The 72,089-nt window shown below is 32.5% G+C and overlaps 6 protein-coding genes and 2 long non-coding RNA genes across 9 annotated transcripts; 7 read left to right on the plus strand and 1 right to left on the minus strand.

Annotated features, from left to right (window-relative positions):
• Positions 1-2,752: 2,752 nt before the first annotated feature.
• On the plus strand, positions 2,753-5,183 carry LOC146903334 (uncharacterized). Its single transcript, XR_015023093.1, has 4 exons — positions 2,753-3,221; positions 3,494-3,594; positions 4,344-4,437; positions 4,765-5,183. It is a non-coding gene; the product is annotated as an uncharacterized LOC146903334 (long non-coding RNA).
• A 2,971-nt stretch (positions 5,184-8,154) lies between these two features.
• LOC146903335 (uncharacterized) lies at positions 8,155-24,055 on the plus strand. The gene is made up of 5 exons (XM_085737232.1): positions 8,155-8,272; positions 22,556-22,693; positions 22,765-23,312; positions 23,403-23,678; positions 23,990-24,055. Exons 1-5 carry the CDS (start codon positions 8,155-8,157, stop codon positions 24,053-24,055), a joined length of 1,146 nt encoding a protein of 381 aa, XP_085593358.1.
• A 1,186-nt stretch (positions 24,056-25,241) lies between these two features.
• On the plus strand, positions 25,242-27,278 carry LOC146903336 (BTB/POZ domain-containing protein At2g24240-like). The gene has a single exon (XM_085737898.1). It carries the CDS (start codon positions 25,734-25,736, stop codon positions 27,060-27,062), a length of 1,329 nt encoding a protein of 442 aa, XP_085594024.1. The 5' UTR covers positions 25,242-25,733; the 3' UTR covers positions 27,063-27,278.
• A 681-nt stretch (positions 27,279-27,959) lies between these two features.
• FAD6 (fatty acid desaturase 6) lies at positions 27,960-34,665 on the minus strand. Its single transcript, XM_085737897.1, has 10 exons — positions 34,585-34,665; positions 34,436-34,499; positions 33,814-34,058; positions 33,222-33,365; positions 32,930-33,081; positions 31,589-31,711; positions 31,281-31,458; positions 29,598-29,716; positions 28,835-28,949; positions 27,960-28,504 (listed from the first exon to the last, which is right to left on the minus strand). Exons 1-10 carry the CDS (start codon positions 34,621-34,623, stop codon positions 28,343-28,345), a joined length of 1,341 nt encoding a protein of 446 aa, XP_085594023.1. The 5' UTR covers positions 34,624-34,665; the 3' UTR covers positions 27,960-28,342.
• An 8,325-nt stretch (positions 34,666-42,990) lies between these two features.
• Positions 42,991-50,593, plus strand: LOC146903338 (importin subunit alpha-like). The gene is made up of 10 exons (XM_085737899.1): positions 42,991-43,197; positions 43,369-43,468; positions 43,544-43,632; positions 47,897-48,028; positions 48,116-48,301; positions 48,376-48,539; positions 48,631-48,709; positions 49,147-49,272; positions 49,786-49,913; positions 50,015-50,593. The coding sequence occupies exons 2-10, from the start codon at positions 43,390-43,392 to the stop codon at positions 50,430-50,432; spliced, it is 1,401 nt and encodes a 466-aa protein (XP_085594025.1). The 5' UTR covers positions 42,991-43,197; positions 43,369-43,389; the 3' UTR covers positions 50,433-50,593.
• Positions 50,594-51,940: 1,347 nt separating this feature from the next.
• On the plus strand, positions 51,941-63,175 carry LOC146903339 (formin-like protein 13). Of its 2 annotated transcripts, none has more exons than XM_085732894.1 (18): positions 51,941-52,227; positions 52,625-53,322; positions 54,183-54,404; positions 54,494-55,971; positions 56,076-56,199; positions 56,715-56,786; positions 58,915-59,013; positions 59,121-59,162; positions 59,356-59,436; positions 59,527-59,577; positions 59,679-59,760; positions 60,617-60,711; positions 60,875-60,946; positions 61,031-61,147; positions 61,595-61,663; positions 61,738-61,855; positions 62,468-62,808; positions 62,904-63,175. In XM_085732894.1, the coding sequence occupies exons 1-16, from the start codon at positions 52,155-52,157 to the stop codon at positions 61,810-61,812; spliced, it is 3,450 nt and encodes a 1,149-aa protein (XP_085589020.1). In that variant the 5' UTR covers positions 51,941-52,154; the 3' UTR covers positions 61,813-61,855; positions 62,468-62,808; positions 62,904-63,175. The 2 variants fall into 2 exon arrangements, with proteins under 2 accessions (XP_085589020.1, XP_085589019.1); XM_085732893.1 differs by having other exon boundaries at positions 61,738-61,804.
• A 66-nt stretch (positions 63,176-63,241) lies between these two features.
• Positions 63,242-63,527, plus strand: LOC146903340 (uncharacterized). Its single transcript, XR_015021562.1, has 2 exons — positions 63,242-63,298; positions 63,378-63,527. It is a non-coding gene; the product is annotated as an uncharacterized LOC146903340 (long non-coding RNA).
• A 4,359-nt stretch (positions 63,528-67,886) lies between these two features.
• Positions 67,887-68,710, plus strand: LOC146903341 (agamous-like MADS-box protein AGL29). The gene has a single exon (XM_085735571.1). It carries the CDS (start codon positions 68,024-68,026, stop codon positions 68,561-68,563), a length of 540 nt encoding a protein of 179 aa, XP_085591697.1. The 5' UTR covers positions 67,887-68,023; the 3' UTR covers positions 68,564-68,710.
• The last annotated feature ends 3,379 nt before the right edge of the window (positions 68,711-72,089 follow it).

Below are 72,089 nucleotides of genomic sequence, written 5' to 3' on the forward strand. Positions count from 1 at the left end.
TAAGAAACAGTATCGCTCACCTCCAACAAAGATACATCCTCCCTCTCGGAATCGGAAGGGGAAGAATCAGCTGGTTCAGAATTAGACTGAGACTTTGCGGCAGCGGTGGTGGTTTTGATAGAAGAGCGTAGTCCTCCATTGAGACGTACTCCGAATGGGAATGGGATTGGAATTGGAAGATGACTAGCAGTTGGAATACACCTAGGTCTACGACGTCTTAGTCCATATCCATCTATTGGTTGTATCGCTTTAACACTTGTTTTTGCCATCTTCCTCCTTCCTCTCAATCTCGCGAAACCCTAGCAGAAAAAGGCAATGTTTTTTCCCCTTCTCTTCTCCTGTTATATAACTACTTTTAGGCCCATAATCCTTATTTTGATAACTTGGGCTACGATATGTTTCTTTCGATACTCCAATGATTTATTAATCACACGTCCCTCTTCCATGTAATAATATTTGTGCAAAGGAAAATTAAGAGGAAAAAACACATACGTATAGGTAGGTATATTTTCATTCATTCAAAGAATTTGATTATTTTGTATAATGCATATCATGATACTTATTAGTATAGTGTATACTTCTTGCTTTTTGTTGCAAATCTATTTGTACGGTTTTATATTATTCTACTCAACTCTTCCCCATGTAATTTTCTCACCTCTTTTCTCATATATGCATATACAAAGGATAGATAGCTTAGCATTAAAAAAAATTATTTTTTCTTTGTTACTCTTTTTGCAAATTGCACCTCTAAATGATTTTGGTTTGTTTTCTAAGTTGATGCTTGCTTCTTGGATTGATGTTAATAATTTTATCATTGGTTCATGATCATGGTTTTGATTATTACACGACAAAATTGCAAATGAATGCCATAATATTGACGAATGCAATCAATTTGATTTCATATGTGCTTTGCTAATTATTTAATTCTTATGGTTTGGGTTCTCAAAGTGTGCCCAAATGATATATGGCTTGAGGCGCTAAAGCAGTTTTAAGATGGAAATACAAAATTCGATCCCCCGTGCTAACAAATTCTCCCTCCCTCAATTTGATAACCACTAACATTTTCTTATGAAAAAATTGGTAAATGTTCATACGGTCAATTGTATTAAGGCAAGAAAATTAACCAACAAAAATATCTAGTGTTATATTTCTCCAATGTCCCAGATCACTAATCTAATAAATATTGGTATTGCGATCTTGATGATTGAAATTACTAATGACTTGGAGATTTACTTGGGAACTCATATGATTAGGTTTGAGAGTTTCCCATAGCTCTTTTAAGTTCATGTTGGATAAGATTTAAAAGAAATTGTCGGGATAGAAGGACGACTCTCTTTCTCTTGCAAGAAGAGTGACTCTTGCCCAATCTTCACTTGCATTTACCATGGGAAAGGTTAATCCTTTCCCACCATGGGAAAGGTGAATTTGAACCCTTGATATATTAATAAAAATATTCAATGGTTGAGATTGTCCACTTGCAACCCATTGATGACTTTTTGTTTTAAAGATTTCACAATTTTTTTTACCCCACATGATAAGGTTTAATGATATTTTTTTATGGGCTATTGGCACAATAATGGACAATGGGCCTATGAGTAAAACGAAAATCACAAAGCCCAAACCAAAACATTATATTGGAACCCCTGCCTACATATTTCTGACTCCGTAAAAAACACACATAAATTCTATTTGGTTAAATAAAATTGGTAAAATAATTTCGACCTCCTGAACCATGTTTTCAGAACTTGAAGCATCGATGAAATACTAATTTTCTTCTTATTTTTATTAAAAAATATGAATTCTACATATGAGTTTATTTGAAAAGAGGTACTAAAAATGACGATGAAAAACTTTTGGGGGACTAAAAATCAGAAGAAAAAAAATTAGAGGGACTAAAACAATTTTTTTTTTATATTTATAGGGACCAAAAACATATTTAACCCTATTTTAAAATATTGTTATATAATTTTTAGTATTGATAAAAAATTGTAAACAACAGACAACCAACAAAATGCTTTTTGTACATTAGTATTTGGTAGATTACCAAACCATAGCAGCACACATGATTCACAATTAAAGCATATCCATACTCTGAACACGTATAATTTTCTTCATTCATGAAATAGATCACTTAATCATTCTCTCAAAAAAAAAAAAAAAATTGCTAAGCAGCATGTCGTATCTAAAAATCCATTCGATTTGCTAAGCAATATATCTAAATTTATGGGGAATAAATCTATTCAATTTATTGTATTCACTGTTTATTGTCAATTTTTTTTAAAAAAAGTACATACATAAAAAAAAATTACGTGATAAATCATTTATGTGTAAATGGGTGAAGTGCATATATGATTTCATAAAAACAGGGGTGTACTAGTAAACTTGTTAATACTATTAAATATTAACTTTTTTAATCATTGAAAAAACAAACAAAATAAAATCAACTTGTTTGAGTGCCACATGGAGGTAAAAAGTAACATTTCCCAAACGAAATCATATATGCACTTGATCCTAAAATCACAAACGAAATAACCTAGGAAGACTTGGTGATGGATGATGGAAACATTTTTTTAGCCAAGACCTATTCGAGTCATTAGCACAAGCTACTGCCCAGTATATATGTTTAATATACATTTGCTAGTTTTATACAAAATAAGTGATTTTTTTCCTTGTATACATAGTGTCAATGAAATGACATAGAGTTCACATATTTGCATGATTTTAACTTATTTCAAAACATCTTCCCCACAAAATTTAACCATATATTTTAGGAAAAAGATTCATGTACCACTCTTTTGGTACACCCTTTCCATACACCCATGACATGGCATTAAAAAAAAATGAAAAAACATAAGAAATAGATTATGTTAATTGAAAAGGAAAAAAAGAAGAAAAAATTTCAGATCTCTCTCTCTCTCTCTCTCTCTCTCTCTCTCTCTCTATTCATGGTCGAAGAACAGAAAACCAAAGGTGCGACTCTCTCCACGCGACCAGGTCTCTCTCCAATTATCTCCGACGGCTCCATCTCAACCCTCTCTCCGACGGCTCTATCTCTCTACCCATTCTTAGGCGACGGATTTCTCCATCTCTCACTCAACCTTCTGCGAAGGATCTCTCCATCTCTCCCTCAACCCTCTGCGATGGCGTCTCTCCCTAAATCGTTCCAACAAATTCCGATCTGAATACAACGAAGGAGATTGATTCTTGCTCCAAACCCATCTGTAAGTTTGAAATTTGTCAATTAATTTTGTTATCTGAAGCCATATTCTTTTATCATTCCTCTAGTGTGGGGGTGAAAAATTGAAGTATTTTAATAGAAAACATTGTATAGATTGAAACATTGTTACAGTCTGTTAATTTTGTTTTCATGTTTTTATTTCCCAATTTTTTTAACTTTTCTATTCAGTTTAAATTCAAATGGTTTATTATAAGATTTGGTTAGGTTAGTTTATTTGTTTGTGTTCAAATTTTAATTATGTTTGTATTGAAACAGGATCTATGATAGCTTGTAAATTTGCAGCAATGGTTCCTGATAGAGTTCTCTCCATGGCCTTGCTCAATGCAACAGGTGGTGGTTTTCAATGTTTTCCAAAGGTACTATATTATGTGACCCTTGTATAAATCTGTGAAATGTTTCGATTTTTTTTACGGCGTTATGTGATTAGAAGCATTGGTGATGCAACTTTGTAGCGCTAGTTAACTAACTACATTGGGAATTGGGATTGGGTGTCTTTGTGGAGGGAAATGTATGATGACTTTAGTGTATTTTACATTGTTTTATGAGAGAGATAAGTGACAGAGAAGTGGTAGTTGGGATTAGAGAGAGAGAGAGAGAGAGAGTAATATAGAAGAGAAAGTCACGGTGACTTTCCCTCCACAAAGTCACGAATCGCGATCCGGGTGGTGCTTGCTAGTCACACTTTTTAATTACAAACGTAGTTCAGGATAGTGAAGTTGCATACATAACAAATGGAATTTCTTACTACTGATTTTAGGTGATCCTTGAGGGTGGCAATTGAGTCCAATTATCGATCATCCAAACCTTTAGGAGAAATTTAGTTGAAAATTTATTTTTCTATGCTTTTGAGTGAGAATTTCGTAGTACTGAAATTTAGATGTTTGAGTGATTAAATGTATAAATAATATCTAGATTCAGCTGTTTGCAGTTTTTCCAATGCTTAATACAAATTTAATCGGAATGTATCTGCAATTAGATATATAATGTTGGAGTTATGATCTGTTTGACACATGTACATGGTTTCCTATGAACTATTATCGGCCTTTGCACTAGTTTGGAGTTTTCCTCCGATCCTTATAAGAGGTTCTTGTTCTACCTTTTGCAGTTTGACCGACGAAATTTCTGTTGCTTACCGATTCTTGAAGGCAAAGAGTCCTGAACAAAGAGCTGAAGTTGACTTGGACACCCACTATTCACAAGTAAAGCACGTTCTTGGTTTTATTTATTATTTACAATCAACATATAACAAATTGTCTCCCTAACCCCTCTCCCCAGCTATATTAAACTTACCATTAAAGTAGTGATTTTAAAAAATTGAATCACTCAAGGTGTATTCGTATATGATATAAAAGAGTCTGGATTATCATTTTGTAATGAATATTAACATTAAGTTGAAGAAGGCTATCTTGTTTTTTCAGTCTTGGGTCTACTCTGAAGTTTGAATTACTGTTAACAGCCTAGAAATCTGTGTTAATGTGCTATCTTTAGGATGAATATCAAAAACAAATTTTATATATCACGTGCAGGAATATCTTGAGGAATATGTTGGAACCGTGAAGAGGAGAACCATATTGTATCAGGTACAGCACAAACTGAAAAGAAGCTTCAATTTAGGTTGTTGTCAATTGTCATGACTTGATATACCCAAGGTGAAAGATAAGAAAGATCTTGGAATCATGAAAGTCAAGGTCTTGTATTATCAGTTTAACAAAGAGGAGGGATTGGTTGTACTAGAAGAAAAGATGAAAAGTGTATGGGAAGGACCATAACATGATATAGTGGCTCAAGAAAGAATGAGTGATTCTTTGATAATTGACAGATTTCTTTGTAATGTTTTGACTTGGATGTGTAATATTAAGGTATTATAAACATTCCTTATTTATTGTAAATCAATGGGAAATTTATCAATGAAATATCAAAAGATATAGATTCTATGTTTCTTGAACTCTTAATATCATGTGAAATAGTGATAAAGACAATTTGGTCATGAAAATAAAATGTGGTTACACCTTTGTTAAAAAATGGTTAAACGCAGATAATTTTTGGATAGTTTTCCTAAAGTCTGTCAAACAATGAAGATCATTCACCTCACTTTATTATCATCAAACAATGAGTAAATAGTTTAAACTCGAATACATAAAATGCCTTAAAATGATATTGTTTTCACTACATTTTATCACTTTTGATATTTCAGCGATAACTCGCCTTAAAATAATATTGTTTTCACAGGAAAATTATGTATAACCAAATATTTGAAGTGTGTAACCACAATTTTACAAAGGTGTAACCATGTTTTTTTTCTTTCATGTGTTTAAACCAATTTTACAAAGGCGTAACCATTTTATCGAACACATGATCTCATTTGATCACTGCACTAATAGCCTTTCCAATCATAAATAACCTGATTTACAATCGGCGAGTTTATCACGCCTAAAGACGGACAAGTTCTAATTTATGAAAAAATAGTGGTCACGTATTTGTAAAAATGTAGTCATACATACCATATATTTGGCTAGTTTATATTTCCCAGATGTAAATAATCTCGTTTAAGGCGAATCGAACGTATGATCTCATTTGATCACTGCACTAAAAGCATTTCCAATCATAAATAACATGTTTTACAATCGGCAAGTTTATCACGCCTAAAGACGGACAAGTTCTAATTTATGAAAAAATAGTGGTCACGTATTTGTAAAAATGTGGTCATACTGACCATATATTTGGCTAGTTTATATTTCCCAGATGTAAATAATCTCGTTTAAGGCGAATCGAACGCATGATCTCATTTGATCACTGCACTAAAACAATTCCCAACCATAAATAACCTGTTTTACAATCGGCTAGTTTATCACGCCTAAGGACGGACAAGTTCTAATTTATGAAAAAATAGTGGTCACACATGTGTAAAAATGTGGTCATACAGACCATATATTTAGCTAGTTTATATTTCCCAGATGTAAATAATTTCGTTTTAGGCGAATCGAACGCATAATCTCATTTGATCACTGCACTAAAAGCATTTCCAACCATAAGTAACTTGTTTTACAATCAGCAAGTTTATCACGCCTAAGGACAGACAAGTTCTAATTTATGAAAAAATAGTGGTCACGCATGTGTAAAAATGTGGTCATACAGACCATATATTTGGCTAGTTTATATTTCCCAGATGTAAATAATTTCGTTTTAGGCGAATCGAACGCATAATCTCATTTGATCACTGCACTAAAAGCATTTCCAACCATTAATAACATGTTTTACAATCAGCAAGTTTATCACGCCTAAGGACAGACAAGTTTATCAGCATTTTTGTCTCTATCCTCGATCAGATCATCTCCTGCGCTACTGTTATGCCATATTCTTGCCCCTAATCCAACGGCTCAGATATAAAACAAATAAAAAAATAAAAAATGAACAATTTTAAGGAGAGAGAAACAAAGGTGTGTTTCTGTGTCCATCTTCAGTTTCATGACTACTATGTTAACCATTTTTCAGAATTTGCCACAAATTTGTACCCATAATGCATGTATCTTTAAAATTTCCTTTCAAAAACTCATGCCACACAAATCCCGTTTATTCATCAATGGATTAAGTTAAATAAAAAATCTTAAAATGATAGAAATTTTGGGAAATTTGTAATTGAATTGAATAGAGGGGAAAGAAGAAGAAATCATTGATTTATCATCTTAAAGAGCCTCTGTGTTTTTTTTTTGTGCAACACAAAATGCTCTCCATTCACTAGCAAGATGTTTTTCCTGCATAGCATAATTTGTTTCTCAGCAGAAGGATCTGGCCAGACGAAGGACACGAGACCGTCGCCATGAAAACTCGTACTCCACCACCGTGCAAAGCTTTTGTTGGTGGCGGAAAACAAACAGGATCACCGGAGAGGGAATTGCGGCGGATGATTTGAGATGAAAGGGGGTGAGGGAAGTTTGAGAGAGAGAGAGAGAGAATGGTCTCTGAATGAATCAGAAAAACAAAATAAAAAATGGGTTAAGTGGAGTGTGGGGCCCACATTGTCATATGTCATTTTTTTATGTGGAGGTAGGATGGTGTTTGCCACATGGGGATGTTCACCTATCAGGACCCAATTGATAGCATGATAATAAGATTTCAGACCATATATTGTTATGCAGTGTTATACAGTTTGATATCTGACAACAAGTTTGGAGGCTACTATGTGATGGTCTCTATCTTCTTTCCCGTTTTAACTTTTGAGACAAGGGAGACGAACGAGGATGTGGCTGACTGCTAATAAAAAAAAAAGGTTTTAACATAAGTTAGGATTAGCACTAGAATTCTGTAACTTCTTAGAAACACAACATAGTACTTAATTAGTAGATAAGTATTTATTACTTCAACTCAAAGACATTATGGAAATCATAATTAATTTATTATCTTCATCTCATTCTCATCTTATCTCACTTTTTGGTTGGTATAACTGAACATTTCACTAGCAAGTCACAATTGCCATTGCATCAATTGTCTAGCAAGTGTTAATCATTATGTTTGGTGGCACGTGTAATGCAGTTTCTAAGTATACATTGTTATCCTTTTTCATACGAAACTTTTTAGATACAGTTGCGATAGAAACCTCGTAAAATATTATCAAAGGCATGGTCCACCCGCGCGCGGTGTAATGTTCTCATCTCCCAAGTCACACCAAGGATTAAAAACATCTAAAATGCTAAGTTAAAGAAACATATATAGTAACTATGGCTCCGTCTACCGTGAGAGACCTTAATAGGTCTCCTACGGTGCGCAAGACATAATCCTTTTTTTTTTTTTGAAAGAAGACAGATAATCTTTTGTTAACCGTTAGATAACAAAGACCCAAGGATCTTATCATATACTGTCAGTACCAAATACTTTTTTAATTATTCTCCCTTTCCAAATTCTCTATGTTCTCTACCCAGATGGCCAGATCTGAAGATACCAGAGAGGCACAGACCGAAGAAGCTTGCAATGCTGATACAAGAGGACGCGGCGGAGAGGGGGCAGCCACCACAGCAAGAATATGCAGCAAAAAGAGTGGTTTGGATAGACCCCTCTCTCTCATAGTATATTAATGGCCACCAATTCTTAATTCAAGGATCCCCTCTCTCTCATAGTAATTCAAGGATCACCTTGAGTGTTGAACTAGAAGGATCCCACCTTTAATTTCTAAAGAAATTAAATTTTTTGTTGTGATTTTATGGGTTCTGTTTAGTTCCAGAAGGAAAACGGGTATTTGCATGGCTGAGAAATTTATGAGAAATAAGTAAGGAGTGGAGAGTGAATTGCGAGAGGAAGAACAAATGGAGAGTAATTTGAGAGGTTATGTCTTCATTGATTTTGGTTTTTTTAAGTAAGGATGTTAAGGAACATTGGAGAGGTTGCTGTAACTAACACATATTGTTGGTGGTGGTGGTGGTGCGGGGCAAGAGGGAGAGAGAAAGGATGATAGAACATGATGTAAAAAAAATCTAGTGTTAAGAGAGTATGGTAATACTATGGTCTTCAAAAAATATTAAGAACATCCAATGGTTGCAATCCATTTTACAAACAACAAAAAAAAAAAGTTAAGTCTCCTACGGTAGGAGACCTAAAGAGGTCTCCCACCGTAGCCTTTGCCTAGTAACTATATTTGAAACTTGTACAATCAAACTTTTGAAAATGTGAAAAATGTTTATTTCAATGTTATATTTTCTTTTTTTCTTTAACCAGTATTACTGAGATACTATTTAGCATGGCCTTAAAAACGATAATCCATCCATCTCAAAATAAATATTGCGGTGTACCATTTCACACATACTAAAAAAAAAACATTTTTTTGAGACCTGTTGCTGATTCGATGAGAAAACTCACACCAATAACAACTTGATGTGTGGAGCAAGGGATAATAAAGCAACCAATAATCAAAGTGAATAGAACAGTTATAATCACAAGCCAAAAGTAGAAAACAACACAGCAAGAGAAAAGAAGAAGAGAGAACACAAAGAATCTGTTTACCCAGTTCGGTCCAAATTGACCTAGTCTGGGGGGAGAGAGCAGCCCTCCGTTCCACTATATGATGAGTAACGTTACAAAAGAGATGGATTACAAGAATAAGTCTCCCGCCTAATTCTACCCAAATCCCAGCCTCTTCCCGTAACCAAGAGACTCAATCCTAATAGTGTTTCCCAAGGTGAATCAACCCTCAAAACCTAGTGTTTGTTCCAAAGAGACAAACTCTATACAAACCCTAGTTTTGTTGTTGCCTTTCTAAACCCTTGTTTCAGCCCCCTCTATCTCAAGGTTTACACTGATACAATGCCTATATTTATAGTAAAAGAAACTCCCATAAAATTGTACCAAATCTGACCCAAAAAATACGTTTCTGAAAAATAACAGCAAGCAAAATCGGGCCCCGATTTTTCCAGTACCAAACTGCTCCCAAAGACAGCCAAAATCGGGCCCCGATTTTTGCCATTCGGGCCCCGATTTGTACTTTCAGCAAACATCAATTTTTGGCCTCCAAACTCCAATTTTGAGTCACTTTCACAACAAGACCTATTAAGAAAAGATGTTAAATGAAAAAAAAAAACGATGATTTTATTCAATTGCTCATATTATCTATTGGTATATTTACATTATCATATATAAACATAAAATGAAAAAGAATAACGTAAGAATGATGACATTAACTAAAAGATACAATTAAATAATAAGCAATTAAAATTACAAAAGTTAAACTTATAATAACTTTTGAGATATTTTTTTTTGCCAAATGTGATATTTATTTTGGAATGGAGGAAATAATATTTAAAAAATAATGTAGGATTGGAAAAATTTAAGTTTACGTAATAGATATAATATTTATTTATTTGAAAGAAAAGATATGATATTTATTTTTAATTAAATATTTTCTTTTATAGTTTTTTTTGTAAGTTTCCTCCACTTATAATAATATATTTGAAACATTATTGAACATTTGATGCAAGCTTCTCTTTTAACCAAAATTTGAACTAATTCAGCGAAATGAATGTGGCAATCTAATCCCCTCCTCTGTTAGAGTCAACTAGTATAGTGACCCGTGCCAAGCACGGGAAATAAAAAACTTTTAGGATCAAATGTATAGATTTTATATTATGTTATAGTATTAAAGTCATCTTCACTTCTAACCTTCTGTCGTTTCCTTTAATCTTTCTTCCCCTTCACAAGCCAATCACTGTCGGCGCCATGTAGATGTGGGTTCTGGTGGTGCGATCGGCGATTTATTCACCGCGTCTCCACCTACACGGTCCCTCTTGGGGCTGTGTCAGCGACCTCCGGTGCCACCATCGTCGCGGTTTTCTGCGGTTTCTTAAACCTCCTGGCAGTTCTTCTTGTCTCTGTTCACATCTGGGTCAAAGACTGTTGAATCTCCTACTGGTTGTGACTTCAACAGCGGTGGTTGGGCGGTCCTCCGCCATCGCTGTCGGATTGTTGGGTTTGAGGTTTGTTGGGTGGTGTTTTGTTGGAAACGGCAGTGGATTGGTGGAAGCCACTCCCTGTCGACAGGTTTAATTTTGTCCTGGTTACGGAGTTCGATATGCTATTGTTTCGTTGCAGGATGTGGTGGGTTCATGGATCTGTTTTGTTTCTGTGTTGGCGGACAGTTTCATGTGCCACGTTTGATACGGAGAACCTAATTTGATTTGATTTTGGTTGCTCTTGTATTGCTCCTCCAAGATCATCCTTCGTAACAGGTGTTCTTGGCTAGAAATGGTCATGCACTTTTGTCCGTGGTTGCTGCGAATTGTGGGTGCGGGTGTTACCGTGTTGGCGGTGCTCATGGTGCTCAGACCCGTTGATTGATCATCCCTCGATCTGGCCTTCAATTGGTTTTGAGTTGCTTTCTATTGGATGTGGCTAGAAATGGCTGTGAAGCTTACTGTCGCAGCATAGTGGGTTGAGGTGTGGGGTTCTTTATCTGTGTTGGCAGTAGAATCTCTCATCTTCACGAAGTTTGACTCTATTTAACTTGGTGGAGGTTTTCAAAATCCTCATCAGTCTACCTGATGTTGGACTGTTTAGCTCGAAAGAGACGTTATGCTTGTTGCTTTCGTAAGGAGTTGTTGGTTCTTGGATTCATTCCGTGTTGACGGTTTGTCCATACACCGCATGTTACACATCCACTGGTGTTGTTTTTATTTCTTCGTATCACCCGATTGGGTTGACTTACACTTTGTGTGGATTGACTGGGTTAGGTTTATGTCCCCCCAGTTTTTTTGTATTTTTTTCCTTTTTCTTAATAATATATATGAGCACCAGACATAGATTGGAATTTGCAAGACATTCCATCTTTTTGGACTGTTTTCTATTCCTTTTTTATGTCAAGGGACTCTTGCCTTATCAAAAAAAAAAAGTGTGGTTATAATTTAAATTTGACATGGGAAAAAAATATCATCTTAGCATATGTAATATTTTTGCAAAAATATGTCAACGTACTGTATATTATTATTTGTTGACATAATGTATTTTATTAATCATAAAAACTAAAAAATCTATATTTTTTTATATAATAGTCAGTGTCAGATGTATACACCTAGTCTGTGAATGCAAACGTTAAATTTTTTACGGGTGTGTATAAGTATAGTTTGGGCTACAGAAACGCCGATTGTTATTTTTTTTATTTTTTACAAAATCAATGGTCTAAAGTAAATATTGTATTTTAGGGTAACAACGATGTAAAAAAAAAACGCTCCGCGTATTGTTATACCTGAAATAAAAAAAATGACTTCCAAACAATACGCAACTTTTGTTTTCTAAATTATAGCAACAACAATTGTAAAACATAACCAATGATCATACTTTTTGAAAAACTTCACGATACACAACATTTGTGGTCTCCTTGCAAACATTATTATCTTCATCCAAGATGAGCAGCTTCAAACCTTTTCTAGAAGTAACTCGAGAGACAGCGACATAGAGTTGTCCATGCGTGAACACAGACTTAAGAAGATTAACTCCCACTCGAGATAAAGATTGACCCTGACTTTTATTTATTGTCTTTACAAAACAAAGCGTCAATGAAAATTGTCTGCGCCTGAATTTGAAGGGTAGTCCTGGATCACTCGAAATAAGATTCATCCTCGGAATGAATACCCTGGTAGCTATGAAGCCCGGATACTCCAAAACGGAGACGTACCCGTACCGGATACGTATCGGATACCGATACTCCACGGATACTCGCGGATACGTATCCACGAAGTATCGGAATTAATTATTTTAATTTTTTAAAAATATTTTATCGGATACATATAGGATACTCCACAGATACACCAAGATACTTATATGATACTTCACATATACGTATCTTATAAAAGATGAAGGGTAAAAAAGTGAGATAATATTGTAAATTTTTTGTAGAGATGCATATGGTTCAATTTTAGATATGCATCATTAGAATTGTTTCTCGATAAACCACTTAAATTTATACTTCTTGTGGATGAAGGTAATGAGAGAGGTGATTCAATCAATCAACATTAGATAAATTTGTGTTGAGTTCTTTTAATGATGTTTCTCTTGATACCCAACATATAAAAATATAATATGGTTTATAAGAAAACTTTACATTTTTTTATTTTGATCACTTATATTATATAGGGTTTATCTATTATATATATAAAAAATTGTGATTGTTATAATAATATAATAATAAAGAGTAATCAATACTTATTTTCTTCAATTATTTTACACACATATGAGTTTTAATATAAACAATTTGTCAACGTATCTTAACCGTATCGTATCCTAAATTTAAAAAAATTCGCGTATCCGCGTACCCGTATCGTATCGTACCCGCATCCGTATCCGTACCCGGGCTTCATAGCCTGGTAGCTACCCTTTTTCCTGTAATTACGATAGCAACTATCATGCTCTTCCCTAGATGTGTAACTGTCAGCCTCGTACCATTACACAGTCCATTGGCATGATCGATGTTTCTCATCAGCATAACTGGACATCCCACCCTTAGTTTCAACCGGTGATTTGGAATTCTAGAGCTCTTAGTACCATTAAGAAATTCTGTTGTGAACCACTCGCTTTGGACATCAGAATTTTCACCCGATCGACAAACAGAATCAGAGCTTAAATACTTTTTCTCTTCATCTGGAATCAGTGACATCATATATTCGTTAACATGCTCAGCTGAATCAAGCGTTGGTGCGAGTATTCCCTTTCTTGGAAAAATAGCGGGTCACCAAGGTTATCATTCAAATCGGGATACATAAAGTCTATAAGTGACATCAACGGATTTGTTGTGTCTGATATGAGCAAATCTTCAGGAATTTCTACCTGCATTTCACCATTCTCATCCGAAGTGTCGTTGACGTCTCTAATTACCAAAATTAACAATTTCTTCCTGCTCTGCAGGTACCGAAGATGCACCTAATCTCATATTAACAGTAAGCCTCAACAAATTACAATAAGCCCATATCTTTGATGAATTGATTGAGGCATCAACAATATCTTGCCTCGTTCCTTTTCGAACAACAGGCAATATCTGCCTGAAATCACCACCTAAAACTACTGTCATTCCACCAAAATGTCTAAACTCGTTTAAGGGATCATTCTTGGACATGATATCATGCATTGATCGGTCAACTGCCTCAAAGCACCATCGGTGCATCATTGGAGCCTCATCCTAAATTATCAACTTTGCAGCATGCACCAGGTCTGCCCTAGGACTATCCTTTTCCATCGTAAGCGATGATGCCTCATTAATCTCAATAGGGACTGTTAGTGTCGAGTGCACGGTTCTTCCACCTGGTAATAGAAGAGTCTCTATAGTGCTGGATGCAACATTCAATACAATTAACCCCTTCGATCTAACAGCAGCCGATAATGTTTTCCATATAAAGGTTCTTCTAGTACCACCGTAACCATATAAGAAAAAGAAACCACCGTCGTCAGAATCAACAGACTCCATGATTTTGTCATGCACACATCTTTGTTCATCAGTTAGCATCAGTAACATATCAGCGTGTGTCTTTTCCAGTTCATCTTTGTTGTAATTTAGCTCATCAACGATAAGCTTATTTGTGAAAGTTGGCATGTCTGTTGCGTTTGGCCTGGGCATGGATTTGAAATCAGTAAGTGACTGTCTGTTTTCCTGAAGCAGCATTTCAATTTCAATCAAACACAGGTTCTTCACGTCATCGTCACTGATATGCAGATCTTCATATTAAATGTAAAGTCACGAAATTAATATTAACACCCTTGCATGCATATGTGTGCACGTTGAAGAGAAATAAAAAATATTAGCTTTATATGAGAATCCTTTATATTTAAACATATCAGCCTAAAAAATGTGGAAAATGCTGAATGGTATTGTAGAGTTAGTAACTCTTAGTTTGTTCTTTACTATATCCTAAAAAAGTACCTCTTAACTACTTAAACTACTCTAATCAGCCTTTACTATATCCTTGAAGACACACCCCTCGAAAACAACATTGTCATCAAGGTTGGAATGTGCTAAATTTCTTAATGTATGATAGTCTTCAAATGCATCACCCTTATCCCTATTTTTTGTTAGTAAAGTACTATTTTTCTTCACATCTTCAACAATAACATGAGTAGTTTCTCTCCACTTCCTTTGCATAAGCTTTTCATTTTGAGAAAAAGAGAGATAGAACCATTTGAAATAAATTATTTGTCTAAGAAACTTTTATAAAAATAATTGCCTCGTCCATGTCATTTGCACCCTGATGCTAAACTCGTCATCACAGAATTCCAAGCAATTTTGGCTTGTGTTGCTTCAAAAACAACAACAAAGGAGTACGCAAAGAAAAGTGCGGTGGAGACAACACTAACAAAGCGTATCTCAGTGGAGACATGTTTTTACTTTGAATTTTAATGTTACCTCTTAATGCATTTTAAGTGCAGCTTTTCCTTTTAAAGTTGCATAGTGACATGCCATTTGTTCTAATTCTCATCAATGACAATTACAACATGTTCTAGCGTTAAAAAGAAAAACATATCATTATGTCTTGAAACATGCCTATTTTCATTTCTGTCTTTGTCATAAAAACTAAAAATGATAGTAAGAGAATATAAGCAATGCAACGGAAATTAACGTACTTATTTTATTTACTTTTACTCGAACAATTTACATATTTATTTAAGTTTAACTATATATATATATTTTTTAAATTGAATATTAATCTACACAAAGTTAGTGAATATTTAAGTTATTTGAAATCAGTATAAATTTAAAGTAACTTTAGTATAAATTGTAAAAAAAATTTTACAAAAAATATAACTCGTAATTTTGTGTAATTTTTGTAAAAATATTATATAGTTTTATTAAGATATTTGCTTTTACAAATATAAAGTATATGTAGTTTACAACTATATTTTATTTTAAATTAGTATCTTTATCCTAACTAATAAATTGTTTCAAGGGGTTGAATAGTTCAAATGGTTTGAGTTAAGGAATAAGAAGTTTGAGATACTGTGGTCAAACTGAAACGAAAGAGTAAAGATTAATCTAACAACTACAAATTTGTGGGCTACAATCCAATCTCATATCCTCTTTACATTCACAATATCTTTTTTTCATTCTTATCCTCAATAATGCCTACACCATTTCTCGATCTAACTATTCCAGTTTAACAATGCTTAAATACTGAACTATCTAATTCTTTCACCTTTTCACCCACCCACTTAGTTTCTTGTTGGCACTTAAAATTAATCTTCTTCCTAGTCATAACGTCAATGATTTCCATATATGTTCAAGTAAGGGTGCCTTTATTCCATGTTCAAAAACAGATCATACTCTCATGAACTAACTTCTTTACCCACACTTGTTCACAAAGGTGGGGGACCCTTCATTATTTTTTACTTCATTCAGGCATCGATGTATCCACCTTTGCTCATTTAACATTGTACTTGAGCTATACAACACGTTTCTTCTAGGCACCGACCTAATGTTCACACTATTATATACTTGGTCCATGCCATAGAGATTCAAAGTGTTTCAATTAAATTCAAGTGTTCAAGTTTTAAACAGTAGAATCTAGTCCAAGTCTTGAAATTTTTATAACATTTAATTAAAGATTTTTTCTATCATGTGCAAATTTACACATGTTAAGAAGTTTAAAGTAGTATCGTTGATTTGGAACTTGTGTATTTTCTATTAATATGTAATTTTTTAATAAATAATTATTGTTTTTCAATAAATAGTTGCTGCTTTTGGATACTTTAACATGTGCAATAATGCACCCTTTAACTATATATATATATATATATATATATATAAGATATTTGTTAAAAAGTTATGTGCAATTATTTGTTAATCCATCCTAATGAAACTTGATTGCATCAAGTAATAGATTACAATGAAAACCGACCCATCATGTGAACACATGTAGGCGCGGATACAAAAGCATGTTTGCTTATTTTGAAATAGGTCTCCTCATCGATAATTAATTTTTTTCATACCCATAACGATCATAAAATTATATTTGCTTAAATTTAATTTTTTTTTGAATATTTTTTTTAATTAGACGACGAATGAATTGAATGATTCTATTTCCCTCATCAATGGAACTCTATTCAGTTCATTAAAAAACAATGACATATTGAAAGTGCCCATCCCACTTTTACTAAAAAAAAATAAAAAATTCAGGAGAAAAACAGGTATATTTTTATTTTATTTTTTAGGAAAAAGAATGGTTTGCATGGTATAATATGAGTTAGAGTGTCCGTTGTACTCTCTTTTATTATGTATTATTTTTCATATTAAAACTCAAAACCTTTTTGTACCAAAAAAAAACTCAAAACCTTTAAATATCCAATTTTATTCATTTTACTTCTGATAAAATATATTTTTTTTTAATTTTGATTTAATGCACATTAGGATTATAGAAATAATTTTTTTTAATGATTTCTATAATAAAAAAATTCATAATAAAAACACTAAAAATTTCAATTCTTGTAAATAAAAAACTATAATAATCATTTATAAGTATAATAAAAATTTCTACAACTAATTAATTAGCTTATCTTTAACTTTCATTTAAAATTTAAGGGTGACCATTGTTTTTCTGTTAAATTTTAAATTAGCAACCACATAATATCAAATAAGTTATTTTTCCCAATTTTTTTATCAATATGAAGTTCATATTTTGATTGATTCTCATGATTACCAAGAACTTGCTTGGTTTGATTTATTTTTTATTTGAAAGATGGTTTAATGATATATTGTTTACCAAGAATAGTAGAAACATGTATTGAAGATTCGGATGAGGGTCAAGAGTAAACACAACTAAGAGAATGAGACATACCTATTTATTATTGCTTGATTTAAAATATTCCTTGAATTTGTTTTTTGTGATTGACTTGATTGAAGCATTTCAAATTTCTACAATTTGTTTACCTTTAATACAATTAATTCATGGGTTTTATTTTTTAAAAAATAAAAGAGGATTTTTTTTTATGATGGTTTAAAAGTCATTTAAAGTTGATTGACTATGGAAAACGGAAAACTTGTTTTATATTCTCAAATGATTTAAAGAACTCAGTGAATTTCTTTTTTAAGATATCCCTGATTGTAGCATTTCAAAGTTTCAACAAATCATTTATAATTAATACAATTAAAGTATGTGTTTAATTTTTGAAAGAACAAAATAGGATTTTTTTATGCTTATTTAAAGGTTATTTAGAGGTACTTTCTAACAATTTTTTATGTCGTATTCACGCGGAAGTCACGATCCCTTGCTATAAGCATACACAACAACTAATAACAATCACTTGAACTATTTTATTTCTCCCAAGTCTTTGGAATCAAATGTCGTGAAACAAAGAAAAAAAAGATAGCCTATTTAGAAAGTTTGTACCAAATTAATTTCATTCAAAATATTACAATGTTTATTTCAAATATTACAATGCGATCACTTATTTAGAAAGTTTATACCAAATTAATTACATTCAAAATATTGTTGATCCTTAGAGATATTTGTCTTAATTAAAAAATAATAATGTCTCGAATTTTCATAATTTATAAACATAAAATATAAACTCCTTAATTATTTGGTCAAAGGTTTATTTCATGGCACTACAAAAAAAAAAAGTTTTATTTCATGGCATTCTTAAATTTTTCTCGAAAAAAGAGTTTTCTCTTTACTCTTTTGTGAAAATGACTAAATGAGCTGTAACTATATAAATCAATTAATATTTTTTTATTATTTTTATTAATTACCATTTACATTACAACATATATGGTGTTGTGATGGATAAATTAAATATGTCAATTAAGATTATTACTTCCCTCAACAAAAAAAATAAAATCATAACAAATTAAATACTAAAATTTGTAAGCAATAAACGAATATACAATTTACCGAAGAAAAGAGGACATGAGATTGTTGGTTTGGAATTGAAACTTGGGTGTTGCCATTTGATAGTGTGTGTGCATGATGTTTATTTTTTATTTTGACTAAACCGACTTTAAAAAATGGAGAAAATGATAAACTCCATTATAAACTAATTGTAGTAAAAAGCATTAAAATGATGATTAATTTATTAACTAATTTCATCAAAATAATACTCATTTGTTCCATTTTTCAGTCTGATTACATATAAATTATAACAAAAAATTATACAATTCTTCTTTGTATAAGAGACATAAAAAGTGACTCATCATAGTAGAAAATTTATCTAGATTCTTTTCTAATAAGAACGACTATTTTTTTTTAATCTCAAAGTTTGTCATAATGTCATCTAATTTTTTCCTCTAGGCCCTCGTGTGAAGAATATGTTGTCTTGAACTCAACCACCAAATAATCGGTTTCATCTATAAAATAATATCTCAATATTCTTATTTTTTGTACTTGTTCGTGATTTCTTGATTCAAATCACCTGTATGCATCAGAACCATAAAAGCAAAAAAAAAATATATATAGTATTCATTTATGAACCATCCATAAATTTAAACAGAATAATAATAAAGAAAACAAAAAAGCATAAACAATGTCATAAAAACATAAGGAAGAATAAAATAAGTCACCGGAAAAAAAATTAAAGGAGAAATGAAGATTTTTTATATAGGAGAGACGAAGAAACTATTTTTATGTTGTGAACGTTTGATTCATCAAAATCGCAGCATGAAAGAAATATTACTCTTGAAACATTGACATCAATGAAAAAAATATGAAGAAAAAAGAATAAAAAAACTAAACAATCTTTGTGTGAACATTTGAATCATCAAAATCACAACATAAAGGAAATATAAATCTTGTAGCATTGATATCACAACGTAAAAGAAATATAAATCTTGTAGCATTGATATCAAAGTAAAAAAAAAAATGAAGAACAAAGAATAAAAAACTAAACAAAATAGAAAGAAAAAGAAAGAGTGACATAGAAAAAAAAAACGGGGGATAACAGTTGTGAATTGTGATGTGAAATTATGTCAATCCAAATTTCTAATTTATACACTTGTTTCACACCGTAATTTGGTATAATAACCATTATTTTTTTAACATTCTTAAAAAACAATTGTTCTATATAGGGTATTCATTTACAAAATTATTTGGTCATGAATCAATTTTAATGTCCTTAAATTATTTTAATAGCCATTAAAAGCGTATCATAAAAAAGTGTCCTATTCTAAGTTTTTTTTTTTTTGAAATCTCCTATGCTAAGTTTGAGGTGATTTTGACATATATATTTAACATAATCATTTAAAAATATCGTAAAAATAGAGGTCATTTTTTTTTTCTTCCGATTATGTGTTTTTTTTATTATTATTATAATATATGTAATGATCCAAGCTTAAACAATTAAAATTTTGATCAGTGATAATAGTGAACATTTTCTCACTAAATGTTTCATTAAAAATAATAATTCTTATTAATAGTTTGTTTTCATTATTGTTTTCACATTATAGTGACATTTAAGTTTGACCCTTTTTTATAATAATATTACAATATATAAACTTCTTTATTTTCTTAACGAAAATACGACATATGCTATTTTTTAAGAACGAAAATACAAAACATAATGAAGTGTATCATTTGGTTTTGTTACTTTTAATTTCAAACACAAAATAATTTAGATATAAATAGATTCGTGTGTATATGTGTGTGAAAAGAAAAAATTCAATTAAAATAATAGTTCAGATATATTATATATTTAATATTCCATGAATAGCAACACATGAAATTAGAATAATTTTATAAAACTCAAATAAAAATAAAATTAACAGCATTAAATGTCAAATTCATTGTGAGCAAAAGAAAACATATATATATATATATATATATATATATATATATTTTAATAATATGGCTCGTTGATATAAGTTATAAAACATTTAAAAAAAACATAAAAAAAATAATGCATGTTTTTTTGTTTTTTGTTAATAACATGGCTACTTGATATAAGTTATAAAATATACAACGACAGTCTTAAATTTAATCGGTTTCTCTCAAAAAAAAAAGATTAGTTTAAATAGGGTATCAATCGGTCAATGTTACAACAATATTTTTCATTAAAAAAATTATTATTAATTTCTTTTTTAGAGAATTTATATATTGCATTACATTATAATACAAATAATATAACACAATGATATAATATAATTGATACATATGATACCAAAAATGAATTACAAAAATTAATAGTGAAAGTTATAATAATGCAAAGTTATAATAATTCCAAAAATAATGCATAAGAATAAAACAACATTAGAGTGCCACGTGTCGTGACTTGAAAGAAATTCTAAAACATTAAAATGTGGTGACACATGTCAAGAAGAGAAGAGAAGAAAAATGAAATAGGTCCTAAATTTATATAATATAGATTCATGTTGGTAATAGCATGGTAATATTTTGATAGACTTTTTTTTTACGCTAATCTTTTGTTTACTTGTGTTTTATTTTGTAAATTACTGGCACTTGGAATGTATTGAATTTTTCAAAATCTCTAATCCTAAAGAGGAGTACTTAATACTACCAGTACTAATTAGATAAATAAAAGACGTGCTCCTTGTGAAGGTTTTTGCCGTCCACGGTCCGCTACTTCGAGTTAAAGCGGTGGGTCAGGGTTACTCCAATCCAATGGTTGAGTAATTCAAGACAATGAAACCAAAGGAGGAAATGGTCTCAGAGAGGAAATGGTCTTTCATTTCATAATTAAATTGCACCTTTACTATGATCAGGGGTACATCTCACATAGTAGTATGGATATTTTATTTAATTTTTTTTAGCAGAAACTGGAAATTGGAACTTATCTAAACATGAAAGGACAAAATGGAAAAGTCAAAATCTTTGATAAACGCTGACGCATAAACCTATCTTGTGTTTATCCATCATAGTAATATCTATCTTACGTAAGAGATAATCATCATAAAAGGAAAAACACTCTTGTATGCACATTTTAAATAAATAAGTACTTTATAGTGAAAATTGGCATAATCAAATGTCAAACAAACGATAGTGCAATTTCCTTCCTCTACCTTCATTTTGCCTTGGAATGAAATAATGGACTGAAGGACGACACTGACATGTCACAAGTCTTATGGCTTTCTTCTCTCATAAAGTCTTTTTCTTGTTCCAAATTTCAATTTTACTAATTAATTAAGTAAATTAAATTAGTAATTTTTAATTCTCATGACGCGGTTTCTTTACGGCAAAGACCGCGCAAGAAAGCTGACTTCGTGTGAAGAACTAACCAAGGAGCCAGCCAGCCACCTTCAAATACATTCATTTCAACCTAAACTAAACCTCATTTCATCGGGTAGCACTTTGGTGCCATTAATGGCACCGTGCCATTAAATCTGGGCCACACAAACACATTGTCATTGCATATGGGTCACACAATACATCTATCTTGGTGCCATTAATGGCCCAGATTTAATGGCACGGTGCCATTAATGACACCAAAGTGCTACCCCGTTTCATCACAGCCGTTTGTTGTGGTATTAATTGTGTGTGATTGAATGGACCCCACATCAATTATTTTTATTTAATGATGAAAGATATATTACATTAAATCTTGAGGCCAATAAAATCAATGAACCCAAAAAGGTGGCAAATTCTAATTTAGTTTCTTATCTTGTGCTCTTAGCAATTTCTAAGATTAATAAGAGAAAATCACTTCTCTTTATTTCGTTTATCATTTTATTAATCTTAGAAATTGTGTATTTTATTAATCTTAGAAATTGTGTATTCATAATTTTAAAAGTTTAAAAACTAAATTAATAGTTCAGAATGATAAAATGATCCATGGGTTAGAGGTGTCCAACGAAGCTGGATTCAATCCCCACAAAGCCAATTGGTGTGCATAGTTTGAGTGTGTTTGATTTAATAGCTGCCGAAGAACGCGTTTGGGATATCGATAAGATTGAATCTTTGTTTCCAGATGATATGGTGCAGGCTATTCTCGACACACCTCTGTTTGCTGAAGTTCAGAATGATAGAATAACGTGGATGATGGAACGTAATGGAGGTATACTGTTAAGACTGGTTATAAACTAGCTATGACAGAGTTGCTACATACTGATCGATTCCATGTTGAAGGAGAATGGCATAGAATCTGGAAGGTGAATTCCCCTCATAAAGCTCGTAACTTGTTATGGAGGATTTGTAGAGAGTGTGTTCCGACGCGCCTTCAGTTACAATCACGACATGTTCAATGTGAAATGATATGTCCCTGGTGTGAAACAACTGTTGAGGATGATTGGCATGCTTTTGTGGGTTGTACGGTGGCGCGTGAGAGTTGGTATTGGGCAGGACTTGCGACTGTGCTCCAACCGCGAGTTGGAACTGTGAGCAGTTTGGTAGACTTTGTCTTTGATATATGTCGTTCAGAAAGCCGAGATATTGCTGGTCGGGTGGCTTTACTTCTTTGGCAAATTTGGGGTGCACGAAATGATGTCATTTGGAATGACGCTCATCATACTTCAACGAACATTGGGAGATCAGCACTAGATGCTTGGCAACAATGGCAAGAGGTTCATAAACACCCGTCACCACCGGTTGTACAACACGGACAAAGTAGAGTGCAAGGTAACAACTCAGTTTGGGAGAAACCTAGCGATACGTGGTTGAAGTGCAATGTGGATGCTGTGTTCCATGACCGTAACCATATTACATCTTTTGCGTGTTGTGTTAAAGACTCCAGCGGACAATTTATTCGTGCTCAAACAAAATGGCAGCGGGCAAATATGACAGTTTTGGAGGGGGAGGCAGTAGCCTTACTCGAGGCCCTTCACTTTGCTAATGCGAACAGATGGGATCGGGTTGTGTTCGAGTCCGACTCATCTACTCTAGTGCAAGCTCTATCGTCTACGGACCATGGTGATTCGGAATTCTATGCTATTGTTTCTAGTATTATTTTTCAGTTATCTTTACATTCCAACTTCGAGGTGAAGTTTGTTAGGAGACAAGCGAACATGGTTGCTCATAGTTTAGCTATGGCGGCTTGTTCTTGGGCTAGTCACCTTATTTTTGATTTTTATCCTTCTTGTATTGAACATTGGTTGATTAATGATAATAGTTAATTTTGCTTTTGTCAAAAAAAAAAGTTTAAAAACTTATATTTTCAATGTAACATTTATTTTTAATTCTATTTTTAAATCTTTTTCTTGTACGTATCCTTAAAACACAAGTTAACATTTTCTTTTTATAAAGTGGATAATAATAACTCGAGATTGATGCCCGAAGTTCAACTTTCACTTCTAGATAGAGAAAGTATCTTGTTAGTCGATAGTAATCCCTACATACACTGTGACATCGTGGGTAGCACTTGGGTGCCATTGGCTTTGGTGGTTTTGGGTGCCTTTGTCTTTATCTTTCTTTTAACCAATAATTCTCTCTCATCAAAATAATTTATTTTAATCATTCAATCATCACTCTCTTTATTCTAAAATACACTAAAGTCATCAAAGTCACCCAACACAAAGTAACTGAAGTGCCACCCGTGGCATCGTGGTGGAAATGTCACATGACATTGTCCAACCACAACGTGACATGTGGCTTTCTCATTTTAAAATAAAACTAAAAAGCTTTGTAAAAGAGAGAAAAAAGAAGAAAAAAAAAATTACTCCCTTCGTCTTACTCCCTCCGTCCCTTAATGTAACCCCCCTTTGCATTTTTCACATTTCTTAAGAAAAGTTGTCAGTGTAATTAATGTCTCTGTTATGTGTATTAATATTACCAAATTGTCCTTTGTTTGTATGTGTATTAAATTTGACTATTCATATTTCAAGACAAGTTAGAAGTATTAATTAGGGGTATGTTTAGGAAAAAAGTAATAAATGCATCTAGTAATTTGAAAAGGGGGTTACATTTAGGGACAAAAATAAAATCAAATGGGTGGTTACATTAAGGGACGGAGGGAGTATATTAGATGACCTAGATGACTTAGACGCACATACCAATGCATATTTTTTTTATCTTTAATATTTTTTTTTTGAAGGAGATCTTTAATTTCTTTAATTATCTATTTGAAAAAATTATGAAAATTTAATATTTTGAAAATATTAATCGAGACGAATCCAACAACATCTTATATGATAGTATTATTTATCTTTGTATATTAGTAGAAAAAACATGATCAAAATATGTCAAGTCAAAAGTGCAAATTGTCAAACATATCATCTAATAAAAGACGGATGGAGTATATGTCATATTGTGATTGGAAAATATGACACACAAATGGGATGGTGTTATAAACTTTTTTTTCCGTTCGGAGAGGCTTTTTCTATTTTGGTGAACTCATAAATTTCAACTCTACTAAATTTCCTTATATAAAAAAAGGAATTGGGACACTTGTTAAGAAGTTTAAAAAGGAAATTTTATCTTGGGAATGATGTATTTAACACATTGAAAATTTAAAAAGTAACTTTATCTACATAAAACTTGTAAATTATTTTTATATTTGAATCCTTAACTAAGGGCATTGGTTAACAAGACCCATCAAAAAAAATATACAATTTATTTTTTAAAGAAAAAACAAAAAGAATAGAAAAGAAAAACAGAGAGAGAGCAAAAACAGAGTGACTTTTAAGAGGGAGAGAAGATGATATGAAATGAAACTGAGTCAATTCTGTTTTGAATTCCAACCGCTCCACCCAATTTGATTCGTCTTTTCTTTCACCAAATCCCACGATTTCAAAAACCCTCTTTTTTAAAGCCATAACATAATATTCCTTCAATGCAAATCCATTTCTTGTTTTACGACAATCCCATCCCTTTAACCCTTATCTATCCTCTGATCTCATCAATACCCATTTCCTTTTACTTCAATTTCAATCCTTCTAAAACACAATCATCGTTTTTTGTTTTTTCCCACAAAAAAATCATAATCTTTGTATGTTTCCCAACAACATTTCGTAGCAATTACACTACTCCCCTGCTTTTAGCTTTCTCTATAGAATCAAACCAAAAATCTTGTGTTTATCAAATTAATTCATCAAATTTGTTGAATTGAACCCAATTCCCATCTGGGTTTCTGAGAAAGTTTCATAATTTGAAAGAAACAAATCATGGGTGTTATAAACGATAGAGTGAAATTCAACGTAGGAGGCAGAGTATTTGAAACAACAGCAACAACACTTGCAAATGCAGGAAGGAATTCTATGTTGGGTGCAATGTTAGATGAGAATTGGAATCTGTTACAAGATAATGGAAGTGAAAAATTCATCGATCGTAACGCGGATTGTTTCTCTGTTATCTTAGATCTGCTACGAACAGGTGAACTCTACATCCCTCAAAATGTTCCTGAAAAGCTTCTTTACAGAGAAGCTCTGTTTTATGGTGTTCTAGATCACGTTCGTTCTGCAAAGTGGGGTCAATTTGATGGTAATAGGTTAAGATTGTCATGTTCTGTTCAAGGACAAGCACCTGGTGATGGAACAGCAATTCGAGCTGGTCCAGATGGTGGTTGTTGTGTTGCTCATGGTTGCATGGTTCATGTTTATGATTGGATGTTAGAAGAACATTGTCCTCTTAATCTTGATTATCAAAGAGTCAACGATGTTGGTTGGGTTGACCCTAACAATATTGTTATAGGTGTAAGTGAAAGACTTGGTCGTGGTGATGGTGGAATGGGTTTGTTTAGTTCTCATAATGGTGAACTTAGGTATAAATTTCAAGTTAGTCATGAAAATCATGTTAAAAGTTATACTGCTGGTGCTTTAAGTTTTAGTTCCGATTATAAATTATTTTCTAGCTGTAAAGGAAGGAGTAATGAATATGGTGTTGGTGTTTGGGATCAAGTTACTGGTAAACAAATTGATTTTTTTTATGAGCCTTTAGGTTGGTCACTTGGTGATGCTGATAAGCTTCAATGGTTAGAAGGTAGTAATTGTTTGTTAGTTGCTACAATGTTTCCAAGAAAAGATAATTGTTATATTAGTCTTTTGGATTTTAGAGAGAAGAAAATGGTTTGGTGTTGGTCTGATGTAGGTGCTACTTTGGCTGTGGATGAGAAAAGGGTGAGAGATGCAATAGCAATGGAGGATAATAATTCCATTTGTGTGGTGAATGAGTTTGAGGAATTGGGTTTCATGGATTTGAGAAGTTCTGCTGCTAACAGTGTGAGGTGGAGTTCTAGAAGTAGGTTGATGAAAGGGAAGATGCCTGAGGAACCTTGTTACCCTAAATTGGCATTGCATGGTGGACAACTTTTCTCTTCCATGAATGATTGCATTTCAGTGTTTTGTGGCCCTGAATGGGTTTTAACGTCTAGGTTAAGACGAAGCTATGGTGGGTCAATATGTGATTTTTCCATTGGAGGGGATAGGCTTTTTGCACTTCATAGTGAAGAGAATGTTTTTGATATATGGGAGACTCCTACACCACCAATTATATGATTTAGTTAGTTTATAGAGTGGTTTGCTTAGTTTAAGTTTAATTTTTTCTTAGTTTGTCATAACCAGATTGCTTCTGCAATTTTCAAGATAGTGCTGAGTCTAAAACATTGTATATTGAATAGTTGTTAACTATGCATACATGATACATGTAGTTTTGCTGCTGATGTATTATATCTACAAAGAATACTGAATACTATATGTGGATTGCTTATTTTACTATAGTGTACTGAATCAGATTTCATACATCACTTCATATCTCTTGAAGATTCTAAATTTGTACCAGCCTTAAGTTATTCCCTTTTTTTTCTTTTGATAAGGTCATATCCACTTTTGTACCTTTCTTTTAACCTTTTCTTTTGCTACTAACTAACGTGGAGGTGGAGTAAATGAGATGAAGTCCTTTTGCTTGCATTAGAATGGTGAAGGGAATAATGAGAAATTACTTAGCATGTGGTGGGTGGGGTGAGTTGCAGCTTTTAGGTCACTTCACTTTTCCTATTTAATTAGTATTGCGTAAAATATACTATGACCTCTTTAGGTTGCATTGCACCAAATTCATCAAATGTTGTATAAATCCAAAAGGTCTCGAGTTATTACAAATGATGTTAACAGATGGTAGTCAACCAAACCACTATCTTCTGTTCGGAAGTTCTAAATATTAATTTACTCAAACTTTTTTGTGACAACGTTAATTTAATCAAATCTAAATTAGATATATTACGCAGCCCATCAGAATATAACAATATCGATCAATGTGGTTCTCTGTCTCTTTACAAGGAAATGTATTGTTTAGGATACTGTTCCACTTTGAAATTTGCAAACAGTTATGGTTGAATATGAGCTTTTCTTAGACCAAAAAGAAATGTTACTGTGTCAGTAATGTATAAAAACAAAGCATAAAAAAATGACAGTACACATTATTAGGCATTACGCTCGAAGTCTCAAACAACACACTCCACATGATTTTTTATCCGTTAGACATCTGTTTATGCATATAATATAATACTCTTCCAATGCGATTGTCCTAACAAAAATCACGTTCAGATTAATATAATGTCTACATTAACCTAATGAATGTCTCTCAGAGCTTGCAACCAATATGATTACCATAAACCGTGAACTTAACGAGAGCTCCAAGTAATTTCCCCTTGTTATGTGATATGAAAAATGGAACCATGTTAAACAATACTATTGAACACGTAAAAAAGAAAATGAATGGTATACCTACCTACTCTGATACATAAAAAAAATTGCATGAAAATAAGCCAACTTGGACCTAATTAGGCATAATCAGGCATTACTTTCTTCAAAAATCTAATTGGACGAGATTCTTTAGGAGCAACTTCATCAAAGGAGACATAATTTTGCTGCTTATCGTACACATGACACACTGTCATGATTGTCTTCATCAATCGCCAATTCCAACTAGCCTCATTCAGATACTGTTTTTCCAACACAACAAAATAATACCAATAATTAGCTAAAATGTCATCTAGAAATTTTAACCATGGAATTAGAGTTTAGTTAGACATTGATAATGTTTTAGAGCTGATAAACTGTTTAAACACAGACAAATCTGCATGACTGGAATAAACAAAACTTTCAAATCTTTTATTTGGACTTATATCGAAAAGTATGTTTTGGTGGCAAAGCAAATATTGTTTTAACATTTTCATTTCTTTTCTTAATATAAGACTGCAAAAAGTGGAAGAAAATGGAATCCCTCATTTCTTTCATGAAGCATAAAATGATATTGACATTATTGACTTTACCTTTCCCCAATTTTCTTGGATGGATTTATGGGCTGCTCGTAAATTATAGCTTGGTATTTTCGGGGATATATGGTGTGGAATATGGACATTAATATCATGGCATAAGATCTCGATCCTGTACAGAAAAGAAGTCAGAATATAGCGGTTAGTCAATATTGGCCATCGAGTTAATTTCGCAAACCTGCACTTTGAAGAAATCATGAGAAGGGGAAAAAACTAAAATTGTTCATAAATGCAATACACAGTCACTTAAAAAAATCTCTTTCACAAATGTAATATAAGGAGATACTTAAAGTTAACAATTCACAGGCAAGAGATTTACATGGACATCGGGATATTGTAAGCATTAAAACATTTCTAAGGTGATTTATAATAGACATGATAATCAACCTGAGATACCATCCATCAATTATGGATTTGTATGTATAATGCAATACACAGTCACTTAAAAAAATTCTCTTTCACTTCAACTATAATTGCAATATGCCACCGTAGATAGTAAACATTCTCGACTATCCATTTTCTCTGATCATATTTTAAGTACTTTGTTTGTCCTTTTTCCTTAATACGGTGCAAATGCAAAGAATATATAGAGCAAAGTCGATAAATTATTCAGTATCCACAGAATAAAATAACACTCATTTCCAAAGAGCAATGAAAGAAAAAAAAATCAACAGTAGCGAACTTATTCAGCATATATCCATGTGTCTTATTAATGGCGAGAAAAACATACATTAGAATACAAGCAGAAAAAATACATTACCATTGAGGGTAAGCACAGTGAACAGTTCCATTAAGCTGTGCTTGTGCAGCATTCCATTCTTCTGAGTTTTTGAATGGTATGTGTGGTGCAGTATGATGTACCATGGTGAAAGTGCTCATCTATGATTGAGAGCAAAAGGATACCTCTTAGACATATGGCCCACAGTATTAATTACATCATGAAAATTCATATTCAAACACAGTCTAAATATTTGGGGGGGGGATAAATAAACTACTAAAGCAAAGAAATACCTCTAGAAAGTTTAAAAAAAAAAAGGAAGAAGAATAAAGAAAGCATGATAACGTATTTTTCAGGTACAACCTAACGGTTTGGTAAAACATAAAGGTCTAACTTAACCTGATAACATATTTAGAGGCTTACATTACATGAATGCTTTCAAATTGGCCAAGACACTTTATTTTACACTAGTGTTTCCTTTAATAAAATCATTATATTTTATAAAAATAACCTAATGTTATATTTATCCATAATTAATAAATTGTGTAGTACTGTAGAGAATTCACCAACAGAGTAAAAATATAAAGTCAATATATTTAAATGACAAAATTATTATTTAAAAGATAGAAAGTATCATAGCTTTGTAAGTTGAACTTGTACAATAAGTTTCACCTATTATTAAACGAATGTAAAAAAAATCAATGAAGATAGGTAAATTGATTTTATGATCTTGCTATTTTTTGAATTACAATTACTCTGATTCATTTGCCTTGAGTTGTTTAATACTTGAATGTACTGTGTACTCATCCATTTTTATCTTTAAAATGAATCTTCACTGCTCTGAATATGCTTCAAACTTTTTTTCGATTTTCTCTTTTTACTTATTAATATCTCGTACGTTTAGACTTAAACTCATTTCTAATTAATAAAATAAACCATTGAATGCATTTATAGCGGCTATAGGGGATTATAGTGAAGACGACCTATAGGATAGCTTCCACTATAGAAAAAGATAATAGGATACTGTCTTGGGGTGGGTTGGACATGTTAGGAGAATACTCATAGGAGCAACAATAAAGAGGGCTGACCAGATGGAGAATAGTGCAACACCTACAGGTAGAGAGAGACCAAGAAAAACTATAGACCAGACTATTAAGAGATATTTAGAGGTAAATGGTATATCTTTTAACCTACTATAAGATATGGAATCACAGTGTTGTCTGATCAACGTATCTAACCTCACCTTGTGCGATAAAGCATGGCTGTTCTTCAACAAATTTAGTGACTTAAGGGCCATTTTTTACTTTTATAAAAATAAACTACGTGTAATATAGTGGAAAATTTAAAATTATAACCATCGTTTGTAGGGAATCAGGGCCCCTGCTGAACTCCCTCATCTTGCTCTAAATTTTCCGGCAGCATACAACGCATGCAACCAGGGGATAGTTTTATATTGTTCCATTCTTTTAATATAAGATTGTGAGTGGGCACTATATATACATTAAAGCTCGGTAATAGTCGCTAACCAATTCTACTTCAATACATAAATCAAAGTTCAATCCAGTGACTGATTACTCTTTAAAAAAAAAAAAATCCAGTGACTGTTTATTGGCTTCGTCTCTATCTAGGCTAAACAGTAATTAAGATCCATCCAAACAAAAGAAATAAAAACAAAAAAGACACGGTGATAAACAAAATATTAATTTACAAGACAAGTGAAATTACCCAGAAGTGATAGCCCAACCATGGCATCAACCAGAATTTTATCCATCCCATGATTCCAGTCTTGTAAATAATTAATGGCCATCCAATTGCTATAAAGGCGAAAACACAAGCCAAACTTATCTTCACCCTCTTTATTTCATTTGGTCTAAACGTCTTCAAATCGAAGTGAGAGACCAACCTGAAAGAAATTAGTTTGCATCAAGATACGGTATAAACTAAAATACTAAATGTCAAAAAATTGAAATCAAGACTGCTCAAGTTAATGAAATAGTCCTTAGGAACAATATAAAAACGTTTCAAGGCCATACCAGTGAGCTATAGACATCCAGCAACGAAATGGACCATATCCATATATTATTGCTTTCCTCAAAAATGGACTTGACTCAAACTCATCCTGCCAAACAGGCTGCCAAGCAGTATCTTCTTTCAACCTGTATCATTAGAGATGATTTACAATTAAAAGTAACAAAACAGAAAAGCTATATCCTCAGTGCATACATGGATGCTAACATTACACATCTTATACAGTGCTATTGATTTACATATACTGTATGAAGCCTGAATTTTACACTTTCAGCACAAAGTACTGATAGAAGCAACTCCGCCATATGGAAAGTCTATACGAGGAGAAAGACAGCAGGGCCAGAAGGGGAGACGGCTAGTTAGTTAGCGAAGAGTCCATGGATTCCATGTGATTCTGATATATGAGGGAGAGAGAATAGGTGGCTGGGTCATTTATGCATTTGTTCCTAGGAGACTGTGACTCTGGATTAATCATTCCTTTGTTGTAGAGCCTTTGAATTCATCTTTTTTTATTGAAAAACACACTGTTCCATTGTTCCTAATTTGCGAGTTATATCAAGTACACATTGGACAGAGAACGCGTGTACATTGGAAAAGGAAATAACACATTTAACAGAACGATGTGGCATCTCATTAATGATTTTAGGCTTAATACATGCTTTGGTCCCTTAACTTATTTTTGAATTTCATTTTGGTCCCTTAACTCTAAACTGTCTCAATTTGATCCCTTAAGTATCTCTCCGTTTATCAAAGTGGTCCCTTCCGTTATGTTTAATAAAAAAAGTTAAATGTGGGACACGTGTCATTTTGTCATTTGTTGAGAACTTTTTTTTCCTCAAAAAAAGTTCTCAACAAATGACAAAATGACACTAAAAAGTTAAATGTGGGACACGTGTCATTTTGTCATTTGTTGAGAACTTTTTTTTCCTCAAAAAAAGTTCTCAACAAATGACAAAATGACACGTGTCCCACATTTAACTTTTTTTATTAAACATAACGAAAAACTAACGGAAGGGACCACTTTGGTAAACGGAGAGATACTTAAGGGATCAAATTGAGACAGTTTAGAGTTAAGGGACCAAAATGAAATTCAAAAATAAGTTAAGGGACCAAAGCATGTATTAAGCCATGATTTTAATTAAGCTGTGAATCTCTTTTTCATCCCTTGATTAAGCTACTGAAATATATATTAATAATGGGTTTTCAGGACAAAAAACTAACCAAGTTTCACACTTCATGCATTGAATAGAAATATTAGCCAGTCTGTCTATAACATACATTTAAAGCTAAATGATTTACAAGATGCACCTAGAAAAACAAAAAAAATAGAAGGGAACACCGCTTACATGTTTGTTTTTGCATGATGTTTGTCATGCTTAAATCGCCATGGCTCATATGGATAAATTAGTGGCAAAAAGGCCAGAGTTCCAACAATGTCTTCTACCAATTTGTTTGTTGAAAATGATTTGTGAGCGCAATCATGTCCTATAACAAAGAACTGTGGGGCAAAAACGAAAGAGGATCACAAAACTTACACCCAAATCATATGTCCAAGATCTTCAAGAGGAGAAGATCTGTCGAGAGATAGGAGTTACAGCAGTAACGAGTAATTATAAGGAAAATATGCGCTGAACTAACCCCAGTTACAGCAGTTCCTGTCCAAGCCCAAGCCAGAGGAAGTAGATACCAGGGCGCTTTAGAAATCATAAGAAGCCCCAGCGCATAGGAAGTGGCAGATATCAAAACAGACTTCCATGCTTTAACATCATCAATCTCAAAAACCTTCAAAAATTTAAAATGATTATCATTATTTATATATAAATAAAAATTGAAGTCTGAACACCATGGAATTATTAGAAAAAACAAGACAGGTCCTTTCTGTCTGGTTAGTGTAATTCTTTGCCAAAAGTATGGAAAGTGAGAAAAAAACAAGAATGGCCTAGAGACAGAATAATCATATATATTACATAGATACTCGACGCCTTCTCTCTCTCATAAAGTGCGGAAAATGTTATTCTTGTCGTTGATGTTTTATTATAAACATGTACACAACTATGCTATAAGGAACAATTCCTTAATATCCTTACCCAAGAAGAAAACACACCAGAAAGTGTTATTTAGGAGAACAGTTAAAAGAAATAGAGAATCTAAAGAAGTGACCCTACGTTCTAAAACTTAATGATAAAATCCTGACACTACAAAACATGACATAAATCATAAGAAAATCCACCTTCTTAGGAAGAGAAGTAATGACATCTTTTAATGTAACATTGTCTGGAAGCAGCTCTCCAATTTGCTCAAAACCATAGCGCTCAGCTAGTTGTTTTCTGTACTCCGCACTTTCCACTGGAGCTGGTTCTACCGGAATTGCCACAGCTCGTATAACTGAAACTTTATTCCTAGGTATCAAATGTTTTTTACTTTGATGCCTGAACCCTTTATGGATTAACCCATCACCTTTTAGGCTAGATAAGCCTGTGACACAGAATGAAAATTCATTATTTAAAAGGCACCTATGAAGCACATACTTAGACAACTGACACGTCGACACAGATAATAATATGAGAAAATGATATAACTCAGTGTCGATAGTATCCGACACCAGGACACACCTAATCTGAGGAGTATTCGTGCTTCGTAGAAAGGCACCCATATCATTCATACATAATTGCATATTAATAATAGTTGAAAATAAGGTCCACATTGCATTGCATGCATTAGCATTTAGCATTGAAGCAAAGAAATGTTGAATAATTGTTTGTTAATTACTGAATTGCCACAAGATGAGCAAGAATTGAAAGAGCAGAGAAAAAAAATAGTAAAGTAGTTAAGGAAGAAGATGAATAGAATACCAGGTGAGTAAGGAGCAGAAATGTTTGTTCTCAAATTCAAAACTGGCCTCTGGAATGAAGAACCCTGCAAAAACAAACAAAGCCGTATAAAGCTAAGATTTGTATTTATTTAAAAGTTAAAAGGAATGAGAGGGAAAAGAATGAAAAACCTTTAATTGGAGTAATGAATTTGCAGAGGTGCAAGCCATTTTTTGAGATGAAATTTGAGCGCTCTCTCTCTCTCTCTCTCTGAAAGATAAACTCTTTTTATTTGGCGAGAGAGAGACTTTGTTTGGTGTGGGCCCCTCCAAATGTGGACGCAGATCGATAGACCATTGTAGCCGCATGTATTCTTCCTTCCTTCCTTTCATACCTTTTCACTTCACTTTTTCTAATCTCTAACATTCACGTTTTTTATTTTATTAAATGAAGCTTAATTTTTAAAATGTGAAATTCATATGAATTTCAATCAAGGAAATGAATGTTAGATAAAGTATTAAAATCATTAAAAAAAAGATTAAGTGTTAAAAAGATAGTGCCCATAACGATTACATAGCATTGTCATTGTAATTTGTTGTATAAGCAGCAATGTTAAATTGGACTAATATATATGGGTTAGCTCGTCAAGTCCGGTTAATTATAGAGTTTGACATTTAATCTTTTCAGCAATGTTATTTAAACTATTAAAATTTAACAAACGTATAAAAATACATTATTTATAACTAACTAGCGTTCAGACAAATTTTTTGTGTCTGTCTTTACATTTTTTTTATTGTGACAATGCATATAAATTATGAATGTTGTTTTTTTTAATGAAGTTTTAGTTTTTGATTAACATTAGAAGTATATAAATGTGTTAATGCATATAATTGTTTGTTTAATAAAAAAAGTTTGTGACTTTTAAATTGTAACAGTTATGTATATCTTTTTCAATTAGTGTGTAGGTCTCTAAACTTGTGAATGATTAAGAATTTGATTATAAATTATTTAGAGTTTGCAAATTATTTAAGGAAAATGCTAACAAGTGTCATTATGACACTTTAAAATGAAAATTTTATTTAGAAAATTGTACATTCAATGCATTGAAACAAATAAAAGTAACTATTTTTACCAAAATTTTATCAATCATTTCTAATTTTGAGGGCGCGTGTTAGCATGACCTATTATTTATAGACTTTTTGCATTTTTGTTCTGCGTATTTCACCAAATCACAATCGTTCTTGAGTTACTTGAATCAAATAATTTACTCCCTCCGTCCCTTTATCTAAGCACTTTTTACTTTTTCTAAATTTCTTAAGAAAAGTAATTAGTGCAATTAATGTGCCAATTTTTTTATGTTAATATTACTAAATTCTCATTTGTTTATATGTATTAAATTTGACTTTTTATATTTCAATACAAAGTTAGTAGTATTAATTAAGGGTATGTTAAGGAAAAAAAATAATAAATGCATCTACTAATTCGAAAAGGAGTTTACATTTAGGGACAATTTTTTAGTCAAATATGTGCTTAGATGTAGGGACAGATGAAGTAATTAACAACCAGGTAATTGGGCTAAAATAATTAATGAACTTCATCGAAGGGTGAATTGTTTGAGAGAGTCCGAATTTGATTCTTGAGTGGAATATTTTTTTGACTAAACTTTACCTATCTTTGACCTAACTCCATATCATCAAGGTCCATTTTCCCTGAAAACCAGATGTTAACACAAAAAATATCACTCTCTCCATTTCAAAATGAGTGTCGTTTTAGCCAAAAAATTGTTTAAAAATGAATGTCACTTTTAGTTTTCAATGCAATATTAACTTTTTCTTTTCAATTGTATCATTCAATTAATACTATATACACTACTCTCTAAAGTATTGTTTTTTCTTACGTGAAAACAAACTACTCCCTCCGTTTCAAAATGAGTGTCGCTTTAGCTAAAAAAATTTGTTTCAAAATGAATGTCACTTTAGATTTTCAATGCAATAATAACTTTTTCTTTTCAATTGTACCCTTCAATTAATACTATGTTACACTACTTCCAAAGTATTATTTTTTCTTTAATGAAAAACAAACCAATAGTTGATTAGGATAATTTGGTAAAATTGCTATGACATTTGACTGCTGTATTCCATTCCTTAATCTGTGTGCAATTGGCTAAAGCGACACTCATTTTGAAACGGAGGGAGTAATAGTTGATTAGGATAATTTGGTAAAATAACACCTCTCTTTCTTTTAATTAACTATTGTAGTGACCCGGCGTTGCCCGGAATAGTCATAGAAAATATTAAATAAGGTTATGTTCATGGACACATACATGAAAAAAATTGAAATGATTTAAATTTAGAAATAAAAAATATTAAAGAACATAAAATAAGCTATCTAATCTTGGAATACAAAAGTTGTAATTAATAAGTGTAGTGCAAAAATAAAATATAATAATGTGATAATTGAAAGGAATAGTACTTTGTCGATAAAATTAAATCCCAACTAATGTATGAAAGACAAATGCTACATATCTTGCTATATTAAGTTTTCAAATACTTATTTGTATACAACATTAATTGTTGTATTCGGAAGAAGATCAACACTATTTTCAATAAGTATCCTTAGCCCTTGCTTACTTTTAACTCTTGAAAGAGCAACATACAGTTGACCATGACTAAAGACTGGTCTTGGAAGATACAACCCAACAATTGAAAGTGTCTGTCCTTGAGATTTGTTAATGGTCATACCAGAACAAATGGATACTGGAAATTGTCTTCTTTTAAACTTGAATGGTAGATTAAGGTTGTCTGTAATTCTAGGAATGAGAACAATGTCTCCGATAGATTGATATTTTGTAACTTTGTCACTCCACACAGTACATTGAATCTTGCTCCTCTTGAATATTAGAAAGAACAAAAGTCAACAAAAATTGTGAATAATAAAACAATAATAAAACAAAACAAATAAAAACCGGTAAAGATTAATGATAATATAAAAAATAACTTTAAATAATGTAAAATCATGTTAATTAGTTTGTAAAAGTTAATAAGGAAAAAGAACTGATGCATACTTTTTCATCCATGAAAACCATATCGATTAAATCAACCTAGTCTCTATCTTTAAAGTTTGGCATTCTCCACATTCTAATGATCATAATCCTGAATCTCCATACTCTGTACTTATTATTGATTGTTTTGCTATCAATGAGATCAAAATTTTGCAGCCATAATTTCTGAAAAAGAAAATTAGAAACCAAACTGATCAAATTTATTGGTTAAATAGGAATCAAATTTGAATGAAGGTATTGCAAGTGTGCGTAAACATGATTAGAAATTTTTAAAATGCTGTTTAAAAATTCGTCTACAAAAATCAAAAAATAAAAATAACAAAAAGATGAAAACATGTTATATTAAAAAGCAGGATCAAAAAGTGGTTGATATATGTATATAATAATTATTTAGAAATAAGGACCTAGAATAATAGTATAGGTGTTATCATAAAATGATAGTATAGGTGATTAATAATATTAAAACGCTACTGGTAAAATAATAATATTTTAGGACTGGAAATATTATTATTAAAATCAAAACGCTACTGATTAATAATATTGAAACGAAAAGGACCTGAAAAAATAGTATACGTGATAATAGTATAGGTGATTAATAATATTAAAACGCTACTGTTGAATCGAAAAGAGAAAAAAATAGTATAGGTGTTAGTTCAAGGACGTGAAACAGAAACAATAGTATAGGTGTTAGTTCAAGCACCTGAAACTCGTAGGTGTTTGTAATGGATGCCAACAAAAATAGTTCAAGGACCTGGAAAAAAAACAATCAGTAAACTCAATCGTAGGTGTTAGTTCCCTCTTATATTATATATAAAAATAAAAATCTAAGCATAAGTAAAAGTAAAAGAAACAATAGTATAGGTGTTTGTCAAACCTGAAGAAAGAAAAAGCTTAGATCAAAAGAAGGTTTGAGTTTCAGTTTCTGCTCAAAATATGTGATTACGTGATTAAAAAATTCTCCTTTATTTATAGTTAAAAAAAAACCGAAGCCTTTTTTTCCTAAATGAAAAAAAACTAATTGAATAATATGGTGCTAAAGGAGATAGTAACTAATTGAAACTTCTTTTCCTAAAAAAAGAAAGAAATATTTAATGGATAGTATTGAAAGTATTGTATATAGTTTGTTGAGACATTTTGGCTACATAAAATATTAGGAATTAAATATAAAATTAAATAAAAATATTTCAGCCTGAAATATTATTATTAAAATCAAAACGCTATTGATTAATAATATTAAAACGAAAAGGATCTGAAAAAAATAGTATAGGTGATTAATAATATTAAAACGCTGCCGTTAAAACGAAAAGGAAAAAAATAGTATAGGTGTTAGTTCAAGGACTTGAAACAGAAACAATAGTATAGGTGTTAGTTCAAGGACCTGAAACTCGTAGGTGTTTGTAATGGATGCCAGGAACAATAGTTCAAGGACCTGAAAGAAAAAAAAAACAATCGGTAAACTCACTCGTAGGTGTTAGTTCCCTCTCATATTATATATAAAAATAAAAATCTAAGCATAAGTAAAAGAAACAATAGTATAAGTGTTCGTCAAACCTAAAGAAAGAAAAAGCTTAGATCAAAAGAAGGTTTGAGTTTCAGTTTCTGCTCAAAATATGTGTTTACGTGATTAAAAAATTCTCTTTTATTTATAGTTAAAAAAAAAACAAATCGAAGCCTTTTTTTCCTCAATGAAAAAAACTAATTGAAACTTCTTTTCCTAAAAAAAAGAAAGAAAAAAATAAAGGAAGATTTAATGGATAGTATTGAAAGTATTATATATAGTTTGTTGAGATATTTTGGCTACACAAAATATTAGGAATTAAATATAAAATTAAATAAAATATTTGGTGGATAAGATCAAAAGTTTGCTGAGATTTTTATGTCAAATAAAAAATAGAAAAAAATATAAAAATATTGAGAATAAACGTGGAAGCGACACGTGGCATAAAAAACCTTACTTTATATATATACTATTGATTGATTGATTGATGTGTAGTTTGTTGAGATAAAAAATACTTAGTGCATAAGATCAAAAGTTTGTTGAGATATTTATGTTAAATAAAAATAGAAAAAAAAATAAAAATATTGAGAATGAATGTGGAAGTGACATGTGGCATAAAAAAACTTACTTTATATATATACTATTGATTGATTGATGTGTAGTTTGTTGAGATAAAAAATACTGAGTGCATAAGATCAAAAGTTTGTTGAGATATTTATGATAAATAAAAATAGAAAAAAAAATAAAAATATTGAGAATGAATGTGGAAGTGACATGTGGCATAAAAAACCTTACTTTATATATATACTATTGATTGATTGATGTGTAGTTTGTTGAGATAAAAAATACTGAGTGCATAAGATCAAAAGTTTGTTGAGATATTTATGTTAAATAAAAATAGAAAAAAAAAATAAAAATATTGAGAATGAACATGTGGCATAAAAAACCTTACTTTATATATATACTATTGACTGATTGATGTGTAGTTTGTTGAGATAAAAAATACTGAGTGCATAAGATCAAAAGTTTGTTGAGATATTTATGTTAAATAAAAATAGAAAAAAAATAAAAATATTGAGAATGAATGTGGAAGTGACATGTGGCATAAAAAACCTTACTTTATATATATATACTATTGATATACTATTGATTGATTGATTGATTGATTGATGTGTAGTTTTTTGAGATAAAAAATACTGAGTGCATAAGATCAAAAGTTTTTTTAGATATTTATGTTAAATAAAATATTGATTTTTAAAAATAGAAAAAATAATAAAAATATTGAGAATGAATGTGGAAGTGACACGCGGCATAAAAAACCTTACTTTATATATATACTAATGATTGATTGATTGATTGATGTGTAGTTTGTTGAGATAAAATATACTGAGTGCATAAGATCAAAAGTTTGTTGAGATATTTATGTTAAATAAAATATTGGTTTTTAAAAATAGAAAAAATAATAAAAATATTGAGAATGAATGTGGAAGTGACACGTGACATAAAAAACCTTACTTTATATATATATACTATTGATTGATTGATTTATTGATGTGTAGTTTGTTGAGATAAAAAATACTGAGCGCATAAGATCAAAAGTTTGTTGAGATATTTATGTTAAATAAAATATTGGTTTTTAAAAATAGAAAAAATAATAAAAATATTGAGAATGAATGTGGAAGTGACACGTGGCATAAAAACCTTACTTTGTATATATACTATTGATGTATTTTTTAATATGCGTGTGAAAATCTTGAACGACATTCATTTTAAAACGGAATGAGTAATAATTAGGTTAACAAATTTTTAACCCTTAAAAAAAGCGATTGGTTAATTGAACATACTAGTAACAAGTTTTTAATTTTTTTTTAAAGAAGTAACAAGTTTTTAATTTTTGATAGGGACATGCTTACAAAGTTTCATTACACATTAATTCACAAATACATCGTGGTTAGGGCCGATAATGAACCGAGACAACTTAAATATAATTTGAAATTCGACTCAACAATTAACTCGTTGAACTTAGTTTGTGAACCAAATGAGCTAAAAATTAAGTTTGTTTATTAAACCAGTTGAATTTAAACTACATATAGTTCGACTCGTTTGTTTCATGAGTTAGCATGATTATAAAAAATACTTAAATTATATTATTTTTTTAAAGTTATATACCATAAAATTTATTAAATTACAATATATTTTTAAAGTTATATACCTTAAACTTTCTCTTTTTTCTTTTAAAAAAAGTTACTTCCCTCTTAAAAATATACTCGTTGGCTTGAAATTATATGCCTTGAAATATATAACTTGACTTCTCGTTTCCTTTAATTAATACTTTAAATCTAGGGTTAAATATGTTTCTAGTCCCTATAAAATTGGGACCTTTTAAGTATAGTCCTTATTTAATTTTAATAGTTCTTTTAGTCCCTAATTTTTTTTCTGCACTGAGTATTAGTCTTTACTCAATTCAAATTTGTTTAATTTATGATTAAACTCTTTGATTTTGAACAATTTTTTGTAGACATGTTTAGAACATTACTAAAAGTTCATCTGCAAAAAATTATCGCAAAATTTGATTCCTACATCCAGATTTTATTACTTCTTATCTTTAACTTTTGTCGTTTTAAAAAATTTATATTTAATTCATTTCATGTTAGAAAATTCTAAATTTTAGTAAATGAACCTTTCATAGTGTTCTAAACTTGTCTCAAAAAAATCGTTCAAAAATTTAAGAGTTTAAGGATAATTAATCAAACTTTGTTTTAGGAGGGACTAAAATTATAAGTAATTTTTTTTATAGGGAATAAAAAAGCTATTAAAATTAAGTAAGGACTAAACTTATAAGTTCCCAGTTTTATAAGGACAAAAAATATATTTAACCCTTAAATCTATAGTACATTGTTTCTTAAAAATGGTCTTTAACCATTACTCTCCAACAAAAAAAATTAAACTTTTCGTGTTTTATTTCTCTCTAAACGGCGTGTTAACAAAAATGCAAGACGGCGACATAAGCAAGCAAACTGCCAAACATTCAACTTCTCACCTCTAACGTTAGTGATTCTTGAACAAACCTCATTCATCTCTCTAACTACCACCTTCCTTTTCTACTAACATTCAAATCTGAATTATTTTTATCATGATTTATACTGCGTTTCGTTTTAGTTTTCTTTTGTGTTATTCTATATTGAATGTTGAGTGGTGTATAGTAAAATTTAAGTGGAGGTTTATTTTGAGATGCTATTTTTATGCAAACTTTGAAGCTCTCTGCTTTGCTATTTTGTTAATTTCTCTTCTGTGTTGCAGTAGTTTCTATGTGAAAAAAACATGAATATAATGGCACTTAAAATTAAAATATGAAAGATCTAAAAAATTATATTTTTTTAAAGATTTTTTGTTGAAGTTATATGATTCGAGCAAACGAGTTGAACCTAACGAACCAAATTGAATTGTTCGCAAACTTTAAACGAGCTGAACTCAAGTTAAAAAATACATATCGAACTCAAGTTGACCAATTCTTATTGAATCGAGCTCAGACAAGTTCAACTCGACTCGACTATTAACTAATCATGTGACTACCTTTAATAAGAGATGAATGACCTTATTGGTTTGCCTTAACTTATTAACTAAAACTAATGATGGTTGCTCTTCCCGTTTGCTCTTTATCCAAAAAAATAACATTCAAGAATTATTATTTTTCAATGTTATTAAAAACACAAAAAACACCGTTTGAAAGTCAACTTCCGAAGTTTGCGCATTTGTGGGAGAAAAACAACGGCCAAAAATAATAGGACGTGGATAAAAGTTACCCTTTTATAAACTACACCATCCGGTCACTAATATAAGCAAAAATCCATTTTTTAAATACATTCAATTAATCCCTTCTATATTAGTGACAAGAGGGTGTAGTTTTAATCTTTGGACTAACTAATATGAAAACAATCGAGTAAAATAAAAATTCTTTTTATTATGTTTAATTGTATTGAATACATAAACTGTAAAAATTTATTATCAAGAGCCTTAGCATTTGTTTAGCATTTCCCTATAATCTTTTTAGTTGGAATCAAATTGCACGGTTCAAGAAGTACAACCCCAACACCCAAACCTATTTAAACCTCCAACCATAACCCCTATTTCTCACTCTCACTCTCTCTTTCTCTCAATAGTAAACTAGGGTTTCGCATATCAATTCCCAAATCATTGGATTGGCGCCGCCTATCACTACCGTCTTCCTCCATTCTCGAGAAAAAGGTAACCATCATTTAGGGTTTGACTGTGATTCTTGGGCGTGATTCAATCTCTGAGTCACGTTCATGTGTTTGGATTTGATTGTTTTTTTATTTTTATGTTAGGTTCAGTGATAGTTAGTTATGAAAACAATGATTTCATTTTATTTTGGATTTGTTGTTGTTCTTCTTGCAGTTAAGAAGAGAGTCTTCCACAATGGTTGCTGATATCTGGTCCGATGATAACAGCCAACAACTCGAAGCAACTACGGAATTTCGGAAGCGTCTTTCCGTTGGTAACTGTTGATTTTATTTGATGTTTTTAATGCATTATCATTATGTTGCTTTGATTCTTGATGTTTGTTGTGTAGACAAACCTCCGATCGATGAAGTTATTCAATCTGGTGTTGTTCCCCGTTTTGTCCAATTTTTAGACAGGGAGGATTTTCCTCAACTTCAGGTTTTAAACTTGTCATTTTCTTTTTTAAACTTTTGGATATCTATGCAATGTGGTGTTGTTGAAATCATAGTCACATAATTCGCAAACGCGGTACGGGTACGGGTTCACGGTACGGGACTGTTATGTTCCTAAAATTGATAATGGGATAAAATGATAATTGTGAATTGATTCTGAAATGAAAGGTTAAATTGATAGATTAGAACTCAATTAAAATTGATGTTCTTAGTACATAGAAGAGAGAAAGAAAGAGATAGAAGAAATTACTCTACTAGAGAGTACCAAAGGGAGAGAGGAGAGACTTTCATCATTTTTCTTCATAATCTTTAATGATCATCCTTTCCCTATTTATGCACAATCACTAGCCACATGCCCACTTACTTCAACCAATTACATTTTGCCAAGTGTATTTTCTCAAGTGCTATTTGAATCATAACATTACTCCCCCCATTAATATCAACCTTGTCCTCAAGGTTGGAGCTAAGACAATGGTGTAGAATAATAGTAGCAACTTCATGTCAAGTGACAATACTAACTTCCCAAGTGACCTTCAAGTTAAGTGGATACTCCCAATAAGACTACATTCTCCTGGATCCCATTGCTTGAATTGTAAGGACCATTGTTTCAGGAAAATGTAAACATTATCACATGGATCCCATTTCTTGGAGTTCCTAGTAAGCACAATAAGAGTAGCAGCACCCATTCGTCCTAACCAAAAGCCAAACATTACATTCATTGTAACAATGATGCTTGAAGTGTTGGTGCATAGTAACAGCCTTATTGCAGCAAAATTTGTAAACAAACATGGCTGATTATAAGCCGGAATCAATGATGTAGCAGTGCACCATGACCTTGTAAAATCAACAAGAGATACAATCATTACATCACCAAAGGATGTGGTGAATTTAAGACCAATTCCCTTAAGAGTGATCGTTCCCAAGTCCGGATCAGTACCTTGTTGACCCTTACTAATAACAATATAAGCAAAGCTTGGATCCTTTACAAAATTCAGATTGTTGCAGCAGTTTGTTACAAAAAAAACTACATCCTTCAATGAACTCAAACTTGCACATAACTGCCTAAATAGCACATCAACTTCATGTAGTATGAACATTGATAACTTGCACAAGTTGTCACCATGGACACTAGTTGTTTCAGATTCACAATGACATGTTTCCGGTGTAGACAAGGTCTTATAAGGTGTGTCCAATTTATTCTCCCTGTTTACACAATTAGTAATGTAATGGGCCATCTCATGCTCACTTTTTATCAAATACATGGTGTTTGTGATTTCACAGGTTCCCAAAATCTTAATAACACAACACACAAACAGATTAATAGGAGGGATAAGTCTAGAATCATGTTGAATCCCTGGGATATCAACATCCAAATTGCCATATATTGACACCAGCACAGTTGAACTTGAAGAGTTGATGTCTCTTTTCTTCAACATCACAACACAGTAGACAAAACTACGTCTACAACCACAAATCAATCTGAGAGGATAAAAATTTCCATAAACCACTTGTATTGCCATCACAAACCAGCATTTAGAAACAAACTTATAAGATAGTAATTCTTTTCCATCTAATTCCCCAATTTTTATATACCCCACAAAAAAAGAATTGGAGCAATCCAAAATCATCTTTAGCAGGCCGTGCCAACCCTGTTTTGTAGTCCCCACATCACCAATTTTAGAGCATAAGTCAAGAAGAGCAATTTGGTCATAAGTACCAGTAATACATCTAGTTGCATGAAGTAGCTCATCAATTAATACTCCATTTTCTTGCATGATATGAGGACCTATCCAATAGCTGAAGATGACAACTTCATAGCACACAACAAATCTTGAACCGTGATAGATAGTGTTCGCATTCACCCTCTTGTGACCCATGTCAGGAGGCTCTGGAGGTGGCGAAGCCATGGTGAGGTTCCCGGTCACTTGAAATTCCAGAAAACTCTTCTGAAAACATCGATCCGGAGGTTTTGGCAATGGCCGTGTTGGAGTGTATAGTCGAGCATCTTGAAAAATTGTAGCCTTGCTGCCACCAATTATATAAACTGGGAGCACAATGACATAGTTTTCCACATTCATGTGCTCATATGTTGAATATGCATTGTGATTACCCAATTGAAACATCTCCATAAAATGGACAAGACAAACAACACCAAACCAAATATGCTGAAACAATTTTGAATATGTATAGAATCATTTTGAGACCAAGTAACCTTATTTTTAGGAGGCAAAGTATCAAACAGCTTTTGTGCACCACTTAAGAGGCTTGTAAACTGTGAGTAGGTGTGCAGGATGGTGGTAAAAGTGAAGGCAATATGTTGATGAAATTTGAACAACACAAGTTTGGTGGGTAACTTCATATAACAACGAGGTTCTGAAGTAGAATATGATAACATTACCTTCTCATCTATCTGGTTATGTACCTCGAGTAGTTGCAAGGAAAGAAAATACCTCAATAATAAGAGCAATCTCGCTGTGTGTTCGTTTTCTGTTAAATGTCGTGACAAGAAACATCGTCGGAAATGTTAATTTGTCCGGCGGCTCCGGTGGTGGTAACGTGGATACAATAAGAAGCACCCATGGTGGTATTTGCTCCGTAGGATGCAGAAACACATGGTACTCATCCTCTACATGACTAACTTCTGGCGGTTTAGGCACCGACGTTGAGTTCAACGAGATGTTTGGATCACAAACCGACATTACGTCTTCCTGGACGACCATTTTTTCCGTCGTCAAAGAGGCGTCCACCGACACCAAATTGGTTAGAGGCAGAACGTGATTCGGGTCTTCAAAATGACTTTCAACAACGATCTTGCGATTATCTACCCCTTTTGGTGTCTCGTTACCTTGTTTTTGTGTTGGTTCCGGTAAATCGACAATTCCACCTTTGAATTCACTCGTCGGAGTCACCGTTTCCACCATGAAATTCTTCATAGGCACATTGATCTGTTCTGTTGATGTAAGAAACTCATCCCAAGCTTCAAGAATATCATTCGAAGATTCATGAGATTTGCCACTGAGCTCCACCAATGGGTACACTTCCTGATCCGGTTCCTCTTCGTCGTCGACTATCGGCAAGATGCAACGATCTTCAGGCTTAAAATGCCATAGAAGAGAAATAGTGAACATGTTCCAATTCACCCCGGGATGACGAGGAGACCACCAATTCCACCATTTAAGAGCAGAACCACTCATTGCTGTTGCAGCAAGCACCATCTTCTCCTTCTCTGATATGCCCCGTACCTTGCAGAATTTGTCAACACAAAGCACCCAAAAGTAAGCATCATACCTTCCATCAAATACTAACAACTCCATTGTTTAAGAGGGCATGAGATCAATAATGAAAGCACCAATGTTATGGTTCCTAAAATTGATAATGGGATAAAATGATAATTGTGAATTGATTCTGAAATGAAAGGTTAAATTGATAGATTAGAACTCCATTAAAATTGATGTTCTTAGTACATAGAAGAGAGAAAGAAAGAGATAGAAGAAATTACTCTACTAGAGAGTACCAAAGGGAGAGAGGAGAGACTTTCAACATTTTTCTTCATAATCTTTAATGATCATCCTTTCCCTATTTATGCACAATCACTAGCCACATGCCCACTTACTTCAACCAATTACATTTTGCCAAGTGTATTTTCTCAAGTGCTATTTGAATCATAACAGCGACATGTGAAGAATTCGGTACGTATAGGGGTATCGAGCTTCGGTACGCTTCGGTTCGCGATACCAATGTTAAAAATGATCTACACATCCAAAAGAAAGAAAAGAACATCAAAACATCAAAGTTGTCAGGCAACTTATAGCATAAATGCACAAAGTTGTTGAATGAAAGAAAAGGACTAAGTCCCACATCCGAAGATTTGAGAGAACTACATAAGAAAGCTGCTATAAAACCAAGCAAATAGATTGAGAAATGCATGGATTTGAGGACACGCAGCTTGTGTAGCAATAAATAAATAAATAGCTAGCGGTGTCTTTATCCAATTCACCATTTATTTATTTATTTTTTATTGTTCAAACATTTTTTTCAACCAAATCACCGTTATTCCTTCCATGGGACGTGTGGTTCGGCAGTTTTTACGAATTCCACGTGAATTCATGCGTACCCAATACGCTGAAGTACTCGAATTCGGTACTCACAAATTGGTACGCGATTCTCTGCATTTTCCACGAATTATGTTACTATGGTTGAAATCTTGTTGTTTTGATTGGTTGTTTGTTTGTGTGACCTTGTTTGTTTAGCTTGAGGCTGCTTGGGCACTCACAAACATAGCAGCTGGAACTTCTGAGAACACTAAGGTGGTAGTTGATCATGGGGCAGTACCAATGTTTGTCAAACTTCTTAGTTCACCAAGTGACGATGTTCGGGGCCAGGTATGTTTATACTAAAATGTAATAGCAGTAGAACCGGGATTGTCCTTTTTTCTTCTTTTGGTGAACACCAAAACTCTGAAATTGTAGGCTGTGTGGGCATTGGGAAACATTGCTGGTGATTCCCCTAGAGGCCGTGATCTTGTTCTCAGTCACGGTGCCCTGATCCTACTTTTATCCCAGCTGAATGAGCAAGAAGGGCTTTATAGGCTGAGAAATGCCATTTGGACGCTGTCAAACTTTTGCAGGGGCAAGCCACAACCCGCACTTGAGCAGGTAGTTGTTGTTAAAATAAAACTGAACCTCCGAGATGACCTTTATCCGTGTATTAATACTAGAATTTTGGACAGGTGAGGTCAGCGCTTCCTGCTCTCAAGTGTCTGGTTTTTTCCAAAGATGAAGTCGTCCTGACCGAGGCATGTTGGGCACTCTCGTATCTTTCTGATGGAACAAGTGACAATATTCAAGCGGTGATCGAGGCAGGTGTATGTGGAAGACTGGTGCAACTCCTTCTGTAAGTACCAATTCTTATATCCCTCGTCAACCAATGTTCTATTGCAAGTATCGATTATTTTGGCTCTAAATGTATGTGCATGTTTTTGAAGGGAACCATCTCTTTCAGCGCTGTTTCCTGCACTTCGCACAGTGGGAAATATTGTATCTGGAGACGATATGCAGACTCAGGTATTGTCATAATGGATTTGGAATTGTTATAATTAGCTGCTAATTAAATTTACCTTTTATTGAGCAAAGTACCGAGTTAGTGTTGTGTTAGTTATTTTGGAAATATAATTAAAATTTGAAATACCATAATCTGAAATTATTGATTGGTAAGTTTTGTAAGTCCAATTTGATTAAGAGAAAACACCAAAATGCTAGAGCATGTGGTTGTTGAAGCTTGATAGAGAATTTTAGAAATATTAGCCTTGGAATCAGTTTTGTTTTTTGAGGGGATAGGGGAATTAATCTTGCGAGTAACGAAATGTTACTTGCTAGTCACTGCTGGTGATTCACTAATATTTATTACCATGAACATATTCTCACCCCTGGTAACCTCTGGTATTATGTCATAACATGTGTCATGTGAGAATTACCTGATTTGGTGGGACTCTTTTTGTCAGGCTATTGTCGATCATGGATTACTCCCATGTCTTTTGAGCCTATTGACCCATCCCAAGAAAATTATTAAGAAAGAAGCTTGCATGACTTTGTCAAACATTACAGCTGGAAACAAAGAGCAGATACATGTAAGCTTATAAATCCCATCTTTTTGATACTCAAATGATGTTAAATTTCATGCGTAATAAAGTGCAATGTTAATTTCTTTAAGCTCATGTTTTGCTTCAAGTTTGATGTTTGGGTATCACATACATATAAATTGCTACATGTTATTTAAGATGGAGATGTGATGCAATAATTACCATTTGTACTCTTGTTGATGATGATATATATTTAAGTTTTTGACGCATGTTGACGATATATGTAGTTCTCAGGTTACACCAATCAGAGTATAAGTTTGATTCTTTATCAAAAAGAAAAAAGAGTATTAGTTGGAAGTTTAGGTGATTGTAAACCCTTATTTTCCATTTTGTTGTAAATATATCACTGAAAAGAATGTATTATTATGCTTAACTATTGGCATTGTGTTTTCTGTGTTGGGTTGAGGCTTGAGTGTTTTTGCATTTTACTGCCAAGTACATTTTTAGTTGGCTTATTTACCGAAAAAGCGCTCTAAACTCTACCTTTTATGTATTACGCAGGCTGTTATTGAAGCTGGTCTGATTGCTCCCCTAGTCAATCTTCTTCAAAATGCTGAGTTTGACATTAAAAAGGAAGCTGCACAGGCACTCACTAATGTTACATCTGGTGGTACCCATGAGCATATCAAGTAGGTGAAGTTATTTTTAATTGTTATTTTATGGCTCTGCTTCATGCTGGCAACATTGAGAGTTTTCATATTAACTAACCACAAATTGCTGTTATTACAAGGTATTTGGTGAGCCAGGGTTGCATTAAGCCTCTGTGTGATTTGCTGGTTTGCCCTGATCCAAGGATAGTTACTGTTTGTCTAGAAGGTCTTGAGAATTTTCTGAAGGTAGGAGAAGCAGAGAAAAGCTTAAGTAACACTGGAGATGTCAACTTGTATGCTCAGACGATAAAGGATGTTGAGGGATTGGAAAAAGGTTTGGAGAAATTTCCGATGGTTGGAAAAGCAGAGAAAAGATTTGGTAACACAGGAGATGTCAATTTGTATGCTCAGATGATAGAGGATGTTAAGGGATTGGAAAAGATTGAAAACTTGCATAGTCATAAAGACAGAGAAATTTATGAGAAGGCTGCTAAAATTCTGGAGACATATTGGTTGGAAGATGAAGATGAGACACTAACTTCATGGTGTCTTGTCTAGTGATATTTAGTTGGGGGAGAAAGTATGTTGCAGCAGCAAGGACCCATGACGATTTATTGTATAGAGGAATAAGTATATACTAGGAGGAATAATTCCATGTGAATTTGGTTTTGTTCATTTTACTTGTTGCTGATAAAATGCCTCTCCTTAAACTCCAAAAATCATGAGGAAAAACACAAACTCAACCGGTAGCACTGAATCCAATAACACCCCTCAAACTCCTTCCTCTTCTTACTCTTGTTGCTCCATTTTCGGTGCCATTTTTCGCAGTTGTACCCTAAACAAACTCCAGAGTACAAAAAGCTTCAAAGCCATGACTAAAAACAAGAAAAAGTTATCATACCCATTGTTAACATTATAGGGCCTTTATATTACTAACACCCATTTTCATAATTGTGTTGAACCCCACGAAGCATAACACTTTTAAGTGCACTTCATCTACCTTAAAGATAAGTTGAATTATATATGCTTCAAAGGTTGCTCCTTTAGTATGCAATCCGAGTTGTCTCGCAACCTCCTCCAGTGGATTGTTTCAAAATCAATGTAGATGGTTCACACCTCCACTCTATCAATAAATTTGTCTGTGGAGAATCATTTGAGATTCTAATGACTATTTTGTTGGATTTCTACCATAATTTAAGAGGTCATGCTATCTTGTGCTGAAATTAAATGGAATTAAAAACTAACTTTTGTATTCAAAAGATAAAATTTCCACTTTTAAGATTCTGTTTCTAAATACACATTGCAGTCAACCACTTGACATATTTTCTAGATTTTAGAAATAACTTTGGTCATTCTTCTAATGCTCCCTTAAACCTTTGATCCAAGAGTTCACCTCTAATATATTTTCATCATGTCTTCAGAAAAGCTAATTATCGTGCAAATATATTGGATAGTAAGGATTATTCCTCGTCTTTTGACGGAGTCATCTTTTATTATGTTTTACTGCATTTTTTTAGGGGTGTTTTATTGCTCTTAGTTTGTTAATTTTTTGTGATGTAAAGAGATACATTTTTTTCTTTTCTTTTGTTAACCATACGATTCTAGAAGAAAACATGCTCTAGTAATTTAGAGTTTCGTCGTAAGGCAAGTATAATCTGACTAATAATTATTTAGTTCAAGAATTAAACTCGATTTTTAATAATTTATTTTTTAGTGGAGCTCATAATTACATTTCTTATTTATTATAAAAAGAGGTGTTGTGAAAATGTATACACATTTTTTTTTGGAAGAACTAGTATACACACTTTTTGACAAAACTAGTATACACACTTGAAAAATTGTAAAAAATCTAATGTAATGCAAATACTTAATTATTATACATGTGAATTACACAACACATGTGAAAATAAATTCGTGAAAAATGACACAGTAAAAATAAAAAGAAATTACCCGTCGTGGATATGAAGGTACACGTGTCGTGCAGTCGTTGTCCACGTCATGAAACCTGTCACTATCTATGAGTCGGTTCGTAACTATAGATAGATAGCTTCCTTCACTCAGCTACGAACGACGAAACAAAACGAAAACGAACGGACCCATCTTCTTCTTCTTCTTCTTCTTCCTTTTCTCTTTTTCTTTCTTTCACTGCCAAAAAACAAAACTCACTTTTCAATATTCATTTCATTCATTTCTTCACCATTCTCTTCCTTCACTCTTACGCTAAATCATCTCCCTCCACCAAATCAATATTTTCTCGAATCTGAAAGCTTCTTCGCGGACATGGCTATGCTCCGCAAGTTATTCTTTCGTAAGCCTCCTGATGGTCTCCTCGAGATCTGCGACAGAGTTTACGGTACTTTCTTTCTCATTTTTCATTTCCTTCAATTACACGTTTCTCTTCAAAAAACCGCCAAAATTTATTTCTTCATACTATTCTTCTGCAATTCATAATTCCAGCAATATTCGTTTCATTATTATTTCCAAAATGTAGAATAATATATTGAGGGAAATGCTATTATGTGCCATAACATATCTTAGTATCAAAGATAGATAGAAAATTATATATTGGAAATTGTGTCAATTTATTTCTCAGAATTTTGAAAATTATTTTTTCGCAATAAATACTTACTATTTGTAGAATTAACTGTCTAATTTTCAATGTCAGTGTAAAAGTAGTTTACGCTGACAATACATCTCTCCTTTTCTCATTGGAAAAATAAATTAAAATTTACATTGGTTTGTGAATGTAGTTTTTGATTGTTGTTTCACAACGGAAGCTTGGAATGAAGAGAAGTATAAAGTATATATGGATGGTATAGTAGGTCAGCTTAGAGAGAATGTGCCTGATGCTTCTATTTTGGTTTTCAATTTTCGTGAGGAAGAGACAAAGAGTTTGATGGCAAATATAATATCTGAGTATGACATTACTATAATGGATTATCCTAGGCATTATGAAGGTTGTCCTGTGCTTAAAATGGAGCTCATTCACCACTTTTTAAGGTCCAGTGAAAGTTGGCTATCACTTGGTCAACACAATGTGTTGTTGATGCATTGTGAACGCGGTGGTTGGCCCGTTATGGCTTTCATGTTGGCTGCATTGTTGATTTATCGGAAGGTTTATAGTGGCGAGCATAGGACTTTGGATATGATTTATCGGCAGTCCCCACATGAGCTTTTACATTTGTTGACGCCGTTGAATCCAATTCCTTCCCAACTGAGGTATCTGCAGTATGTTTCTAGGAGGAATGTGGCCTTAGATTGGCCTCCGCTCGACAGGGCACTCATGTTGGACTGTATTATACTTAGATTCTTCCCAAACTTTGATGGGGAAGGTGGTTGTCATCCCTTGTTTAGAATTTATGGACAGGATCCTTTTAGTGCAGATAAAAGTCCTAAGATGTTGTACTCAATGCCAAAGAGAAGCAAAAATGTCCGGGCTTACAAGCAGGTGAATTTACCTCATGCTTTTCACTCATATTTTAGCTTTTTGTATGTTAAATGATTTTATCGGAGCCATTAATTTTTTAAGGAATTATACACTCATTGCATGACTTATGAAATCTCAAAGACAATTGGTAGATAATTATTTTTAACAAATAAAAATAATCTACGGTGTTACTGTGGTAAACAATTGTTAAAATCTGCAAGTTGCTATGTTCCCGAGATGACTTGGAACCTCATAAAATGTAGCAAACAGGTTCTGATATGAAAAGGGGGAAAAATCTCCTATTTTACCTTCCCGCAATAGTGCTGGTTTATTTTCAGCCATTTCGAGTACTTAACGAAATATGCTGCACATTTTCTCATAGTTTAAACTTCAAATAGTTCATAGGCCATTCATTTTCAGCTCAAACTTGTTTTCCTGCTTATTAAGTAGAGCTAGAATAACTAATTACATTTTGGTAGCTTGCGCCTTGGATTATAAATGTTGGGCATATATGCATGCATCTATACTCATGAAGTTCATGTAAAAACTGAAACATCATTAAGATTACTTAGACTTGATCGAAGCATATTCGGCTTCAATATACCAGAAATGAGAAATGAAAAAGAGTGGGAAAATACTTAAATGAAGGAAGGCAAGATAAGTTCATATAATCTGTGTTCAGCATTTAGCAGATTTGACAAACATACCATATGCTCGAGTTCAGGATGAGTCCATTCCAGTTAAAATTCAATAAATATCTTTTTTTACAAGATTTTAATAAAACCACTGTTTGTCAAGTTACATGATCCTGTGAGTGAGATGCATCTGGAACTGATCTGAATTGTGTAATTACCATGGAATTCCTTGCTACTGTATTGCAGGGAGAGTGCGAACTAATTAAAATTGATATCAATTGCCATATTCAAGGTGATGTTGTGATCGAGGGTATTAACTTGAATGATGATATGAAGCATGAAATGATGATGTTCCGAGTTATGTTCAACACAGCTTTTGTTAGATCCAATATTCTGATGCTTAATCGCGATGAAATTGATGTTCTATGGGATGCTAAAGATCACTTTCCAAAAGATTTCAGAGCTGAGGTAGATTTTTGATTTCATCTATAATCACACTGGTTTTGGTCATAATTTTCTAACACTGTATTTGTTTTTTGGAATATGTTTATGTTAAGATCCTTTTCTCAGAGATAGATGCTGCTGCAGCAGTTATTGCAGATAATACATCATTCTTTGAGGAGAAAGATGGACTGCCAATTGAAGCATTTGCCAAGGTTCAAGAGATCTTTAGCCATGTGGACTGGATGAACCCAAAGGCAGATGCTGCACTAAACGTGCTCCAACAAATAAGTACTTCTGCTATCATGAATGACAAGCTGGATAAAGTTTCTGACCAGCATGTGGAAACTGCCACTTCATTGGGCGAAACAGGTCCTAAAACGCCTCAAAGGAATTCATATGAAGCAATACGGTCTTTATCCTCAACTAAGAGAACCCCAAATAATGATATGAGCGGAAAAGAGGAAAAGACAAACAAAGTAGATGCTATTCCACAGAGGGCTAATACATCAGACATCATCGGTCGGGAGAAAATTTGCTCATCTGAAAAAAGTTTGGAATCCAGTAAATGTCCAACAGGATCAACACATTTTGACATAAAACCACAGGAATCTAATCTTGCTTCATCTGGTTATGTGGATTCTTCTCTTTCCCCTGGAACACCTCCTCCGCGGCCTCCCTTGACTACTCGTTCTAAAGAGGTTCATGATTCTCCTCCCCACACAGAATTGCCACCACATCATATTTTGCCTTCACAATCAGGACCTCAATCACAAGACAGGAGTTACTCACCTATTTCTAGCTCTACACCCGGGACCTATCATTCCCTTGCACCTGATTCTTCAATTGAGCCATCCCCTCCACTTTCTTCGAGAACACCTTTGAATGACATTCCACCTGTCAAAACAAGACCCAAGTCTCCCTCTTCGCAGCCTCCAACCCCACCTCCTCCTCCTACCCCTCCACTAAAAGATCAGAAAGTAGGTAGGGTTGGACCTCTCTCCCCACCCCCACCACCTCCTTCTCCAAAGAAGGAACTACATGTTAAAGCTGGACCTCCTCCTTCTCCTCCTGTCCCATCTCATATGAATGAGAAACCACATGTTAGAGATGGACTTTCTCCTCCCCCTCCCCCTCTTCCTCCATCACCTCCTCTAAAAGGAGAGCAACCTAGTAGGTTTCAGCCTCCGCCACCTCCACCACCACCTCGTCTTTCAATGGAAGCTGCAAGTCCTATTACAGCACCGCCTGCACCGCCTCCACCTCCATCTGCAACACTTTTCTCTGGTAACCCTAATGCTTCATTGCAAAAGTCTTCACCTGCTCCACCACCTCCAATTCCTCTTGGTAAAGGTCTAAAACCAGGCAGTGCTTTTCCAATGTCCCTTTCTGTGGGAGTTGATGGAAATAAGGTCTCATGCACAACAGGACCTCAATCTAGTTCACTAACAGGCTCAAAGGGACGAGTTCTATCACGTGCAATTGGCTCAAAAAATGACTCCAAAAAGTTGAAGCCATTGCATTGGATGAAGCTATCTAGAGCAGTGCAAGGAAGTTTGTGGGATGAGACACAAAAATCTGGCGAAGCTTCCAAGTAATGTTAATTGACTTTAGTGCTCAATTTTCTGGGACAGATTAAGATTGCTCTTCTACTATTCTAGTGTCTCACCTCGTTCTGCTTGTATTATCTTAATGTAGAGCCCCAGAGATTGATATGTCGGAGCTCGAGAGTCTCTTCTCGGCAGCTGCCCCGAGTTCAGGCCCTGCCAAGAAGTCAAATGTCCAAAGCTCAGTGAAGCCTAAATCTGAGAAAGTGCAACTGGTAATTTAGCTTCTTCAGTTCGTAGTTGCATAGGGAATGTTTTTGGATATTTACATAATCTAGTTGTTAATATCTGAAGTTGATAGGAAAAGGCTAGAAAAGTAATTAGTAGGAACTAGGAACTAATAATATTATAAGCCTGGCTATCCTTCTATTCCAGCACCATATAATCCTAAAGGAGTAAGTTGTGTCATTTTTCAGCTCGTAGGCGACGGAAACTTCTTTAGACGAGTGAAGTATCAAAATTGTTGTGCACAAATTTGATTTAGAAAGTTAGGATGATTCTGCTATATAACTAACCCGTCTTGAAATTAGTAGTGTTTTTAGACTTTCTTCCCTTGCTCATATTACAGAACTATTAGAGTTCACTTGTATAGTCATGTGTGTGAAGTAATAAATGGTAAAAAAGCTCTAATTATCATTTTCTCATTGATATACATTTTAAGGTCGAACTATAAAGGTGGTATTAGCATCATCTTTATTTTTACTTGAACTTTTATTATCACTCCTTGCAGATTGATCATAGGCGAGCATATAATTGTGAAATCATGCTTTCAAAAGTGAAGGTGCCATTGCATGATTTAATGGTGAGTTTGATATAAATTTATTATCTGTACTAATAAAGGCAACTTTTTTATACAAAATATGGTGTGCCATCTAATATGAAAACTATGCTTTGATTGGAAAATGGTACCAGCAGATCTGTAACTTGTCATTTTTTGGTTTTCAGTTCTATTGGACCATAATTGAGATCGTAATATTCCAATATATTATTTTATTTCTGAGAGACTGAGAAATTGCTATAGCAGATTGTGGGCCTGTTTGTTTTTACCTTTTTCTGACGGTGTGATTTATTTCTTACAAAAAGTGGGTTTTTAAAATTAAAATACATGTGTAGAACATTATAAAAGGGTCTTGCTAACAAGTTCCCTTATGACATTTGTTAAGGATTTAAAAACGGAAACAATTGATAGCTTTCATGTAGAAAAAGTTGCTTTTTGATGCTTCAATGTGTTCAATACACAAATCTCAAAATAAAATTTCTACTTTAAACTTCTTATAAAGGGCCCTTAGGGCACTTGTTAGCATTTCCCTTGTAAAAATTAGTTTTTTTGGGAAAACAGAAATATTAGAACTCATTTATTTAAATTCTTTCTTCAATAAATTTGTGGCTACATAAAATTAATTGTTAAGGCAAAACCAATTATAATTAAGGACACACAAACATGTCAAAACTAATTCTATACTTCTAGAGTCACTTTTATCTCACCCAAATTTTGCTGTGCTGTGGTGAGGTAATTGCTATTCAAGAGCATATAATGTTTCTATAGTATCAAATGAAATATCTGCATAATTTCTCAGAATTTTCATAAAACATTTTTCTGTATTATACCATATGCTGATAGCATGTGCTTCATTCACAACAAATTATGATGAGATTAGAAAGAGTACCATCTATTTATATGCCCCAATAATGGTTGTAGGAAAAACTATCGTGGTTAGGAATTATTTTTTTGCTTGGGAAAAGCTTGAACTAGTTGACTTGACCTTTCAATTTTATTACTTTGCACACTCTTGAAGTCCTTAAAAAGGGAAGCCCAGTGCACTAAAGCTCCTGCATATGTAGGGTCTGGTAAGTGGTCCCACCATTTTGGTGCATTGTACACAGCCTTAACCCTTTTTTTTTTACACAAGAGGCTGTTTCCAAGACTTGAACCCGTGACCTTTCAGTCACTTGACAACAACTTTACCGTTGCGCCAAGGCTCCCCTTTACACTCTTGACGCCCTTGCTTTTAAAAAATTACTAAAGGGTTGTTTAACCCTGTTATGAATGAAGTTATGGCAATGTTTCTCTACCCTCTGGTTAATGTTTCTAAAGAAGAGAGATAATTATAGAATATGCAGTTGCAATTTGATAGGACTTGAATATTATGGGGTGCTCAAGTCCCATATCGAGTAGTATGGGATGATCAATGGAGTATTTAAGTGGTTTGGTTCTTCCCCTTGATAGCTAATTTTTAAGGGTGGGTTCTCCAAGTGCTTGAAGACTTATATTAACATCAGAGCTGGTTTCCAGTGGCTCGGAAAGGGCTACCGCTACCTACAGAGGGGCCGACCGGAATGCATCGTAGATTTAGCCGCCAGAACCCTAGTCTCAGGGTTTCCAGTGGCTCGGAAAGTCCAGTGGCTCGGAAAGGGCTACCTACAGAGGGGCCGACCGGAAAGACTAATGCATCGTAGATTTAGCCGCCAGAACCCTAGTCTCAGGGGCGGTGCTATGATAAGGATTTGGATATTATGTGGTGCGCAAGTCCCACATTGAGTATTATGGGATGCTCGGTGGAGTATTTATGTGGTTTGATTCTCCTCCATTGATAGTTAGCTTTTAAGGGTGGATTCCCCAAGTGTTGGAATACTTATCACACTTGTCCATCAAGTCATCAACATACTTGTTTTTGTTGTGTCATAGTCCGCAACTACAATCTGGGACTTGTGATGCTCATTTCCATTATTTTCTTTTCTAGCATTGTTCATGAAGTGGAATCATCTAGTTGACTTTGATAACTGACCGCAACTACAATCTGGGACTTGTGATGCTCATTTCCATTATTTTCTTTTCTAGCATTGTTCATGAAGTGGAATCATCTAGTTGACTTTGATAACTGATAATATGAGTTTTATTCATAGTAATGGCTTCTCTAAAAAATTCACAGAGCTCAGTGCTAGCCCTAGAAGAGTCGGCGCTAGACACTGATACTGTCGAGAACCTCATAAAGTTCTGTCCTACAAAAGAGGAGATGGAGATAATTAAGGTTAGCATATAATGATATTGATAGTTCACATATCTGCACTGTTCAAGTACTTTAACGTGATGAGTCACCTCTTTCTTACAATTTTATTTATTTATTTATCCTTGCAGAATTATAATGGAGAAAAGGAGAAATTAGGGAGATGTGAACAGGTACACAAGTTTTTATGGTTTTTGGCTTAGGTTTTTTAGATCCCTTCTGCTAGATCACAAGATTTATGAATATTTAAATTTGAGCATTGGTTAAATATTTTTTATGCGTAACTGCTATCTTCAATGGTGGAGACTGCATTTCTACTTTCTTCGACATCGGTATGAATTTATCTTCATAATATTTTTATCACAGTTCTTCATGGAGTTGATGAAAGTACCACGGGTAGAAGCTAAGCTCAGGGTCTTTTCATTCAGGATTCAGTTCTATTCTCAGGTATAAAAATTTCTATTTACTGACAATTTCATTAAGGAAAAATGGATTTAAACTGATTTTCAGTTTGACCCTGCTAATATTTTTTTGTAGGTTTCTGATCTTAAAAATAGCCTAAAAGTTGTGAATTCTGCTGCAGAAGAGGCATGATATCTTCCCTCTACTGAAATAAAATTTTGGCAATTTCCTTTCTTTTTTTGAGAAATATATTTTGAATGCTGTGATGATAATATTTTCTTTTTCAGATCAGGAATTCTGTCAAATTGAAGAGAATTATGCAAACAATACTTACTCTAGGAAATGCTTTGAATCAAGGAACTGCCAGGGGTATGTTGAGACAAATGTATATAGAAGTAGATAGATACAACATTAATCATGATTGAAAAGAAAAGTTTCACATTTTAAACTCTGTCTGTGATGTTTAGCCTTCATGCCTGGTACGCTTTCATTAGAGTCATTTTTTTTTTCAGTGTTTGATCTTATATGTGCAAATAAACCCCAACATTTTTGTCTCTTTCCCCTTTGCCTTTTTTTTTTTGTGTAGCTTGTGTATTCTTGTTTTTCTCATATGTTGTTATGTACTCCATCCGTCTCATATTATGTACCCCATTAAGAATGTAAACACTTCTTAAGAAAATAATTTCTTAAAACTCTTTTGAAGAAATAATTACTTAAAACTAATTATCATTTTACGTCATTTATTATTTGTCTTCCATAATCCTGCAATTATGTTATTTATAACTTCAATAAATAAGGGTGACATTGGAAAAAAATGACGTGTTGGTATTATAAAGTGGCATATATAACTTGAGATAGAAAAATATTCCAAATGAAACACATAATATTAGGTGGGGGGAGTGGTAATTTAAAAACATTTAAACCTAATTTTACAATATTGAAATAAAAAATGCAGATTGCAAAAAATCAGATGGTGATGAATGAGTTTCAAACCACAATTTTCTTTCTAAATGTGGGTGCTGACAACTGAATCATTCACACTTTGCATCATTTTTTCATATGATTATTTTAAACTAAAACTACTGTCAACTTGTTATTGTTAATTTCTTGTTAAAAAATTCATGTGGTTTCTATAACCAATTCATATTGTACCACATTTCCTGTTAAAAATATATACTTTAGTCTGATAGCTGAGATATGTTCACACTCTCCAAACTCTGTTTAGGTTCTGCTATTGGATTCAGATTAGATAGCCTTCTTAAACTCACTGAGACACGTGCACGGAACAACAAAATGACTCTCATGCATTATCTTTGTAAGGTACATATTGCTATTTATTTACTTTTTGTTTTTTGTTCTTTCCTTTGTTTAGTAATATTTTGGATATCAAGTTGAAGTAATATTTTGGATAGCATTTCTTGTACTTGCATTTGGAGAATATGTATATTTAATGCATTAAATCTAATTTTATGCTTGCACATAGGTGTTAGATGACAAATTACCAGAAGTCTTAGACTTCTCTAAGGATCTTGCTAACCTAGAGCCAGCAGCAAAGGTTGTGAACTCCCATTCTCATCTGTTTGTTGTATTGATGGCGCCATTGTATACTTACAGCACTGACTGAACTAATTTTATCCAGATCCAATTGAAGTTTCTTGCAGAGGAAATGCAAGCTATAAACAAAGGGTTAGAGAAAGTCGTCCAGGAATTATCCACTTCTGAAAATGATGGTCCTATATCAGAAACGTTCCGCAAGGTGTAGGCATCATCCCTTCACTACTTTTACAAGTCTGTTATTGGTTTGAAATTGTTTTTTCGATAACCTTTTCTTGCTCTTATTCTCTTATATTTCCCTTGTTCATTTTCACTTCTCTCAAATTTCTGATTTCACAAAAATATAAATTAATTATGCTACAAGTATCTATGAATATTTTATGTATCTAAACTGATTGGACTGTTGGAGCCAATTGGGTTTGCAATCATGTCTGTGGAAACCGGCAATTTGTTTTTTTTTTTTGTCCCCACTCTGTGGAGACAGACGGTGAGGTTTGCTTGTGATTGGTCTAATATGAGATTTTGTATGTTCTCGCTTCAGAAGAATGAGAAAAAGATTAAAACTGTGCATGTTGGAAGAAAAAAAAAATCTCCGATTTCATATAATAATTTATGAGTCGTTAGTCTTTAACTTTTCTTTTCCCTTCAGAAATTGAAAGGGTTCCTCAGTTCTGCTGAAGCTGAAGTCCGAACATTGGCTTCACTATATTCTGGTGTGGTAGGTCCTCTGACATATTTAGAGTTTTTAAAACCATATAAAAGCTATGCTTTGCTTAGAGTCTATATTTACAGGGCAAGAACGTGGATGCGTTGATTCTTTATTTTGGGGAAGATCCATCTCGCTGTCAATTTGAGCAAGGTGTGTGACCGTCGACACTTGAGATAATATTCATTTTTGGTAGCCTAATAAGTGAGCACCCTCAGCTTGATTTATGCTACAGACACTCTTTTTCCTTGTTTATAAAATGCTAATGATACTCTTAGCTTTGTAGATCACTAAAATTAATCCCACTTAATAGAAAGGCTTTGGTTGTTGCTGTTATACTTGAATTAAAAAAATGATGTTATATTCAGCAAGTTGGTGCATGAATTCATCACTTGTGCTTGGCTGCATATATATGAATTTTCAAAATTTCAACGTCAAAATTTGTCTATCTGTAGCTTCCTAGCTATCAATTGGATATTGCTTTTTGAAATGGTATGTCCTTAGTTTCATTTGTACGTAAATTCATTAGTGTCCTAAAATTGCGTCAATTAAATTGGATTTATGATGCTTTAAAACTAATCTTCCTCCCTGATGTCAAATTATAGTGAGGTTTCTTTCACCAGCTCCATGTTGAAGCATGGAAATGGTTAAGTGCACATTTTCACCTTCTTCCATTTGCTAGACTTGGCCTTCAGAGTTTGCGTTGAGTCACTAATATGAAAGCCTATTGTGCGATTCAGTTGAGGAGCAAACACAAATATTCTCTCTACTCGTTCAGTACAGCTAATGCTTGTTATTATTTCAAATTTGCTGCAGTTGTCACAACTTTGCTCAACTTTACTCGAATGTTCAACAAAGCGCATGAAGAAAATCGCAAGCAGCTAGAGCTTGAAATGAAGAAAACAGCAGAAAGTGATAAAAAGAAATGTGAATCAGAAAGGATATTACCTACAGCGATCCGGACTGGCAATGTCAAATAAGTAATTATCAGACGAAACTAGCTTTGGGAGTCGGTATATATTCTAGCATGACTAGGAATTTGACCACAAATGTGGTTTTGGTGTTTGGTTTTTTTTGAGGGGCATGCATTGTGGCACATATAATAGTAGCTAGCTGGTATGGAGAATCGAAGAACTGCATTACACTACAAAGCCGAGGTAAATTTTCAAACCCGTAGTTCTATCACTTTGGGTTGTACTTTCTTCTCCCTTATATAGTTCTAACACGAATATTCTATTTTGAATTATAACAGAGGGTGGAGTTCGCATGAGTTATGTTATTTGCCAACCAACTTGTATATAACTTCCCTCTCCACTTAGAAACTGTATGATTGTAAGTATAAATATATATCCAAGAAACCAGGGCATTGGTTGTTATTTTATCTCTCCCCCTCTTCCCCCTCTTCCCCCTCAGTCTTGGTTCTCTCTGCTAGCAAAACTAGTTTTCACGTCTGTAGTGCAAAGCTTGAATATCTTATTGTATAGCTTATATATATGATATATGATATATGTATTTTTCGTTTGATTATTTTGTATTATATCATTTCATTTGAAAATAATTTTTTTTACATGACATTTGAATATCTTCTAGGAGCTCCATAAAAGCAAGAAATATCTTGCAACGCTGAAAATATCTTTGCAAGTTGGAGTAAGTAAAGATTCACATCGTGGTTGTAATTAGTTATACATTTATTTAAGTTTGAGAGTTTACTTTTTGTCACCAGTAGGGATGTCACACGGGCATGTCATGATATTTCTTCACCAAGTGCATCTAGAAGTTCTTTCAAAAATGCATTTATGTGTACTTGACTCAAAGGTACAAAGTGAAAGGTACTGGATAAGATAATGGTAAATAGTTCACTCAGATAAATTTAAAATAATGGTATGCTCCTTGGTTCTGAATATAAGCAAACAAAAAACTCTAACTAACTGATATTCCATGACAATAGAACAATAAGCAAAAATATGAGCCTATGTAGGGCTCCATTACTTGGATTCGATGAACAATAGAACTCTCATCATAAATATAAATAAAAAAAAAAAAAACTACTTAAGGTAGAGATATGAATGCTCTGAATATTTACTCAAAACCAGAAGAAAACAAGGTACCGCTTTGTATACTATGTACGAACAGATCCAATATGTCCAGTAAAAGGAGTTTGGTCAATATTCCATGTTGCAAGCAGTAGGCTCTCACAAATAAATCATATTATTGCAATCCCCTTCAAACATGAAGATCAACATTAACCCTCATACATCTTTGATAACTAAATATAAGGACATGCTGGAGAAAAATATAGCTAAAGTAAAAAACAAAACCAACGATTACCAGATACTAGCCTTCCTGGAACTAGAGGACTCCAGTCTATAGCATATCTTCATCTTTGTGCTTAAATTTTTGTAGTGGAACCTAAACTACATCGACTCCTTGAACACCTACTGTTTCGGTCTCTGCTAGAGGATCGAAATGAGATTGATCATTCGAAGTATTAGATTATATACACAAATAGAAGGCACACATGACCTCATTAACATTTATCATACACAGTTTTCCTCAAAATTCAAAATAAACTCAAACATTGGCTAGCAGTTGCGAACCACGTACCATGTATTTACTTCAACTAGTTAAAACTCAATGCATGTTCTAAGAGGGCTTGTATACTTTCAAAAAAAATAATAATAAAAAGGCTTGTATATAAAATTAAACTGTTGTTAAAAAAATATAGGTATTTGTTGCAATAGTTAAACAAACTAACACTCGAAGTTTCCCACAACTGTTGTTATAAATTAAAAGGCAATCAAGCACCCCGTGTTGTCAATTAGCAGCCCGAAAATTCAAATTTGCGAATTTAACCGTGAGCTACTGCGGATTTCGTACTCTAGCGCCTTTCTTTTCTTCTTTCTAACACACCCAATTATTTATTTGATTCAATTGAAAGAATAAATCTGGAGTTTAAGTAATATTCAATGTTAATGTAAAAATGATTTACATTTCTATATTCATCTAGTCATATTTTAGCAAGAAGATAGTTTTGATTAACTAATATATCAAAAAGACATAAAAAATAAATCAAAAAAAGAAAACTAAAACGAGCCGGATCGGGTTGTCCGTGGCCCACACAACTCGGGCCAGACATAGTCTATAATATGTGGCCCAATTGCAAATGGATTAGGCCAGGCTGGCCCATTTATGTTATTTGCTTCTCGAGTTAGACCAGACCAGCCTATTTGACATCACACGATATATGTTTTGAAAATTGCTCTTTTCACGACATTTTTTGCTCATTCTCAACACAAAATACTCCTGCGTTAAATCACGCTAGGCTATTTTGTTGAGAATGACCAAAAAATGTTGTGAGAAGAGCCGTACCCATATGTTTTTGATTGACGGGTCGATTAACATCCGCTAAGGAATGATCTCTATCAATAGGTTTTTTGATAATATTTGTTGTAGCTTCCCAAAGAAGGTACTAGTCCATAGTCTCTATCACCTTTGTGATCTTAGGGCACGTGTAATTTTCCTTTCCAAATGTTGTTTATAGTTTTAAAAAACAAGAAGAAAAGATAGAGAAGAAGGCCTTTTCATTAATGACAATTTTAGTAATAATATCAAGATTGTGTTAATTTGTTTTTTATACTCGTTAATTGTTATTGATTCACATTGAGAAGGATTCTTTTTATGCTCCTGCACCACTCACTTCAACGTCCTCGATCTCATTCCAGGTATGAACTGGCTTCTTTAATCTCATTCAACATTTTTTTGGTTTATTTTTCTTTTATAAATCTTTAATGCATGAATGGACTCAGCGTCGTGTTGTTTTCAAATAGTTTTCGATCCCTTCAACAATCCCTCGTAGTTACTCGTAAATCCACAATTTTCTCTTATTTCTTAAATTGAATCTTTGGTTTGTTTGAGAAAAGTTAGCATTCCTTGTTTGATTGATTCATATTAATTATCTATTTGTCTAAATTTTATTGAACCTTTATTTGTATGAGCCAAGTCAATAATTTGATTATTGGATTCTAATGTTCTTCCAAATATCTATGATGAGAGGTATTACGTAGCTGTGTAGCAAGTGTTTGATGAAATGTATTTGGTTCACATATATGTATAACTTTATCACTAGAACTCATTTCTAATTGTCACATAACAACATTAGTATGCAAATAAGTCCACTTGGTCAAAGAGGAAAATAAGAAGCATACTAAGCAATGGTTAGGTTTTTTTTTATACATTTTTTATAAAGGAGTATTTTTTTTAAGCAGACTACATTTTCCTCTTTAATAAATTTTAGAGTTAAAAGAATTTTGGTTTCTTATAATTATTTCAAATTTTGTTTTTAGTCCCTCTAAAAAAATTCAAGAAGTTTTGGTCCCTCAAATATCTTGGTTCTTGTTTTTAAAATCAACTCATATGTATAATTCACATTTTTGAATGAATTTTTAAATATATGTTAATAATATTATAAAAATGTCTTCCACAAAAATTTATAAACTTAAAATTTTAAAGTTAAGAACATAAAAATTCAAATTTGAATTCATGCCTTGTTAACAAAATTTAATGTTTTGCAAGAGATGTTTCCATATTGGTTTTAAACATGACTACAAAAAATAATTCAAAATTTTGAAGTATACACCTAAGTTTACTCAAAGCAAAGACCAAAAATTATGATAGAAAACATTTGGGGACCAAAACATGCTGAAAATTTTGAAGAATAAAACCAGAATTTGATATATTTATAAGAACTAAAAACTTATTTAACCTGTAATTTAAAATGAAATTTTAAGCAATGAAAATATTTTATTAAAAAAAATGATAAACTAAAAACGTAGAAAAGGATTTCAATCATAACAAGGGAACGACAAATAATAAAGTGTATTCTTTTTTAAAGAAAGAAAACCTCTAAATTTTTTTTTGACAAATAAAGAAAACCTCTAAATCGAAAATAAGAAATTGCAAGATTAGACAAATTCCAAAGAAAATTATCGTAAAATCATATTGAATAGTGTGTTTTATTTATAAAAATATTGTTAACTTTTTTTTTCTTTTTGTGAATGAATTAAAACAACCATTCCCTGTAAACTAAAATAGGTGGTACCTCTATATTGTAAGTTGTTTTAGCAGCAATAAAAAATATCTCTCATTTTTTACGTCTTTTTACTCTTTACAATAAATAAATTACTGATTATTTGATCATATTAGAATGTTAACCATTATCAATATTTCATCTTCATTTATCGTATTTAACATGTAAGTTGTAATTTTTCCCCTAAAATAACGTAAATGGTAATTTTAGAAAATATATAATTTTTTTTATCATAACTATGATACTTGAATTTCTAATTTATATGTCAAAATACTAAATATTTTTCAATATCTATGCATATGTTCGCTTTGTTTTGTCAATATTATAAATTACAATGAGCAAAAAAAAATCCCTACACTATTTTTCAATATCTATGCATATGTTCGCTTTGTCTTTATCAATATTATAAATTACAATGAGCAAAAAAAAAATCTTCGCTTTGTCTTTGTCAATATTATAAATTACAATGAGCAAAAAAAAATCCCTACACACACAACATATATATGAATTAAATTATTTAAAATAGTTTATTGTGTGCTTGTACCAAATCAACTTTTTTCAATAAACCAAATCAATTGTTTAAATTAACATGTAATGCTTGGGATCTAATCCCTTATTTATATATAATATATTTTGCCATCCAAAAAATAAAATAAAAAATTGTTTAAATTAACATGTTATATTTCTAAGTGATCGTTGGTTTGTCTCGTTGTGTTTTTTTTAGGATAAGTTTGTTTTGTTAGTGTTCTATGGGGGTAATCCCGTTTATCTTCATGTAAAAAAAATTAATTTTAATTTTAAAAAGTTGAATATAATTAATTAATTAAATTGATATAAAACGATTTTATCCTATGAACACTCCGCTTAGAAAGATGTTGTAAGATATTAGTTGGCGCCAGCTGTGACCAACTCACAATAAAAACCTTCTACATGTAACATATTAATTTAATAATGTTAAATAAAGATAAGATTTAGATTTCTTGTTTTCCAATAAACCCCAATTGAATTAAAGATAAATAAAATTTTACAATCCCAAAATATTTAGGGTCAATTTTGTAAAATTATAATGATAATAAAGTATTTCCATTTTAGAAAAAATAATGTCCATAATTGAAAAATGAGATATTTTAAAATCAATATTAGAAACAATGAACCTTTTCTAGATTATATACATAAATAGGGGAGTAAGGGCAACATATACACACAACTTTTAGAATCACTCTTCATTTCTAAACTTGTTCTCTTTTTTTTTTAGTAGGTCATTGTGTGAAACGGGTGGAGGAATCATGGGTCGTCGCAAAATTGAGATTGAGATCGTGAAAGATCCCAACACGAGGCAGGTCACATTCTCAAAACGCCGAACAGGTTTATTCAAGAAAGCAAATGAGTTGTCCATTTTGTGCGGAGCAGAGATCGCTATTGTTGTGTTTTCTCCTGGGAATCGACCTTACTCTTTTGGTCACCCAGGAATTGATGTTGTTGCTGCCAAGTATCTCCAACAAGAGCCTGAACCAAGTGATTCCCAAGGGAACCCCGCCTCTGATGCACCCAATATAGAAAAATTGAATCTAGAACTTGATGAAGTGTTGGCACAAATTCGGGAAGGTGAAAAGCAGACCGAGACCCATGATGAGATTCTGAAGCAAGACAATGTGATGAAACTCTCCGAGCTTAAAGAATTGAGAGATTCATATAAAGAGCTTCACGATTTGGTGAAATTACGTCTTAGTGATATGGAGATATCAGAATGCATGATGCTTTTAGCTCAGGATCCAGTGGTGGGAATAAAAGAAAAATCTGCAAGAAAGAAAAGAAGAAAAAATTAATTCTTTACAACATGAAAACTAGTTTTAATTTATGTTCTACTTTTTTTGGGAATAGATTATATTTGCATGTCTCTCTGAAACCTTGTTTGGCATATCCCACACAGTTAAAATGAAGCAGGAGAGAAAATAGTATCAGCGATGAATAAAGTGTATCATTTTTTTTTTTAGAGAAGCTAAAATGGAATATATTACTCAAAACAATGAATCTTTCCTAACACAAGGTGTACTAGAAAGAAACAGCCAAGTCCAAAAGTATTTACAAGAAAACTGTACAAAAATAAAACTATAACCGAAATAACAATTAGCCTATGCCCAACATTGTGAACGGACTAAGCCACCAGCCATGAAAGTTAAAGGGAAGATTAGTAAATTTCGCCTTCAACCACATAAATGTGAGAAACATTGTGTATCATTTTATTTATTAGTAGAAAATGATTTCAGTACCTAAGGTTATTAGAAATGTTATCATTTGTCATAATTTTAAACTTGATGTCTCGTTACTAATTTATAACAAGAGGTTTCGTTTATTAGAAAAGAGATGTATCTCCATTTAAATCTAGAAAATACAAATCATGGAACATATTATTAATCTTGTGTAAAAGAAAAATGCAAATTTGTATGAAAATCGTCAGATTTGTTGTTCTTTGTTTTCTCTCTCTTTCTCTCATCACTTAGTTCATTGTTGTAGTTTTTATTAAAAAAATAAAAAAAAATTCTATTGTGGATATCTTTAAACATTTTATTTTTTGTGATAGATAAAATTTTGTATTGAATTTTGACCCCAAAAAAACTACGTCGTGAAGGACAAAAAAAAAACCTGTCATGAATAATCTCAAAAGACAAGCTTGTGTCTTGTTACATTTAACGTAATCATATATTCATGTTTTTTTAAAAAAATAATAAAAATAATTTTAGAATAAAATTAATAATCATAGTAAATTTTTAATTAGAAACTAATTATAGAAATTTGATTAAATCCTTCAAAAAAGAAATTTGATTAAATAATTTTTTTAATTATAATGTTTCCATCCCTCTTTTTTAAAAAGGACATGAAATGATTTTTTTTTAGAAATTTGATTTTTTTTTGACAAGTTTTAGAAATTTAATTAAATCCTTCAAAAAAGAAATTTGATTAAATAATTCTTTTAACTATAATGTTTCCATCCTCTTTTTTAAAAGGACATGAAATGATATTTTTTTTAGAAAAGACATGAAAGGAAGTTAGTGACTAATTGTACAAATTCAACATATATAAAATATTCATACTATTTTAGTTTTTTTTGACACATTGGTTGCCAATTTTTTTACATGCATAATTACTTAATGGTTTAAAGTTAAATGATCGAGCAGATAGAGAAGTTGAATCATCTTGAAAGAGATAGATTTAGAAATGTCATGCCAATAATTCATTTGACTCACTATTTTTACCCGGATATTTTTTTTTGGTCACAACGAAAAAATTTAAATTATTTTTTTGCCAAACAAATCTCAATTATTTAAGCATACACATGTGACAATATGTATCATTTAAATATTTTAATAATAATAATAATAATAATAATAATAATTCTCTAAAAAAAATTAATAATAATAATTGTTCTTCTCTTTCTACGTTTTTTTTATTAGATGAGTGTGTCTAAATATTTTAAATTTAGGCTTGCGATCACAAGTTCTTGTTTATAGACCAAAAAAGTGAATAAATAACTTAAACCAATTATAGATCATCAAAGAACATTGTCAAAAGAAAAAGATACAAAATCATCTTACGCAAGTCTTAGCATGTGTTTGGTATAGAGTTTACAACACCAAAAGCACAGCTGGTGTGATTATCAAAGCAAAACTGCCGTGACTTTATTAAGCTAACATTTGGAGCTTTTGTGCCAACGTGATAAATTGCCGTGGTTTTCTATAAAACGTGGACAAATGCAATAGCAGACAGACAATAAGTAAATATTTGGATGTCTATTTTTTTTTTTGGTGAGGTATTTTTTTAAGCTCGATACAATTTTAAAAAGGATCAAGTTAGCCTTCAATGTTCTAGTATTTTTCCAATTTTTCTCTCACAAATTCAACTTATAATCAACAAATCCACTTATGAGAAACTCGGAAATTAGAATCTGCACCAACAACATAACTCAAAAAGATACCCCCATTAATGGAAGCATTTAGCATGACATTCACACCTCCCACAACAATGAGAAACGAGAAAGATGAAAAAGGATCCCCTTAACGCAAGTCCATGCCATATTGAGTTCCTATGTTGGACTTTCACTAAATAAAATTGAAGTTGTTGCCAATTTAGCACAATGCATTTCAAACTCAAATATTTTTTTTCTATTCGTAGATTCCATGTATCGGAGATAATTCTATTCGAGTAACTTTATTGAATACTATATATAAACAAATCTTCCATTAGACATTTGATAGTATATATTTATATTCATATATCGATGATATGCTAATAGTTTGCATATAAATAATTGCTCAAAAAAAAAAAAATATAAATAATTAGATTTAACTATAGTCGTAGGCCTTCGATTTTCAAGATTTTGGTCCACTTATTTCTAAATCAGCAATTTAAGTCTCCCCATCTTGTCAATTTTTTGAAATTGGACTCATCCCTTATAATTTACGTTGATGTGGCACACTTTAGGCTGGATTCTTTCTTACATTTTTCCATCCATTTGAACAATTTTATCATTTATAATATTATTTAAATTATCGTTAGTCCTGTATGATTTTTTTTTTTTTTTGGTGTGTGGAAGAAATGTAAACCACTCAAGCTCATAGGAAAAGTTTACCGTGTAATAATAAGTTCATCAATACTGTGTGAGACTCAATGTTGGGGAGTAAAGAGCCACTAACAAATACTCCATCCGGTCACTATTATAAGCAAATTTTGACTTTTTAGGTTCATTCAATAAATGATGTACGTGGTCTATATTGTAGACCACATACATCATTTATTGAATGAATCTAAAAAGTAGAAATTTGCTTATAATAGTGACCAGAGGGAGTAAGTTCATTGTGGTAGAGATAAAAATATACGGTAGATGATTGATCATGCAAAATAGAACCAGGAATAATATCATCAAAGAGAAAGTTGTGCTCACTTTGATTGAATAAAAGACAGTAGAGTCTCATCTTAAGCTGTCATGGGATATGTGCAAGATACATTTTTGTAGAAGAGTGCAATAGTTAAAAGGTAAAGGGTTAAGAGGTACTAAATGAAAAATAGGAGTCCATGTTCCATCTGGACTCAAATGACCTGTCATTAGACATGATCCATCCATGATATATCATTTTTGTTCGGCTTGGCATTGATCCATGCAACCTAGGAGTGTGCATAAAAACTGGACTGCAAGAACATGTTAAAAGACCAAAATAGGTCTTCACTCGTTTCCTAATAGGAAAATTGTTTTAGAGAAGTTTTCTTTTCCTTTGTGTTGCAAAGTAGTTTCTTGCCACAGCGTTTGGAAATAACTAAACACATTTAGTTTATTTTTTACTTTTTTAGAGGACACAT

Source organism: Medicago sativa, chromosome 8, assembly GCF_051527215.1.
Source record: "Medicago sativa cultivar Bolivia chromosome 8, Bolivia_mono, whole genome shotgun sequence".
Classification (NCBI taxonomy): Eukaryota; Viridiplantae; Streptophyta; class Magnoliopsida; order Fabales; family Fabaceae; genus Medicago; species Medicago sativa.

Bases quoted from the DNA above. Each gene is read 5' to 3' on its own strand.
- LOC146903335 (XM_085737232.1), top strand. From the start codon at position 8,155: ATGGCCAGATCTGAAGATACCAGAGAGGCACAGACCGAAGAAGCTTGC. The intron at 8,273-22,555 runs GTTTGGATAGAC...TTGATTTAATAG, and splicing joins AATATGCAGCAAAAAGAGTG to CTGCCGAAGAACGCGTTTGG. The intron at 23,679-23,989 runs GCTAGTCACCTT...CATCGTGGGTAG, and splicing joins CTATGGCGGCTTGTTCTTGG to CACTTGGGTGCCATTGGCTT.
- LOC146903336 (XM_085737898.1), top strand. From the start codon at position 25,734: ATGGGTGTTATAAACGATAGAGTGAAATTCAACGTAGGAGGCAGAGTA.
- FAD6 (XM_085737897.1), bottom strand. From the start codon at position 34,623: ATGGCTTGCACCTCTGCAAATTCATTACTCCAATTAAAG. The intron at 28,950-29,597 runs GTAATGTATTTT...TTTTCTGTACAG, and splicing joins CACTGTGCTTACCCTCAATG to GATCGAGATCTTATGCCATG. The intron at 28,505-28,834 runs GTAAAGTCAATA...TTGGAAAAACAG, and splicing joins TCCAAGAAAATTGGGGAAAG to TATCTGAATGAGGCTAGTTG.
- LOC146903338 (XM_085737899.1), top strand. From the start codon at position 43,390: ATGGTTGCTGATATCTGGTCCGATGATAACAGCCAACAACTCGAAGCA. The intron at 43,469-43,543 runs GTAACTGTTGAT...TTTGTTGTGTAG, and splicing joins TCGGAAGCGTCTTTCCGTTG to ACAAACCTCCGATCGATGAA. The intron at 49,914-50,014 runs GTAGGTGAAGTT...TGTTATTACAAG, and splicing joins GGTACCCATGAGCATATCAA to GTATTTGGTGAGCCAGGGTT.
- LOC146903339 (XM_085732893.1), top strand. From the start codon at position 52,155: ATGGCTATGCTCCGCAAGTTATTCTTTCGTAAGCCTCCTGATGGTCTC. The intron at 54,405-54,493 runs GTAGATTTTTGA...GTTTATGTTAAG, and splicing joins CAAAAGATTTCAGAGCTGAG to ATCCTTTTCTCAGAGATAGA. The intron at 59,163-59,355 runs GTACACAAGTTT...TTTTTATCACAG, and splicing joins AATTAGGGAGATGTGAACAG to TTCTTCATGGAGTTGATGAA.
- LOC146903341 (XM_085735571.1), top strand. From the start codon at position 68,024: ATGGGTCGTCGCAAAATTGAGATTGAGATCGTGAAAGATCCCAACACG.